Genomic DNA, 60,057 nt, shown 5'->3' with positions numbered 1-60,057 from the left:
AGCGGTACCTATAGATCTACTCACATTGGCATGTTTTCGAACTGCTAGGTTGACAGAAGCTGGAGCAACAGCGGGCACTCACTCCACTCCCGGGATTTAAACCTGGGACGTTTCGGTCTGCAAGTTCAGCAGCTCAGTGCTTTAACACACTTCGCCACTTTATAAAGCAAAAAGAAAAATAGGGGGAAACAGGAAAAAGAAAAAAAAAGAAAAAATAGAAAAGGGGGGGAGGTGGAGTTATTGTTAGTAGATTAACCAGTGACAAATATTAAATATGTTACAAAAGAAGAAGGAAGAAATTAAAGAAAAGGGGGGAAATTATCAATGTCCAAAGTTTTCTTAATGTCCTAATTACATTGAAAAAAATAAGCATTTTTCATACACATATTTCTTCATATCAATTACAAGAATTATACTGAGCCACTGCCAAGACCCTACACTTGGAGGGCAATCACACTCTGACATGAGTGATCACTGATGATGATAAAATACCCAAAAAATCCATGTAAACAGGAGGAGTAATTGTCACCAAACAATAAGCCCACTACCATCCAGGCACTCTCCAGCAACTGCTGAGTGACCCTCTCACTATCTTTCACTGACCGCTGAATGGAAGGGAGCCAGTCTCCTAAGCAGGAGAGCTTTTTGTGTTTGGGTTGTGTTGTCGTTACCATCAAATTTTGCTGTTCTTACCACCAAATTAATTTACACTATCAAGACTTGCCATCAGTTAGGGGCCCCTCCCCCCAGCAACAACATAGTACTATATAATATAATAATATTGTGCTATGGTAATAATATAATATATTGTATATACATATAATATTGATACTAATATTATAATGTAATGCAATATAATACTAATAATAATACAATATAAAATATTAATTATATATTATATATTAAATGTAATATTACTAATAATATTACAGTATAGTGGCATAGTAAAATATAGTAATATATAATGCTAATATTGTGCTATGCTAATGATATAATATATTGTATGTACATACAGTAGAGTCTCACTTATCCAACACTCGCTTATCCAATGTTCTGGATTATCCAACGCATTTTTGTAGTCAATGTTTTCAATATATCGTGATATATTGAAAACAGATTTTGTTTTCAAAATCTGGGCTGTGGCGCAGCTGGCTAGTAACCAGCTGCTATAAATCACTACTGACCGAGAGGTCATGAGTTCGAAGCCCGGGTCGGGTTAAGCCTCTGACCATTAAAAAATATATATATAGCCCCGGCTTGCTGTTGACCTAGCAGCCCCGAAAGACAGTTGCATCTGTCAATTAGGGAAAATTTAGGGACGCTTTATGCGGGAGGCTAATTTAACTAATCTACAACACCATAAAACTGCTCATGAGGAAAAGAAGAGGAAGAACAGCCATCAATGGACGATGAAGCAACAGCTCCCCCTGTGGCCGGAAATCGTGAAGCTGGAAAGATGTTAAAAAAATGCCTCTGTGTCTGTCTAAAACTGAATGTTGTTTGTCTATTGGCATTGAATGTTTGCCATATATGTGTTCATTGTAATCCGCCCTGAGTCCCCTTCGGGGTGAGAAGGGCGGAATATAAATACTGTAAATAAATAAATAAATAAATAAATTTTGGTGCTAAATTCATAAATACAGTAATTACTACATAGCATTACTGCGTATTGAACTACTTTTTCTGCCAAATTTGTTGTCTAACATGATGTTTTGGTGCTTCATTTGTAAAATCATAACCTAATTTGATGTTTCATAGGCTTTTCCTTAATGCCTCCTTATTATCCAACATATTCGCTTATCCAACATTCTGCCGGCCCGTTTATGTTGGATAAGTGAGACTCTACTGTATAACTTGTAAGCCACTCTAAGTCCCCTTCGGGGTGAGAGAGGGAAGGGTATAAATGCAATGAATAAATTAATAAATCGGGGTATAAATGTAGTTAATAAATAAATAAATATTTCCAATATTATCTCACAATCTTCTAATCTCTTCTTCCAGTTCCTCTTCATTGTCATTATTATTATTATTATTATTACTATTATTATTATAAAACACAGCTTTTATTTAAGTGAAATTCAATAACTATTAAATTTATCTCTAATAATTATATTTTATATGTATTAAATTATTTTAAATCCTTTATCTAATTTCAATAATTACATAGTAAATCTAAACATTTAATTTAGTATTGAGTAGGGAATATTCAACCACTAAGCTGCTGAACTTGCTGACCGAAAGGTCAGCGGTTCGAATCCGGGAAGCGGGTGAGCTCCCGCTGTTAGCCCCAGCTTCTTTCAACATAGAAGTTCAAAAACATGCAAATGTGAGTATATCCATAGATACCGCTCTGGAGAGAAGGTAATGGCACTCCATGCAGTCATGCCGGCCACATGGCCTTGAAGGTTTCTATGGACAACATTAGCTCTTTGGCTTAGAAATGGAGATGAGCACCAACCACCAGAGTCGGACATGACTGGACTTAATGTCAGGGGAAAAGCTTTCCCTTTACGTATATATATATATATATATATCTCTTTGTTTCTGTTTAAAAGTATCAAGTATCCAAAGTCTTGTAAGTGACGGAAGGAAAAAGAAAAAGAAAAAAGTAAGAGAGAGAAAAAAAGAGAAGTCTTTATCCAATAAACCCTGTCCAAATTGTTTCAGCTTTGTAAATCTTTCTGTATCTCTTTCCATACTTTCCATAATTATTTTTGAATAGTTCAAAGTTATTATTTGTTAATTGAATTCCCAGATATTTTACTTTAGTTATAATATCAATTTTTGTCTTTTGTTTCAGCATCTCTTGATTCTCTTTATTCATATTATGAGTTATAATTTTTGTTTTATCTCGGTTGATTGACAGCCCCACCACATTTTCAAATTCCATAATTATTTCTAATGCTTTTGGAATAATCTGTAGAGGAATTTGTGTCAAAATCACAATGTCATCTGCAAAGAGTCTTATCTTGTAGATTTCTTTCTTAATTGTTAAACCTTTCATATTAGTATTTGATCGAATTTGCTTTGCCAGTACTTCCCTACTAGCATAAAAAGTAGAGGCGAAAGTGGACATCCTTGTCTGATCCCTTTCTGAATTTCTATTTTTTGAGTGAAGTCATCATTTATCTGTATTTTTGCAACTTGTTCAGAATAGATTGCCTTTACTCTATTTCGAAAGTTTTCTCCACCATCTATTGCCAGTAGTTATTTATTTGTAATGGTCCAAGAAATGTTGCCAAGGGCTTTTTCTAAAAAGTCCTAAGAATGTATTTCTTGGTCATGTCCAAACTTTACATTATAATTCTGTGAGGAGACATAGCAGGTCAATGTTTTGTGGTGCTTGTTGGGATTTTCAGTTAATTTAAATAGCATCAGTTAACTTCTTAAATAAAAAAGTTATCAATAAAGAACTATAGATTATATATCTCCTGGAAAATTTCCTTTTATTTTTACATGGGCAATTACCAATGGGTTATCAGCCATCTGTTCATTTGTAACACACACATGATTATGCATTTCATTTTTAGGCCTCTTCTATGAGGATAACACTCTGATTCTATCATACTACTTATGAACACAGTAAGTTGTGGAGTGGAATGATCAATAGAGGAAGTATTGGTAGGGCAGAGACAAGTTGTTACACTATAATGTCTCTTAAGATGGGTTTGTTTATATGTTGTCTACTTAAATCATTTCAGATCACTGCAGGAGACCTTCAATTAGGAAATTCCATACCAATTCATACCAGTCTTAACAAGCAGGCCCTACAACTCACTGATGAGTGGTCGTTTTCATGTGTTTAAATCTGCCACCAAGTTATCACTTCTCCCTCACCTTTCTGCCTCTTATTTTCACTCTCATTCTCTGACACAGCTACAGAATCAAGGGTCTACATTTTCTTCTCTCTCTTTCTGAAAAGAAAGTTATATTGCAGGAAATTACAATGCAACCAACTATTGAAATTGCTGATCTCCAAAAGATAAACGGTGTTGCAGATTCACTAAAGGGAAAAAAGGGGGGAAAGGAGCATGCCTGAAACAGAGAGAGACCAAAATGAGAGCAGTATCTCCTGGAACAATCTGAAATGAACATCAGATTGGCACATTGTAAATAAATGTGTTGCTAGCCAGTAAACATTTCCAAAGAGTTCAGTAGGTTGCTGTCTAATGACAAATTTATTTTGTTGACAAGAACTTTTCTGATGAGAGTCTCATTGCCTTTTCACAAGGCATTTTAAAGGAGGGCTTTTTTCAGCCCAGTTTGCCTTCATATGATAAACATTTCAGCAAGTTTAGAATAAAGTTTAGATTATCTCATTTTCTTTTTAAAGTTATTATTTAAAACAACAATACATGACTGGGTTCAGAATTAGCTTCCAGAACTGGATGGGTGAAAGTATTTTTCCCTCACCCCCTGCCCCCGCGACTGGCAGCCCAGTAAGCCTGCCAAAATGTCTCTATAGTGAGTTAGGGGAATCTGGGGGAACTAGGAAGGCAGTCTTGGGTATGAGGAGAAAGTGTTTTTTTCACCAGGCCAGTTGCACTTGCCAAGCCAATGTGGATCCAACTCAATGTGTTCAAATATGTTTCTAGGATCAAACCAAAAGTCCATCTAGTCTAGAATTCTGTTTCCATCAGCTGTCAATTAAACACACTCTTAAATCTCATTCACAAAGGCATAGCTTTGAGTAATTGCCTTTTTAAACCAGTGGCTATGCTGGCTGAGAGGTTCCAGATTTTTCCAAACTCTGAGCAAGGACATGCATAGTAATAAAACAGAAAGGTCAAAGAAATGTCCATTAAGCCATCAACAAAAAAAGTGATGTCATTAGGCAAGTGTCTTCTTAATAGCTTCTGTGCAAATAAGTGCATCTTACAGACACTTAAATAATTATGGTATGCAATGGATGGATTTATAGGGCAGTCCTAGGATTCCAAAGATGGTTTCTGAGAGGTCACAAGAGAGGTCTAGCCATGGAGAATAAGACATGTCCTCACATTTTTTTTTCATGAATAATGGCATCGTTTTTAGCACATGATCCCCATGCAATAATTGATATAATCTGAGACTTTTTATGTTATGCTATAAGATGGTACATTTTTGGTTTGTGTTTTTGTTTGTCCTGGAGAAATTTTGTACATTCTTTTCACTCAGAAGCTACAACTGCAAAATGAAGCAGCAAGAATGATAACCTGAATGCCACATAATACCAGGCTTAAAGAAACTGCACTAGCTGCCAACTTGCTTCTGAATTCAAGGAACTGAAGATCACATTTGAAGCCCCGAATATCTTTAGATCTCAATATCTGTAGAAGCATCTTTCTCTGTATATATTTGTCTAAGAACTGAGCTCTGCAAGTGGACCCTTTCTCTGTGTGTTCCCAATATAGCACATTCAAAGTGAGAGGACATGTGAGAGGGTCTTCTCAGTTGTGACATTCCAAGGGTGCAATGCCGGTGCCACCAGTTTCTTTCTGATGCCAAACCAAAACATGGCTTGTTATGAAAGCCTTTGAGAATAATCTTACTTTGAAATGAACTTGGCTTTAAAATTATTATCTGTGTTTAAGTTTTTTGAACTTTTGTTGTATTCCATACGTTTTTAACGTATTATCCACATCTGGAAGTATTTTAATTTGTTTCTATTGTATATGATGCTAAGGTTCTCCCTAAAGGACAGCATCTACTTTTGTGAATACTTTAACTAAGAAATCAAGAGTATTGTCTTTGTTATTTGGCAGGTGGGCTCTAAAGGCCTTATTAACTTCATGGCTAAATATTAACTATAGTCTGATGGTATAAAGCTTGTGTCTAGTAAACCCTGTTACGTGCTCTCATTTTAGCAAGACAATTCCACAATCAGAAGATATGAGCAGTTGAGAATAGACCAGGGGAGTAAATTTTCCTGCTAACAATGTGTTTGTACTACTCCTAAAACTGTGAGGATGGGAGATGGATTGTGCCCATACACTTCAGTTTCCTTTGTTTAGTTCTCTCCTGTATAATACCAAGGATTCATTTTTCAGTTGCTTCACCCAGGGAAGAGTACACTCTTCTCCATTAAAATATCTTCTCCAGGGGGCCGGGCTGTGGCGCAGCTGTTGAGCAGCTGCCTTAAATCACTCTGACCATGAGGTCATGAGTTCGAGGCCAGCCCGTGGCGGGGTGAGCACCCGTCAATTAAAAATAAAAAAAAATAGCCCCTGCTCGTTGCTGACCTAGCAACCCGAAAGATAGTTGCATCTATCAAGTAGGAGATAAGGTACCACTTATAAAAAAAGTGGGGAGGCAAGATTAACTAATTTACGACCTGGTATGAGGAAGTGCCGTCAGTGTGGATGATGAAGCAGCTGCTCCCCCCTGTGGCCAGAATCGAACATCCCCTCAGAAGAAGGTTAACTTGCCTCTGCGTGTCTCTCTCTGTCTCTGTTTGATGTGTTTATGGGCATTGAATGTTTGCCTTATGTGTGTTATAATGTGATCCGCCCTGAGTCCCCTTCGGGGTGAGAAGGGCGGAATATAAATACTGTAGTAGTAATTATTCAGTCATGGGAAATGCAAGTGTTAGCCCTGAGATACAGTAGAATCTCACTTATCCAACACTCGCTTATCCAACGTTCTGGATTATCCAACGCATTTTTGTAGTCAATGTTTTCAATACATCGTGATATTTGGGTGCTAAATTTGTAAATACAGTAATTACTACATAGCATTACTGTGTATTGAACTACTTTTTCTGTCAAATTTGTTGTATAACATGATGTTTTGGTGCTTAATTTTTAAAATCATAACCTAATTTGATGTTTAATAGGCTTTTCCTTAATTCCTCCTTATTATCCAACATATTCGCTTATCCAACATTCTGCCGGCCCGTTTATGTTGGATAAGTGAGACTCTACTGTAGTCTATATAGAATTCATTGTTTAGAATCATAGAGTTAGAAGGGGCTTCATGGGCCATCAAGTCCAATCTCCTGCTCAGTGCAGGATCTCAAACGAAAGCATCTTCAGCAAATCACTGTCCAACCTCTTTTTCAAGATATGCAGAGAAAGGAGACCTCACTGCCATTGTATGCAATGGGTTTTAATAGTCAAGAAGTTCCTTCTAATGTTCAACTGAAATCTACCTTCCTATAATGTAGAAGCACTAGACCTGGTCCTATCCTCTGGGATAGCAAAGAACAAACCCACACCATCCTCTCTGTGACATTCCTTTAGATAGTTAGAGACCATTTTGATATAAGCTCAGTCTTTTCTTCATCCGGTTGAACATGCCCAACTTTCTCAACCTTTCATGTATATTTTATTCTCCCTAACTCCTAGCACCCTTGTTGCTTTTCTGTGGGTCTTCTTCAACTTGTCTATATCCCTATTAAAATGAGACACCTAAAACTAAATGCAGTAGTTCATAGAATCTATCACCTGTTTTGATCTGATGCAGGGACCCATCAGCTAAAGGTTTTCTTCTGTAGTAGAGTACCGGCTTCATCATTGTCACCAATAAAGTTTATCTCATAGCAGTGATGTGTGTACCTTTTGATACCAAACTAAGTCTTAGAGAGGCCCAGAATTGCAGTCAATTCCAGCTCATAACAAGTGGATCAAAAAGGAATTAAGGATTTATGTGAAGAGGGCATGGGAGAAAAACAATAATAACCAATGACCTTTTTTATTCGACCTGCACTGGAGCATCATTTTTCTCCAGCTTGAGAAACAAGGAAACAAAGAAACACCAACACATTTGCCCTCAACAAAACATGTCTTTTCTTCAGTAGGGCTGGGCAACTTCTTGTCCCCCAGATGCTGTAGCCTGTTTTGATCAAGACTGATGGGATCAGTTGAATAAAAAACAGTTGGAAAGTTCCAGGTTCCCATCCCAAGGCAAGTGAACATCGTAAATTTCCCTACATTTTAAGCCTGGGGAATAGAGAAAAACCAACCAATTTCTCTGTGAAGGAACATTTCATTTCTTCTGCAAAGCTCTGACTTACAGTTTATTGCCTGTCTAAACAAGAAATTGAGTCCTTGGGGGCAAAATATCAATTCAAATGTCTTGATTTCCAATAAACCTTCACCTGTCACTGCTAGAGAGACAGAAGAGAACATTTGGAGAGAAACCCTTTTTGAGCACTCCAAAAACAAGGCTAACCTCTATTTCCTCTAACTGAAAAGCAACCTCCGAGCAGAAAAATGGCAGAAAGAAACAGTGTTTAATTAAGATTATCCCACTGGTATTCTATCTGCTTCAAAGCAGCCCTCTTTCCATAATAGGAAAATACAGACAGGGATATTTTAAAGAAAGAATATATATGTATGTCACCTGTGGGATGCATGCTCAATTTCTTCATCCACTCCTCTTTTTGCATTATTTCAATACATCTGGTTGTTTTACTAATAATTCAAGAGAAGTAAGCATTATTCTCCCCTTTGCTCAGGTAATGTCTTTATGTACTACCATTCTAAATTTTGCCAACACTGTATTCAGGGCAAAATACAGCAGCACATAAACTAACTTCTTTCACCCTATGGGGTGTTCCCTCCCTTGAATGGCCATGGTTAGTCCAACTTTCCAAAACAGATTTTGAGTGTGCAGAGAATTTATGGGGAATTGCCTGTTCTAGTGATGGAAGCTATTTTGCTGGTAGACAAAATAATTGATTACCACAATCTTAAGAATAGGCTTACTATTCTTAAGTACCTACTAGAATAGTCCTAATCTAAGGCCAGTCCTACCTTTGGGCAGAGTCACCCAGTTACCCAGAACTATATCTGGTGGTGGGATAAAATGAAAGCATTGCCCCAAAATAATATTTCTATACCTCCAATGATCTTCCACATAGTGAAGAAAGCTGATAGAAAATGGATCCCACTTTGGGAGAAAAGCAGTATTTAAAGGAAAGAAAGAAAGAAAGAAAGAAAGAAAGAAAGAAAGAAAGAAAGAAAGAAAGAAAGGAAAGAAAGAAAGTGAAAGAAAATAAACTTATTTGAAATTTGCTGTAAAAGAGTCCTACAGATACTGTGAACCACTAAAAGACAAATAAATTCATCCTAGAGCAACTCAAGACTCCAAGAAGACTAAACAGAGACTATTGTACTTTGGCCATATTAAGAAAAAAACATAGCAGAGTAATTTTGTGACATGACTCACGAGACAACTCAATAATGCTTGGTAAGATAGACTTTACTTACTTAGGCAATCCCTCATAGCCCAAGGATGATGGCCCTCCAAGTGTATTGTCTTGGTGGTGGATGCGTAGGTGGCTGTGGAGCCTTATTCTTGGCCCACATGGTCTTCCACAGTGAGGATATCGGTTTCCAGGTGGAAAGTGGTCCCAGTCAGGGTTGGTTTGATGCACCTTCCTCTTGGCATGTTTCTCCCTTAAGCCTTCAATAGGAAAGAGAATCCTCCACCTTGTGTGACTGTGGAGCAGAGCAGACAATTCTGCAGCTGTATGCTTGTCCGCAATGTCCTGCCTCATGTACAGAGGAAGAATTGTTTGAGGCTACAGACAATGCAGTGGCTGTTGCCCGTTTTTTAAATATCAAAAGATATTTAGCCACTTGTGCTCCTTCTATTTTTATCAGTTTTATACTAGTTTATGCAATGCTTTTTATACGAAATAAATAAATAAATAAATAAATAAAGTAGGAAAGTGGGAGACTGCATTCAAAATGGGCAGATTCAATCAAGATAATTCACATTTTGTTCAGTTTTACAATCATGAACGACTGAACACAACTCCAGAAGTCTAATATTTAAAGCCTGACAGCACTCTGATCAAAGCATTTCTGAGTTGCTGCAAATGCAAGGACTAGGAAATTATGTCTGCAGCACTCACTCAGACATGAGGCACATTGAAGCAAATAGTTGTGGCAAGACCTCAGTAGGTTTCTCCACCACCTGTTCTCATCAGGCAGTATGACCTAGAGAGGGAGCAAGAGACAGCTACATCATATTTTGTGTATTGCATAGAACAATCTGGGGAGGTCGTTAACCACAGAATGGGCAGGTGGTAATGACTGTGAAAGAAGACGAAGGCTGCGACACATAAGAGGCCACCAGTCATTGTTTTATCCATTCTGTTGGATTAAAATCTCTTTTGTAATTGTGTGTTGATCGCTATGCACCAGTCTCACACATAAAACAAATTCATGCACAGGCATCTAACAAGCAAACCGAAACCAACAAAAGTCCCATGGCAGTCGGTGAGTGACGATGGGGGCAGGACTGTGAAATCTAGAAGCCACTAGCTATGAACCGGCCCATGGGCAGTGGATATGGATTCAGTCATTTTAACCCACTGCCAAGATTTGACCTTTGGAAGAGAATAATACTCAGCCACAAGAGATTGCCTAATTTTCCAGTGCCCTTATCTACAGCGCCATGGGTATTACCAGGGTGCAAAGACAGGTTTTTGAGGAGTGTCAGTTGATACATTTATGATGTAGAATTAATGAAGTTTGACAATACTATAATTGCCATGACTTAATGACATGGAATCCTGGGATTTGTAGTTTAGTGAGACACCAGCATTCTTTGGCAAAGAAGACTAAAAAAACCTTGTAAAATGACAGCACCGATGATTCCATAGCATCAAACCATGGCAATTAAAGTGATATCAAACCACATTAATTTTACAGTGTAGACACACATAATTGCAACAACAGAGATCCTGTAGTTACACTGATGTTGCAGGGTTTTGGCATGAAGTTTTCAGTTATTGCAATAGTACAAATTTGTGGACTAAAGTATAGTTTACTGCAGCATAAAAGGATTCTTATTTGGAAAGAAAGGGGCTGTCATTTTACACCCTCCGGTAGTTACAGTCCTGCAGTAGATCTGGGTGTCATGAAAGGACAGCTCATTGTTACTTATTTTAATTGTTATTATTGCTTTTCTAGATGACTGATGATTGAAAAATGTCCTTTCCCCTGTGCCAAAATACATGAATGGAATGGGATATTTGTTATTCCAGGGCAGGAAATATCTTGGGTAAATCTTGTCTTGATCATTAGTAGAAATGGGAGACTGCAACAAGCCCTCACAAGAACTAGCTATATTGCAATATGCAGCATGAAAAGGCAAATGTTTAATTGCACGTTGATAAGACAGCAGTTTTAACCAGACCAGATTGCAGTATTTGTTGTTGTTTTTTAATCAAACTACATTTGCTACAAGAACAATGCTGTCTGTTTTGTGTTCGTTGCACTAGAAATAGAACCAGCCAAGAAGCACTTGGTTTTTGGCTTATTATATTGCTTATTAATTAAAATAATACAAAGTGTCATGGCATGTGCAAAAAGAATATTCGTCATTACCATCTATTTCAGCAATTCCACCCCCTGCTGTGTTTTGTCTTTTCATTCTTCAGGATGAGTCATAGATGTGCAACAACTGTAAATAAGGCGACTTTGCTCACGCACTGAGTAAATGCATTTTTCCCTTTGCAAATTATGTCCTTGAGGAGGTTTTATGTCATGGTATTTACAAAGATACATGCAAACTTCATTTATTTTGACTATTTTATCATTGGTTATATTTGTATCCAATCTTATCTCCAGTCAGCAGCAGCAGCATCTTTCTTTACAGCTTGCATTCTTTCTCTTTTTCTCTTTCTCTTTCTCTTTCTCTTTCTCTTTCTCTTTCTCTTTCTCTTTCTCTTTCTCTTTCTTTCTTTCTTTCTTTCTTTCTTTCTTTCTTTTTTTCTGCATATTCCAGAATTGCAGGTTTTATATTTCTTGCCTTTTTCATAGTTTGGGACCAAAGACAATCCTTAACAAAATTTTAAAAACCAGTTGAAATTCATAAGCTAAAAAAATCAATTGAAACATAAACTATTTTTAAAAGCTTTATGACAAAGATAAGAAACAGGACACCACACTTTTTAAAGTTGGATGGCTCCTTTCTCAAAGACCTGTTGAACAGAAAGGCTTCCACATGCTATAGGAAGAGAGTAGGGAGAATGCCAGGTCTAACCTCTCTGGCGAGGGAGTTCCAGAGCTTGGGGACAGCCTCTGAAAATGCCCTCTAATGTTCCTACCAGAAGTACAAGTGAGAGTAGTTGGAGAGAGAGAAGGGCCTCCCCGGCCTATGGATTTCAATGGCTTCTCTGTATAGTCTGACACAATGGTTGTCAGAGTGGTCCAGCATTTCTGTGTTCTCAAATAATATGCTGTGTCCATCAAGTGCTCTGCTATGGCTGACTTCTCTGGTTGAGTTAGTCTGTAGCGCCTTTCATGTTCCTTGATTCGTGTTTCGGCGCTGTGTTTGGTGGTCCCTATGTAGACTTCTCCATAGTTGCTCTGGGTTGCTGTGGGTTTTCCAGGCTGTATGGCCATGTTCCAGAAGCATTCTCTCTTGACATTTCGCCCACATCTGTGGCAGGCATCCTCGGAGGTTGGGAGGCATATTGGAAAGTAGGCAAGGGAGGTTTATATATATGTGGAAGGTCCAGGATGGGAGAAAGAACTCTTGTCTGTTGCAATATTCACAATAGCCTCCAACAGACAAGAGTTCTTTCTCCCATCCTGGACCTTCCACATATATATAAACCTCCCTTGCCTACTTTCCAATATGCCTCCCAACCTCCGAGGATGCCTGCCACAGATGTGGGTGAAATGTCAAGAGAGAATGCTTCTGGAACATGGCCATACAGCCTGGAAAATCCACAGCAACCCAGAGCAACTGCCATTAGAGCAGCAAAGGAGTTGTGTGCTCCTTATAACTAGCCCCAAGTAGCAATCTGGCAGTAGCCCTGGCTTTAGACTAACCAAAGTTTCCAAATACTCTTCAAAGGCATCCCCACATCTGCTGTGTTGCAGTAATCCAACTCATGTCTAACTACCAACCATGGCCAAATCGAACACCTCAACGAAGGGGTGTAGCTTGAACACAAGCCTTGACTGTGCAAATGCACTCCTGGTCACCACTGAAACCTGAGCTTCCAGGTTCAAACTTGAATCCAGGAAAATATTCAAATTGTGGTTCTGTATGTTCAGGAAGAGTGCAACCCCATCCAGCACTGGCAGAATTTTTATTGCATGATCTACCTTCTGAATGACCAAGAGCACCTCTGCCTTGTCAGGATTAAGTTTCAATTTCTCCTGCCTCATCTATTCCATTACTGATGAATGGCACTGGTTTAAGACAAAACAGCTTCCTTGGTTTGTGGTGAAAAGGAATATTGATGACACCGAACCCCAAAATTCTGGACAACCTCTTCCAGCAGTTTTTTAGATATGTAAAATAACATGGGGAACAGAACTGAACACTGAAAGACCATACAAACCAAAAGCCAAGGAGTCAAAAAGTCAAGGAGTGCCCAAGCATCACCTTCTGGGTCCACCTATTCAGGAAGTAAAACAGTGTCAAATTCCCATCCAAGAAAGATAGTCCAGATGGATACCATATTTGATGGTATCTAAAGCCACTGAGAGGTCTAACAGAACCAACAGGGACATGCTCCCTATCTAGCTCTTAGCAAAGGTGTCATTTACAAAGGTGATCAAAATGATATCTGTCCCATATACAGGCCTGAAATCAGACTGAAATGGATCTAGATAATCCATGTAATCCAGAATATCCTAGACCTGAAATAGAGCTAGATAATCCATTTCATCCAGAATACCCTATAAGTGAAATTGAGCTAGATCTGTACTCAAAAATGCAATAATAGAAAATAGCTGCTAATTACCGATAATGGTGGGAACCGTGGAGTGCTATTAACTGCCTCCTTCAGGCAAACAGAAATGTTGAGTATTATCCATGCCCTGATTTAATCTATTTACTGCTATAAACACCTATTTTAATCAAAACTGAAGTCAGTTTGAAAAGGCGAAATGCTGATGTTAGAAAGCATACAGACATTAAATCTCACTCTTCCAAAAGACATCACCACCTTTTCTGGGTGCCTTTATCCAAAAAGAAGGGAGCTACCCCTCTGTTACAAGAACAAACAGGTGAACTAAGTGCCCACCTAATCTCCAATCTGGCCCCAATATCCCACAATATTCCACTGCAACCCCAAATTGGGGAGGGGGGTTAAAACACATTTTTAAAACTCAGCTCTTCCCCTAAACATCAGAGTAAACTGATTTTTTTCAATTGCCTTAAAGCCCTCAGATATCAAAAAGAAATGTTTTCACACTCAAAAGAAATAACCACCAAGTGTTCCAACAGACTGGGGTTGAGGTAAGATTGCATTATTTAGCCTGTGTAAATTCAACCCAAGACAAAGGAAATCTGACCACTCAAAGCAATAGGTTCAAGGTAGTAAACATGGCTATTCTCCTCTTCAGTTTATCCTCACAACTACCCTGGGATTTTAGGTCAGACTGACAGACAATGAATAGATAACAGAGATTCACATTTTAGTGGAAGGGTGAAAACAGGATCTTCCCAATCCTAGAACTGGCTTCTTTTCTTCCTTTTAAATAGTTACTTTATTCCAAACCTTTCAATTTTAATCTTTGCACCTTACTGATAGGGTTGATGTCAATTTCATCCTTTATTCTTGTACTTAACCCATTTTTATTTTCTAGCTTTATATAGTCTCTTCATATTTAAATTGTTTTTAATCACAATTTGTTTTCAGACACTCAGAGTACTTTATTGGACAGAAAACAAATGCCATTATTAACAAAGAAATCACCATACAGGGCTTTTACAAAAGAATGCCCCAATTTCAAAAATTCATGGTAAACATTTTAGTGAACACTTAGGAAACCTCCATCAATGTGAAGGGGAAGTCTTCAAGTTTTTTTTTCCACTCTCAAAGATGTTCAATCTGGCTGCCGCCGGTCATACGCCACACATCTAAACATTAGTCCAGCTCCTGCCATACACATTGCAACATGTCGCGGTCGATGACACCGATTCACCTTACCACTAAGGTGAAATGTAGCCTTGTCACTAAAGAGGAGTGTTGCAGCAAAGCCATCATCTTCCATCCGCTCTTGCATAGTAGTGGTGAAGTCATGTCACACAATGCAGTCATTGCGCATGAGAGCTTGCACAAACTGCAGGTGATGTGGGTGTATGCGGAGACACTTCCTGAGCACCTTCCACACTGTTGGTTGAGGTATCCCCATCTACTGGCTAGCTCTGTTTGTGGTGACCACTCATGCAGCTACCCTGTTTGGGGGGTACATATGAGTGTGGAAAAAAAACTCAAAGACTTCCCCTTCACATTGATATAGATTTCATACATGTGCATTTACTAAAATGTTTATCATGAATTTTTGAAACTGGGGCATTCTTTTATAATAACCATGTAGATGGTTATACATTTCTTTCAGCCCTTCCAAAATGGCGCTGTTCATTTTAAATGTTCAGATTTAAAACCCTGATCTTCAACCATGTGCCAAGCATACAGGTTTAGAGAAAAGCTTAGTTGGAACTGAAAGGATCTTTGAATCATTGCTGTCTGCATAAGACTATGCTGTAAAATAACCAAAGAGAATAAAACTGAATAAAATGAAGTCTTAAATTTAAAAAAAACTAAGAGAAAAGAGTGCTCATTTCAGTAGACAGATAGTGTAAACTAAGTAATGGAATTATTTGGGAGAATAGTAGAAGAAAATGAAAGAATGCCAGCTGAGCATTCTCTTGGGTAGGGATTTATTGAGTTGCGCCTCCGAGAGACTATAAAACAGTAATAGTTTTCTCTCTCACCTCTTCACTCCATTAAGATTGTGTACAGACCCAGATCGGGTTCAGGTCTCAAACTGGTGCATTCAAAAGTGGTTCACCATCTCAAAATTATTCAGAGCCAGTCTGCTTCACTTTGAGTCTCATAGTGAAGCAGTCTGGTCACCACAGTTCTATCTGAACATAAGGAAAAAGTTTCTGATGCTAAGAGCTGTAGGATATGCTGCCATAGAGTGTGACTGAATCTCCTTCTCTACAGGTTGAATTTCTATATGTTGGGAGTGCTGTGACTGTGTATCCCTACAAAGCAGGGGGTTGGACGGTGGGCTCTTCAAATTATTTGACTCTATGATTGTATATGAAGATCAGTGCTGCATCTGAATGCATTACTAGCTTACCAGGAAAATATAAATCGTAGACTCTATTATTCTAATCCTTAAAAAGTAATGTGGTGAATAAGAGTGAAAATACATTATTGGTGTAATGAGTAATATTTCCAGCTGCTTTCAATTATTATTTTATGAACATTTTAGAAACTTTTCACTAAAACTTTATGCCATTTTCTTATTAATTAAAATTTAATATAAACATAAATTTAGCAGGATATTATAGTGAAGTAACAGAAAGGCACTAAATGGAAAACAAACCATTCAATGCATTATTTTTTCAGTCAAGGCAATGGGTTGTTTTTCCAAAAACTGCCACAAGTAACAGGACTGCATTGCATTTTTAAAGTAACTTTTCGAGCTTTGCAAATTGTTATGAAAATGGCAAACAGGACAGAGATAGTCCCAAGTAACAAATCTGCAAAGCTTCAGGAGAACAACTGCAGCGGTTGATGTGGAAAAGGAACCCTACATTCCTTCAAGTAGTAGTGAAATAAGTCACACCCTTCTCCTAAAGCATAATAGTTGGAGAGCTTTGCATAACATGTGCCCAAGCATTTAAAAGTAGACCTCAGTGACTCAGGCCTGCTCCTTCCCTACTATACTTGAATGTTTCCCATAGAAAGGGCATTATATTTGGCACCAGTAACACAAAGTATTATTTTTCTACCTTGGTAGTTCTCAGCTTTAAACTACCACTCCCAGAATTTCTAACCATCAAGGCCACTGACCTTGGGATCTATGGGATCCTGGGAGTTGTAGCATAAACAATAATCCTCCCAGGCTACAGAAATATACATTTTCCAGATAAAATTACCTTCTCTTCCTTTTCAACTTTCTGATATTTTTCTGTCTACACTTACAAAGCAGATTAGGAGTGGGAGTAGACAGGATGATTAAAATTAAATCAAGATAATTAAAGTGAGACTGTAATACTTTGGCCATATCACAAGAAGACAATAGGGGTGCACAATTTTTTCATGAGTCCTCGTAAGTCAGATCAAATTTGTTAAATTTGTACTTCTGAATTGCTATCCAATACATGGGCATGGCCCCCGACAAAAATTTAAGAATTGAAACTTATCCCATACTTTTTCATATCAGTTTTGTAAATCTCAGAAGGCTACCAAAGTCAGTTTCCAAAGTCCATATTACTGAAGGACGTTGCGATTCTCCGTTTGAAGACTTATTTATTTTCTCCAATGGGGAGCTCAGGGAAATCTGGAGGAACTTGGGGCTACAGTGGGACTTGTGAATTATACAGTTCAGATACCTGACTTTTCAAAAATCCCTGGGCAGTGTCTCACTAGGATATTAATCAGGTTAAGTAAATTACAAATATAAGGGACTACATTTGTATTATGATACAATTTTTTTAAAAACACACATATATTACCAAATGACATGATTTAAGAGACCAATTAAGATGCTTTGCTTATAATTTTCTCCATTTTCAGTTTTCCTGTCACAGCTGCAGTGCAGAAGTTGAAAAAAGAGTTATCTAGGCTGCCCTCCCTTATAATCAATAAGGAGGCCTATTCCAACATCTTAATGGCATTGCATAACAAAAAAGAGATGTCATTATTCAATATGACACACAGGGGTCTTTTCCAAACAAATATACAATGGCTCCACTTTTGCTGATACTGTTTTTCATGGAGGAGTGGTATGATTAGTGAATAAATGATTAGCTTCTCACATTAGAGATGTGACTTCAACTATAAATGGTTGTTGCTGTCGCTTTTGCAGCTGTCCAACAGTGTGCAGAACACTTATATAAGAGACTAGCTGTGCCCGGCCACACGTTGCTGTGGCGTTGTCTGGTGGGGTTGGTGAGAACTTGTTGAGGTAGTGGTGGTATTGAATGTCTGTTGTATGGTTTATGTTTAGTATGCATTTGGTTATTTGTGTACTGTGAAAGTGGTGAGGATAGAGGGGGTCTATGTCCCTGTGTAGTATTGTATAAGGAGCCCCGGTGGCGAAGTGCGTTATAGCACTGAGCTGGAGACCAAAAGGTCCCTGGTTCAAACCCCGGGAGCGGCGTGAGCGGCTGCTGTTAGCTCCAGCTCCTGCCAACCTAACAGTTCAAAAACATGCAAATGTGAGTAGATTAATAGGTACCGCTCCGGCGGGAAAGTAAGGGCACTCCATGCAGTCATGCCGGCCACATGGCCTTAGAGGTGTCTACGGACAACGCCGGCTCTTCGGCTTAGAAATGGAGATGAGCACCAGGCCCAGAGTCAGACATGACTGGACTTAACGTCAGGGGGAAAACTTTACCTTTACCTTTAGTATTGTATAGTATTTATGTGTTGTCCATGTGTTGTGAAAGCTTGGGTTGTGTCCAGCTGCATAGTAGAAAGGGTTGGGCTGGATGGCCCCTAGGAGTCTCTCCAAACTCTTGGATTCTATGCTTTTATTATTATTATTATTATTATTATTATCATCATCATCTTCTTCATCATCATTATTATGTAGAGGCTGGATGGCCATCTGTCAGGAGAGCTTGGATTGTGTCCTCCTGCATGGTAGAAGGAAGTTGATCTGGATGAACCTTAGGGGTAACTCCAAACCTTAGGATTGTATGATGTTGTTATTATTAGTAGTAGTATTAGTATTGAGAGGCTGGGTGGCCATCTGTTGGAAGTGCTTGGATTGTGTCCTCCATGGCAGAGTTGAGTTGGAGTGGATGGCCTTTAGGTGTGTCTCCTAACTGTCTGATGCTATGATTCAATGTGTGTTATTATTGTGCAGATATTGGATGGCCATCTGTCAGGAGTGGTTGGATTGTGTCCTCCTGCATGATATAAGGAAGTTGAACTGGATGATCCTTAGGGGTATCTGCTAACCTTAGGATTGTACAATATTCTTATTCTTATTATTATTGAGAGGCTGGGTGGCCATCTGTTGGGCGTGCTTGGATTGTGTCCTCCATGGCAGAATTGGGTTGTTCTGGATTACCACAGTAATTATTTCATATTACAGTAGAATCTCACTTATCCAACATTCGCTTATCCAAAGTTCTGGATTATCCAACGCAGTCTGCCTTTTAGTAGTCAATGTTTTGTAGTCAGTGTTTTAAATTCATTGTGATATTTTGGTGCTAAATTTGTAAATCCAGTAATTACAACATAGCATTACTGAGTATTGAACTACATTTTCTGTCAGATTTGTTGTATAACATGATATTTGGTGCTTAATTTGTATAATCATTACCTAATTTGATGTTTAATAGGCTTTTTCTGAATCTCTTCTTATTATCCAACATATTCACTTATCCAACGTTCTGCCGGCCTGTTTATGTTGGATAAGTGAGACTCTACTGTATATTTATAATCTTATATCTGCTTAGAACTGGATTATATGAGGCCCCTTCTACACAGCTGTATAAAATGCACACTGAAGTGAATTATCTGGCAGTGTGGACTCAAGATAATCCAGTTCAAAGCAGATAATATCTATATATATAAAAGAGTAATGGCATCAGGGCAGTGGACAAAACAACAAAAGTACAGGCCCCCCAACCTCAAAATTTGACAACACAACCCATCATCCACGGCACTAGGTTGATACAACAAAAAGAAAAGAAAAATAAAGTCCTAATTAGAGAGAGAGTAATAATTGTTTTTATCCAATTGCTGCCAGTTAGAGTGCTAAGCTCCGCCCACTTGGTTTCCTAGCAACCTACTCAGCTCACGAGACAGGCACAGTTAGGCCTCACTTAGGCATTTTCCATAGATTATCTGATTTTAACTGGATTAAATGGTAGTGTAGACTCAAGGCCCTTCCACACAGCTATATTACCCATTTATAATCTTATATTATCTGCTTTGAACTGGATTATCTTGAGTCCACACTGCCAGATAATTCACTTCAGTGTGCATTTTATACAGCTGTGTAGAAGGGGCCTCATATAATCCAGTTCTAAGCAGATATAAGATTATAAATATACAGTAGAGTCTCACTTATCCAACATAAACAGGCCGGCAGAACGTTGGATAAGTGAATATGTTGGATAATAAGAAGAGATTCAGAAAAAGCCTATTAAACATCAAATTAGGTAATGATTATACAAATTAAGCACCAAATATCATGTTATACAACAAATCTGACAGAAAATGTAGTTCAATACTCAGTAATGCTATGTTGTAATTACTGGATTTACAAATTTAGCACCAAAATATCACAATGAATTTAAAACACTGACTACAAAACATTGACTACTAAAAGGCAGACTGCGTTGGATAATCCAGAACTTTGGATAAGCGAATGTTGGATAAGTGAGATTCTACTGTAATATGAAATAATTACTGTGGTAATCCAGAACAACCCAATTCTGCCATGGAGGACACAATCCAAGCACGCCCAACAGATGGCCACCCAGCCTCTCAATAAGAATAAGAATATTGTACAATCCTAAGGTTAGCAGATACCCCTAAGGATCATCCAGTTCAACTTCCTTATATCATGCAGGAGGACACAATCCAACCACTCCTGACAGATGGCCATCCAATATCTGCACAATAATAACACACATCGAATCATAGCATCAGACAGTTAGGAGACACACCTAAAGGCCATCCACTCCAACTCAACTCTGCCATGGAGGACACAATCCAAGCACTCCCAACAGATGGCCATCCAGCCTCTACATAATAATGATGATGATGAAGAAGATGATGATGATAATAATAATAATAATAATAATAATAATAATAATAATAATAATAGAAGCATAGAATCCAAGAGTTTGGAGAGACTCCTAGGGGCCATCCAGCCCAACCCTTTCTACTATGCAGCTGGACACAACCCAAGCTTTCACAACACATGGACAACGTATAAATACTATACAATACTAAAGGTAAAGGTAAAGGTTTCCCCCTGACGTTAAGTCCAGTCATGTCTGACTCTGGGGCCTGGTGCTCATCTCCATTTCTAAGCCGAAGAGCCGACGTTGTCCGTAGACACCTCTAAGGTCATGTGGCCGGCATGACTGCATGGAGCGCCCTTACTTTCCCGCCGGAGTGGTACCTATTAATCTACTCACATTTGCATGTTTTTGAACTGTTAGGTTGGCAGGAGCTGGAGCTAACAGCAGCCGCTCACGCCGCTCCTGGGGTTTGAACCAGGGACCTTTTGGTCTCCAGCTCAGTGCTTTAACGCACTTCGCCACCGGGGCTCCTTATACAATACTACACAGGGACATAGACCCCCTCTATCCTCACCACTTTCACAGTACACAAATAACCAAATGCATACTAAACATAAAGACAACCATACAACAGACATTCAGTACCACCACTACCTCAACAAGTTCTCACCAACACCACCAGACAACGCCACAGCAACGCGTGGCCGGGCACAGCTAGTAAGATTATAAATGGGTAATATAGCTGTGTGGAAGGGCCTTGAGTCTACACTGCCATTTAATCCAGTTAAAATCAGATAATCTATGGAAAATGCCTAACTGAGGCCTAACTGTGCCTGTCCCGTGAGCTGAGTAGGTTGCTAGGAAACCAAGTGGGCGGAGCTTGGCACTCTAACTGGCAGCAATTGGATAAAAACAATTATTACTCTCTCTCTAATTAGGACTTTATTTTTCTTTTCTTTTTGTTGTATCAACCTAGTGCTGTGGATGATGGGTTGTGTTGTCAAATTTTGAGGTTGGGGGGCCTGTACTTTTGTTGTTTTGTCCACTGCCCTGATGCCATTACTCTTTTATATATATAGATAGAAGCTTGCATAGTGACTATATAGTGTCTTTTGGTGTTGAAGCTTAGAATATAAGTAATTAAACTGATGAGTTAATAAATTATTTGAAGAAGAGATAGGTATATTCATCACAATCACAAACTTGTAGGCTGTAATTCCTCAGTAGGCAGACCGGGTAGCCATGCTAGCTTGAAGTGGCTACAGTAAGAGTACTATGCAGGTATTAAGCCCATAACATCACTGTTTCCACTTCGCTCATGTCAAATTAAATTATCACCTACTTAAAAACAGGAATAAATAATAGTTGAACCTACTTACAAAAGAGAACACACAGAATAAATGAGTAATTTTTTTTCCTGTGAAGGGCCATTGTCTCCCAAGAAAAAGCCAATTGGCAAGGACTTGGCAAGGTCCCAACACATTTTGGTGTCTGGCACAGAGCAATAAATGCTACTCTACCCTTAAAACAAGATGCATAATGCACAAATCCGGCTATGTTGTTTTGGTATATAAATCGCCATTCTCTTCCCAACTGGCAACAGAAAAATAATGATTTTTTTTAAAAAAAAACCTGTCCTTCCATAACCCTTCCAGTCACCCCATTCTGCTTAATGAGGCAGGCTTTCAAGCAAAGAACAGACTCAGCACATTTTCAAGACTGAATAATTATTCCCAGCTGTATGCCATCTTTCCATTCTTCATCACCAAGCCACATAACATACAGAAGTAATCAAAGAGAAAGTGACTCCTAAATAAGTGGCCCAAAATGTAAGACTGGGCTTGCATTGTCTACAGAGTCAAATGATATTGTGGCTACATGAAATTAGACCAAGAGCTACAGGTTCACAATGTACCCTTAAAGTTAGCAATAGCTTTCCATAATGTAATGTCCTCTATACATTGACTCTCAGTCAACATATCAAATAGTGAGGAATACTGGAAGATGTCAGTCAAAACATGGAGAGGGCAATTGAGTAGGGAAGAGTGGTTTATATAGTACTATGGATGCATAATTGTGGTTTATAGAATACTACGAATGCATCATTGTCTGGTTCACAACTTGGAAAAAACTCCTCTTCAATATTTGCATCACCTTGGGGTCTAAAGTACCAACTAAAAAGCCTCACAGCAACATGGGAGACAGTAGAGATCTATTATCTTCAATCACTAGTTAGAAATAAAGCTAGAAGGCTGCTTGAGGGCCCACAGACCATATTATGGTCACAGGATGGTTTAAGTTAAATGTTCATTTCCATTAAACTGACTATTCTTATAGAAAGGAGATTTTATACCAGTTTTCTGTCAATTTAATTCTTTCATTTTCTGGTCTACATACCATCCAACACAACACTTTGGCAAGGAAAGTCCCAATTTAACTTCAATCATCCCACCTTTTCAGTTACATTAAAATGCCTAAGGCCTCATCTACAGTTCAAACTGCATTATATGACAGTGTAGATAGGGCCTCAGTTTCCATGTCCACCTTCCTTTTTTCCTCTAGATGGTAGATATTTCTCTGCCCCCAGACACTGTTCATATGGATGCATGCCAATGTCGTAAGTTGCATAGCCAGGGGAAAGGGAAGGTCAATGCAAGTATGCTGTTGGAGCGTTGTTCTCCACCAGAAGTACAGCTGGTTCATGACCACAGTCTTACAGTCATTAAATATATTGCAGTGTTTCATATTTGTAGACTAGAGCTCATCTTCAAATCCAGTAGAGTTGGCTTTTTTAAAAAGCAATTCTTTGAAACCAATTATTCTGGAAAGAGCATAGTTATACTTGACACATTTGCTCCTTGTATTTTAGTATAGGAGAAAAAAGTTTCATGGTTTTGAATAAATAAATAAAGAAATTGTCACATTGTCTGAATTTCAATTTGACATTTTAATCAAAACGAATCAAGTTCTGGGAGTCATTGAGCCTGGCACAAGTTTTCATGAATGATTATAACATTAGTCTTCACTGCCTTATTATAGTTACTAATGTAGTTGCCAGTGCAAAGCTCAATTAAATGTCAAAAGTTCAAACAAAGTAGAATCTTCTAATTTCAATAACTTTTCATATTAAAACTTGAGGCTTTCTATTAAACCCATCCTTTGTTCTGGGTTTCATTTGAAAACACCTGCAGAAAAAAATGGTGTAAATTGTGTTTGATTAATATTTTGGACTTTCTATGAGGCTGATCTAATTCACAAGACTGATGAAAAAATTAAGCAGAAAATTGTTATTATTATTATTAGTACAGTAGGGTCTCACTTATCCAACATAAACGGGCTGGCAGAACGTTGGATAAGCGAATATGTTGGATAATAAGGAGAGATTAAGGAAAAGCCTATTAAACATCAAATTAGGTTATGATTTTACAAATTAAGCACCAAAACATCAAACATCCAGACATTCCCTGGGCAATGTCTCTGTAGACCAGTGGTTCTCAACCTGTGGGTCCCCAGATGTTTTGGTCTCCAAATCCCAGAAATCCTAATAGCTGGTAAACTGGATGGGATTTCTGGGAGTTATAGCCCAAAACACCTGGGAACACACAGGTTGAAAACCAATGCTGTAGAGGGCCAATTCTCTCACAACAGAAGTGACTTGCAGTTTATTATTATTTATTTTTATTGATATCCCGCTTTTTCTCTCCACAAAGGAGACTTGAAAACAGTTGGTTGATGAAGGCAGCCTGCTGTCAGACAATGTTAAAATTCAGGATTTAGAGCACTTCCAGGAGTAAATCATCTGGTGGATAAATAACCCCAGAAAATTTCTGTCTACATGGTAAGATTTGTCATTCTTAAAGACAGCAAAGGATCATCACAGCCAAGGATCATCATTGTGGGATTTCATTGTTTATTGTTTATTGCTGTCAGAAAAAGCAATGAAGTTAGATATTTTGCACACTGAACGTTAAAGATAAAACTGAGGAAGCAAGGTAGTAACAGAATAAAATTGAATGGGAGGAAGCTCTCTTTGTGTTGCTCTTACAGCATTGCTCTCAGCATTGCTCTCACAGCAATTCTCCTATAGCAGGGACAGAGGCTGAGGAAATTCCTTTTTCTGGCTACAATTCCCAGGCTACCAAAGCCACTTTGTGAATTCTAGGAGTTTTAGTTTCATGCTTTGAATAGAATATGATGGATTCATTGCAAACATATGCATTTTTATTGTAAAATGAATAATAAAGGTAAAGGTTTATCCTTGACATCAAGTCTAGTCAAGCCCAGCTCTAGGGGTTGGTGCTCATCTCCATTTCTAAGCCAAAGAGCCAGCACCTGTAGACACCTCCTAGGTCATGTGGCCAGCATGACTGCATGGAGCGCTGTTACTTTCCTGCTGAAGCGGTACCTATTGATCTACTCACATTTGCATGTTTTCAAACTGCTACATTGGCAGAAGCTGGGACTAACAACAGGAGCTCACACTGTATCATGGACTCGAACCACCAACCTTCCAGTCAACAAGTTCCTCAGATTAGCAGTTTCATCCTCTGCGCCCCGGGGCATGAAATGAATAGCTTATATCAAATAGACTAATCAATGAACTAATTTTATTCAAATTCAATAGTTTCTCGTTTATCCTCAAGTTTGTTTTTTCATCAAAAAGATCTGTTGGGATGCAATTTATTGATTTAAAAAGAGAGAAAAAATCAGGAAAATACATTTTCTAATAAAATATCAAAAAGGTTTGCAAGTAGAGAGCAGCATCTTGCTACTACAGCTTGGGATGTAACTTTCAGCATGTTTGTTAGTTTGAATAACAAAGTGTTTTATAGTAGCTTTAGTCTGTTGTAGCAAAAGCAATAAAGTGTCTAGTGGCACCTCGTAGAGTATAGAAAGTACCACAAAGGTAGAAAATTTAGTATGAAATAAATTTTCATGGATTTCATTAAAATAACATTCACTTCATCGTAATCCTGAGTTGGCAAAAACATGGGACTGGGGTAGAATTGTAAAAAGTGATATCACAAGGACTTGGTGTTCTACTAATTAAAATTCTGGGTAAATATGTGGGGGGGGGGTAGTTTTAAGTACAAACATTAATATAAACTAACTATGGTCTCATCTACACAGATTACTTAGAGAAGTGTGTACTTGGATCAGCCCTGTCCAGTGCCTGTTTTGATGATATGCAGGCACAGTTCAGGATGCCGGATCCAGCCCACATTGGCAGTCAGTGTAGAAACGTCCCGTATGTTCCTACCCTCTCCTGTACATTTACCTGGAGTTTTAATTGCTAGAACAGAAATTCCTTACATTATCATGTTTACAATCACACAAACATACATTATAGTTGTCATCTTATTAGTGACGCATGAAAGGATAACTTAACTTTAAACCTCTGTATGTCTATTTTTGATTGCTCCAGAGCCTGGCATTTTCTCACTTCCTCTGCAGCAATCAAATCCTCCTAGACTTAGTGTAGAGCCACAGAAGCCATTCCAAACTGGTGGAGAGCGCAGACTAGGGAATCAAAGAAGTCCCCATAAACAAATGCAAAATGATGACACAAGCCACTGAAAGTTCCAGAACAACCCAGTAGATCTCAGCAGCCAAACCTCCCATACGGCCACAAGAACATAGCCAGATGCTTCTGCTATCTCTGCCCTCACTCTTAAAAGTGTGATTGGGGAGGGAGAACTTTAGCAGTTCTACAGTAGGCCCAAGAAATGGCAAATGGCTCGGTGTCACTTAGCTCCATCTGCAAAATTACTGCACTATGTTTATGCCTGCAAGATTGTGGCCGACTGTTCCCACTTTTTTATTCTCTGCTTGCTGGCTGGCTGGCTTGGATGATTGCTTATAATTTTAAAATAGGGGAAAACGTGGTTTCTTGTTCTCAGTGCATTATCTCAAAGCAAGAACAGGCTTTTTGCCCCAGGGTCTGTAGGAAATATCATTCTCTTGTGGGCATGCATCACAGTTCAGCTAAAAACTGAAGTTGATAACAAGCAAAGTTCTGCTGTTTTCTTTTTCCTTTTTTCCTTCATTTAATCTCTCCAGTAGGAGATTGATTGTGTTTCATTTGAGCAGCCTCCACAGATAGTTCTTAGCAACAATCTATTGTTGGAAAGGAACAAAAGGATTTTAAAGATAATATATTATTGTTTTATATTGTACTGTTTTTAACTGTGTTTTACAATTTTAAAAGTATGTTTTAAATAGTTTCAGTATTGACAATAATTATGTTCTATTTCAATGTTGACATCTGGTATGTTTTTAAGTATACAGTGTTCCCTCACTACTTCGCTGTTCACTTTTCACGGATTCGCTGTTTTGCAGTTTTTCAATAAACTCTAAAAGACTATTATAAATCATAAAAATTACAATTTACAATCTAAGGAAGGGAGGAAGCAGAAACCAAAGGGAGAGAAAAGGAGCCCAAGCGGCAACAGGAGGAGAAGGAGGCGATTTATCAACACAGGATTCATTGATAAAGACTTAAAATAGTGTATAACTACTAAAATAATGTATAAACATTAAAATAAATATAGTATCCCTACTTCGCGGATTTTCACTTATTGCGGGTGGTCCTAGAACCTAACCCCAATGATAAGTGAGGGAACACTGTACTGTCATTATTTGTATGCTGCCTCGAGTCCCACTCTTGGGTGAAAAATCCTATATCGCCTACTTACTTATGACTGTACAGTGTTTCCTCACTTATAATGGGGGTTGTGTTCCAGGACTTACCGCGATAAGTGGAAATCCTCAAAGTAGGGACACTATTTTAATTTTAATATTTTAATATTTATACATTATTTAAATTGTTATGTGGCCTTTCTCCCCCTTGCAAGCCCCAGGGAGCTTCCCTATCAGCAGGGCCGGCCCTAGGTAATTTTCAAGTGTAAGCGAACAGAATCCCCCCCCCACCAATTACTGAAAAATAAAAGCGTTGGATAAGCGAAAATGTTGGATAATAAGGAGGGATTAAGGAAAAGCCTATTAAACAACAAATTACATTATGATTTTACAAATTAAGCACCAAAACATCATGTTTTACAACAAATCAACAGGAAAAGCAATCCAATACATGGTAATGTTATGTAGGAATTACTATATTTGCAAATTTAGCACCAAACATTGAACTGGGATATAGGGCAGTGTGGACTCAGATAACCCAGTTCAAAGCAGATATTGTGGGTTATTCTGCTTTGATATTCTGGGTTATATGGCTGTGTGGAAGAACCGGTCCAAGAGTCCAGAAGAACTTTCAGCTTCGGCTTTAAAGTGAAGGCACCTCGGTGCCACTTTTAACTGCCATGGTGGCCTGGCCACCACGGAGGCCAGGCCAGGCCAGGCCATGGCCGCAGAGGCAGGAAGGCCATGCCTGGGCGGAGGGCGCTCAACAGCGCCCTCTAGGTGCCCCCTAGAGGATGGTGCCTTCAGAAACCACATACTTCGCCTAATGGTTGATCCACCCCTGTCTACCAGCGCTGGCTGGGCCCTTGCTCTGACTGCTTCCCTGTCATGTTGTTCTGGCTGCTTCCCTGTACCCAGGAAAGAGAGAACGCTGCTCCAGCGGATGAGTGAGCAAGGGAGGGTGGGTGAGAGAGGGAAGGCCGGCGGTGGCAGCAAAAGCCTGGAAGAGACAGCCAGGTCTGGATTCTGCCTCCACTCTGCCCCCTTTTCCGAGTCCTCCACGTTTCCCAGCGTGGCCCAGCTGGAGCGGAGGCAGAAGCCGGACCTTGCTGCCTCTTCCAGGCTTTTGCTGCCACCGCCGGCCTTCACTCTCTTACCCACTCTCTCACTTGAGTCAATCTTCTCCTTAGTGGTAAATATCCACTAGCATTCATGCAAGGCAATTTAGGTTATTAATCAGTTATTAGACTGATATCCCTGTTTTGTAATTTGAATTGTCAGAAACAAAGATATGCCAAAGCATAAAATATATAGCAGATCTACAGAAGTGTTATTTCTGTTGCCCCAAAAAAACATACTCTCCCATAAAATATGTTGCTTTTAAATCATGCTCTCAAGAGACCAAAAATAAGTAGTGTTTGTTAAAACTTAACATACGTGTTTCCCCAAAAATAAAACGGTGTCTTATATTAATTTTTGTTCCCAAAGATGTCCTAAGTCTTATTTTCAGGGAATGTCTTATTTTTCCATGAAGAAGAATTCACATTTATTGTTGAACAAAAAAATGAACATTTATTATATTCTGTACAGTAATTGTCATCACAAACCAGCATAACCAGACAAACTGTGAATCCTATCAAGAATTTCTTGTTACTACCATTATTTCCATGTACAACAATCTATGGTACGTACATTAACCAATCCTTCAAGCTCTGGTGTTCTGTTCGGTGGGCATGCTTCCAAACAAAAACTTTGCTAGGTCTTACTTTCAGGGAAGGCTTTATATTTAGCAATCCAGCAAATCCTCTACTAAGTCTTATTTTCAGGGGTTGTTTTTTTAAAATGGGGAAACAGGGTTGTTGATTTACTTATGAAACTTCATGTATGCAGCATACAGGTACATTGCTTACTGGTTCAAAGTTTAAACAGTCTGCTCTTTAAGCATTCTATTTCAGTCTCCTCTCTGTTGCATACAGAGTCAGACTAGCATTCTTTTCTGATGCAAACTGTACTCAACTAATTTCTAATGCATACTGATGGACTTCTGCAGCATACTTAACTCAGCTACATACTGTACAGACTGACTGATAGATGCTGACTACTATACTCTACTATACTGACTTCATACTGACTTCTAAAATGAAGTCTCAGTCTGAAAAAGTCCCAGATCTGGTCACATGGTCTCTAGTCCCTCCCACAACCTCAAACAACAAAGAGTTAAGGGAAAACTGCATACCAATATATACATACAATATTGTAAGCAATATCAATTATGTACATAACAAATAACTAGTATAGGAGGCTTGTAGAAGGTTGATATTTCCATCAGAAACTGCATTTGATGGTCAGGGTAAACTCAAATAACACAGTTCAATGCAGTTAAACTGCATTATATGGCAGTATAGATGGGGCTTTAAAGATAACTTTAGCCTTCTTCATAGCTTTCTCCCTCCCCAGCTGTGGTTTCGTCATAACAATTTAACTTTGAAAAAAGTCCCATTTGTATAAATGAGACATTTCCCCTATGACAGGGGGAAATAACCTGTATAGAAAAGTTACCATTGCGGACTATAGTAGTAGGAGTTTTGTCTGGGAAATGGAAGTGATAGATTTTTAAAAAGAAAAATGGCTAAGTTCTGCAAAATGAAAGCTTTATAAAATTGTAAAGGGCGTTTGTAAGGTTACTTTTAGAAAAGGTACTTTAATTGTACCAAAGGAAGTGATTGTCAGATAAATAAAGGGATGCCAATCAAAATCACAACGAAAACCCCATTTTAAAAAATGAATGGTATGTCTAAGCAAATTGTTTTTCTTTTGCCAGCTGTTCAGCACTGCCTGAAAACCAAATGCTTTTTATTTCCACTGAGGCATGAAAAAGCACTGAATTTACTCAATTGATTTGCTTGACTCTGCTGCATGTTTCAATCATTTGGCACAAGCCTTTTCTGAAGCAGGGGACTAGGGTTGTTAACAGATCCAAAATAAAAACACACGACCCACTCTGCTGTCTTACAGTAGCGGTAGAGCTTGGAAAGCTATTTATCAGATGAATGCATATAACAGTAGGTTGAAACTGTTCAAAACTGAGCACTAGTAGGAAGGTTTTGTGGGATCCAGACCATTTGCAACCACTGCTGAATTATGAATGATATCATCACATCATTGTATTCATTTTTCTTTAAAGTAACTGTCTCTGCAGTTTTTGCATAGCTTTCATTTCTATTTCTTTTAAATTTGTTAGTTATGTGGATTTCTGATTTAAACTATATAAGACTGCTTCATAGCTGGGTGCTTTGTGCTCTTATCTGATAGGAGCACCCCAAGAGCACTGAGTATTTCTGAACCTTTTGTTCTGAAATAAAATAGCATTTAACCAACTTCAGAGGATGTGACTTTCTTGCCTGTCTGAAATTCAACTGCTGGCTCTTTGGAGGAAGAGTCAACAATATCATATTGACTCTGTTATGATCTTTTCCTCAAACCTCCCAGAAGTACTGAAACTCATGCCAAACTCAACAGAAACACTTACCTTAAACTACTAAAACCACTCTCTGAGTCCATTTCAGTATCTGCTTATGTAGTTTCCCATCTGCCAGAATTTTGAGATTTGCAATTTGAGTGGCACTAGGATCATTTATAGCCATCACTATTCTCCAGTTAAGCTGCATGTTGTGGTGGATCACAAAGTGCAGAAAACATCTGAATCCCATGTGCTTGGGAACACTCTGGCCATGTCAAAAAGAGAGTATGTTCCATTCATGTTTTGTAAATATACTGCATTATTGTTATTATCTTTAAAAAACATGTATATACTGCTTTTTCTCCAATACTGGGAATGGTTGATAAAAATTGTACAAATTAAGCTCTGTGTGAAACTATAAGTAGAAAAATCTAAATATAAAAGTTACTTTAAAACCAATAATATGTAGAATTAAAAGCATTTAAAAATTATTAATAGACAATGGATGGAATCAGAATCAGCAATTTATTATGGTCTATGACCAGAATATATATATATATATATATATATATATATATATATATATATATATAGATGGAATCTTGTATGGGAGCAACATATATCTAAGTAGCAAAGGTACAGTGCTGAGTCTTCCTCTAGTCCTGACTTACCAGAAAGGAATTTTTGGATCAATAAGGATCCGTTCCCCTGCCATGTTGAAAGCCACTGACTGCCGTTTCCTTCTTCTCCTATGAGTGATCTCCTCTTGCAATTCCCCCTGACATAAGTGGGGAGGCTGAGAATGTCAGACTGCTTCCTGATTGACAGGGGAACAGACTCTGATCGATTGCAGTGGCTGCTGCCCAGTAAGTAGAGACTGGTGGACTTAATAGTCTCTAGGGCAGTAATGCTAAACCTATGGCACGTGTGCCAGAAGGGGCACACAGCACTCTCTCTCCTAGCATGTGCACCATCCTCCCTCTCTCCCCACTTGCTCATTGCCTTCTCATTTGCCCGCTCCTCGCTTGCTGCCATCCAGCCCCTCTGCCACCCCACTCCCTTCACTCATTCATTCGCTTACCAGCTCGCCTTACAACTGGTTTTGGATTGCAATTTGGGCACTCAACCTCTAAAAGGTTCACCACCAATGCTTTAGGGGCTACACGGCAATCATTAATATGTAATAGTCATGAGTGTGTATGTAACTCTAAGACAGAAGAGTTTTTCATTGCAGTTCATTTTGGAAATGAAATGGGTTCAGTTCAGATCAGTTTACTAGCTGCTGAAATAAATGCACACATAATTCATGTCAGAGTTTGGAAAAGTTACTTTTTTGGACTGCTGTTCCCAGAATCTCCAGTCAACATAGTCATTGACCATTCTGTGAGCTATGGCAGTTGTCTGGGGGTGTCTGGGAGTTTCATTTCAAAAATTTATATTAAATAGAGTTACAGAGAAGTGATCATATATGCTTAGATCAATAGCATTCATAAGATGCCAGATCTGAGACTATTAAATAAATCTATATAAATAAAAACTAATGAGAATTATAGATGGATAATTTATTCTGCTCTTTATTCACCATTTGGAATGCTGTATAGCATATTTGAATGTTGAAATGAAAATGCATATTTGAATGTTGAAATGATACTTGAAAATAATGCATTTTTCATGAAAAGTCTTCTAAAGATTATGAAAGCGTGTTATATTCTTTGATATTTCATTTCATTTATATGTATTTCATGCTTGCCAGTCATGAGGTCATATTCATTATCTTTTCTATAATATCTCTTTGAGCCTTTGTTTCACTTCAATCAAAAACTGCAATCCATGGATAACAGGCTGTTATTGTACTCAACTGATCTTGGTGTGATTTAGGCAAAAGGAGTATTACATGGAACCATATTAAACCAACTCTTGCTTTTTAAATGTTCTATTTTGCAGACTCTTGGAAAACCCTGAAAATGCCAGTCATTCTGGTTACATCCAAATTGGGTGACCTGGGTCATTCCATTCAAGCAACAGTAATTAACCTAGCAAGTACTGTCATGGGTAAAATCACAATCCTTGGATTTCCCACTCCCACTCCAGTATTAACTAGTTTCCAAGTCTCTATAAAATTGCATTTTAATTGTGACAAGTCATCAGAGCATTGTTGTTCCAAAAGATCCTTATAAACTTGAAGTAATGGAAAAAGTAATAGGACTGAAACTTTCCTAAACAGATTTTTATTGTAACTAGTTTTGGTCAGGACTTCAGACTTAGGGCATCCAAAACTGAGATCCACCAAAAAGAGCCTGATGCAAAAAATGTACACTTAGAAGGGGGAAAAATGTTGAGCACAGGCATTTATATTGAAGTCCAAAAGTATTTGCATATCCTCCAGCATTTCACAGGTGAAAACCAGGACATGTGGGGACAATCAACATTAGAGTGTGGTTGTAGCCGAAATCAGAAGTCTGCTTTTTTGTGTGCCAGGAGTGACTTGAGAAACTGCAAGTCGCTTCTAGTATGAGAGAATTGACTGTCTGCAAGGACATTGCCATGGGGATGCCTGGATGTTTTGATGTTTTTACCATCCTTGTGGGAGGCTTCTCTTATGTCCCTGCATGGAGCTGGAGCTAATAGACGGAGCTCATCCGCGCTCTCCCCGGATTGGATTTGAACCAGCAAGCTTCAGGACAGTAATCCAACATTCAAGTCATTAGTCCTGCCAGCACAAGGGCAAAATCCCAACAGTTTCACAAACATATACTATACTATAGTATACATACTATACAATTTTAAGTTCTTTTGAGTGCTCTGGAACATGTCTGTGGCCTCCCCTGCCAGCACACTCCAATCCCCATTACACACACACATATATGACTACCCCATTGTTCATATTTAATCAGTAAATAATATCCATGATTCCAGATATAAGAGAAACTCGTAATGCTTTAGGGCAAAATTCTCCAGGAGAAGGGATTTGGGATTAGCCTGTTATCTGAAGAACATTTCCCATCCACCTCCCTGAGGCTTTGGGTTTGGCAAATGATTGAACTGATCCTTTTAAAAAGAATTTCCAGGCTCCAAGTAGTTTGATGAACTACTGCAGAAGATCAGCCCACTGAATCTTTAAAATTGCAGAAATTATAATCAAAATAATATTTAATCCATTTTGGGCAGAGGGAGGTTGATTTTTCAATTACACGATCAAGGGACAAAACCTATTAATAAGGAAAAATAAGAAAGCTGGGATAGGCTGCAGCAGGTTTTTCCCCTGGTTCAGTGCCATGGATTCAAGGGAGTTGTAGTTTTTAGCCTTCTCTGCCAGTGCTGGGCCTTACCAAACTACAACACACAGGATTCCATAGCATTGAGCCATAGTAGTCAAAGTGGCATCAAACTGCATTAATTCTACCCCCTCAGTAAGAGTTTCTGGAAAAGGTTGCTGCAGGCCCAAACAGCCACAGATCAGTTAGCGCAGGGCTTCTTAAACATTTTCCACTTACAATCCCTTTCTGCCCAAGAAATGTTTTTGTGACCCTATTTTATGTGACCCTATTTTATAAAATAGTTTTAAAATCAAACATTTACTGAAAATAAATCAACTTGCGCAAGGCTTGTTAAACAAGCTGGTTTTACTTATTGTAGAGTACAGCTGAAGCATTTTCTGCAGAGTCCACTGTAAATACTGCATGTTGTTGCTAACAAATTTGTGTAAATGGATGGCATACAGAAACCTTTTAATGTTACCAGTTTTTTTTGTGAACCCAACATTGAGTTAGGGGGATCCCATTTAGAACTGGGACCCACACTTTAAGAAGTAAAGTATGATCCCATTCTTTTCCTGCTCAAGGTTTATTACATTGTTTAAAGCAGGCATACTCCTGCAACCTTCACAGGAAAGCTTGCATTTCCCTGGCTCTCTCCATCAACATTACACTGTTGATGCTGTTATAAAAACCTCCAGGTAGACAAAGGGCCATGAAGAAGGAAGGAGGAGGAGCACATAAAATACTTCCTTTAAAAAAGAGCTTTATTGCCAAAGGCTTTGTTAATGGGGGAATGCCTGCCTGTGTTCGAACTTTGCGCTACATTAGTCTTGAACTTTGCGCTGCATTAGTTTTGAACCCTTGAACCTTCCTTCACTACAATGTTTAGTTTCAATTCACTTTGGGTTTTTGTCCTTTTCAGCCAACGATAAAGAAGTATAATTGTTTCCCTGTCAAAAAATAGTATTAGTTTGTTATTCTGTAGTTATTCTGATTACACCTAAATGTCCTCAAGGTACCAGATCCTTGAAAGCTAAGCAAGATCAGCCCGAATTAACACTTGGATGTGAGGCTGCCAATGAATACCAAGTGCTGTAGGCTATGTTTCAGAAGAAGCAACTGACAAAACTTCATCTGAATATTTATTGCCTAAGAAAAGGCTATGAAATTCATAGAGTTGCCATAAGTCAACAGGTGATTTGAAGGTGCACACACAGTTATTATTAAGTAATGCAGAATTTGATTTTTCTTCTTAAAGGGTGAAATTAAAAAATAAAGTGATACCTTAAAAAGTTACTCTGTGTTACCCTTACATTATAAACGTCTCGCTATATTCACAAGTATAGTGCCAATTTTGACTTCTTTTTCTTAAATATGTGTACATGTGCATTCAAGTTGCCTGTTAACTAATAGACCCCATCTACACTGCCATATAATCCAGTTTCAGAATGTCGATGAACTGCATTGAACTAGATTATATGGCAGTGTAGACTCATATAATCCAGTTCAATAGAGTTAATCTGCATTTTGAAACTGGATTATATGGCAGTGTAGATCCAGCCATAATAACCCTTATGTACGTACAGTAGAGTCTCACTTATCCAACATAAATGGGCCGGCAGAACGTTGGATAAGTGAATATGTTGGATAATAAGGAGAGATTAAAGAAAAGCCTATTAAACATCAAATTAGGTTATGATTTTACAAATGAAGCACCAAAACATCATGTTATACAACAAATTTGACAGAAAAAGTAGTTCAATACGCAGTAATGTTATGTTGTAATTACTGTATTTACGAATTTAGCACCAAAATATCACGATGTATTGAAAACATTGACTACAAAAATGCGTTGGATAATCCAGAATGTTGGATAAGTGAGTGTTGGATAAGTGAGACTCTACTGTACCAATGGCAAAGAATGAAAAGAGCATTCACAGAATGAAATACACTACACTTAGTAGATTAGCTGGCTATCTAAGAGATAACTCTAGCCTAATTTCTAATCTCTCTAATGCACACAGCTCAGTATGAAGCCTTTTTAGAACTTCTGCTCAGGAAAATCAACATAGCAACCAGTAAATAAAGAAATCCAATTGCATTCTACAGTTGTCTTCTAATCACCTATATACAGTAAGCGATTAAAAGGTTTGCCTTTGATTGTCCAATAGGAAGAAAAATCTAAAGGTCTTGAACAAGGCTAGAAGCAGGGACCCTCAAGGAAACACTAGCAAGTGCACCATCAATTGGGTAACTCCTACCACTGTTTCCTAGAATTGAGGCATGGACAAGTTTTTGTGCTTGGAACCCAACATCATGGGAAACTCAAAGAAAGACACTGACCATTTTTAGTACTTATATTGACTTTTCTCATAAATATAACTTTTACATAGTCTATTATGTATGCTAGAAAATACTAGAACAAGGGTGACAAACTCACTTTCATGGAGGACCACATCAGCCTTATCATTGCCTTCAAAGGGCCACTGAATCCATGTACAGAGAAGAGAATCTGTGGACATGGAGAAACAATTTATTATTTTACTTATTTTGTTTTATAACCTACCCTCTCTCCCTCATTGAGGGACTCAGAGTGGCTAACACTCAGCAACAATTTGATGCCATTTGAACCAAGGACAACACAAACTCAAATATAAATCAAACACACAGAAATTATAGGGCCAATGGTAATCTTTTTATCCAGTGGTCAATATTCTTCAGCTTCTATCCAGTTTTGGCCCCCAAATGTTATTATCAATAACTCCCATCACTTTTGATTATCTACCATGAAGAATGGAAATACTATATGGCAATTGCAACCCAACAGCCCTTGTAGCTCTGAGGTGGGGGACATTTCAAAGTCAGACATCCTATCCACAAGCCTTGTGTCTAAATCCAAATCCCACTCTCCTGATGAAACAAATGAAACTGCAGCCTTACTGGTGCTACTGGGTCACAGCTCTCATCTGCTCTAATCATGATATCTAATGAAACTGTAGTCCAGCATCTAGAGCAGGGGTCCCCAAACTTTTTAAGCAGAGGGCCGGTCCACAATCCTTCAGACTGTTGAGGGGCCGAATTATCATTTGAAAAAAAATACAAACAAATTCCTATGCATACTGCACATTTGTAGTGCAACAACAACAACAATGAAAGAACAATACAATATTTAAAAATGAAAACAATTTTAACCAACATAAACCTATTAGAATTTCAATGGAAAGTGTAACACAATATTAGCATTATATATTACTATATTGAACTATACCACTATACTTATTATATAATATGTAATATATAACATATAATTAATATTATTATATGGTATTACTACTACTTTATATTGTATAACATATGATTATCATCAATATCATATGTATATACAATATATTATATTATTAAAACTGATATAAAATATTATATTATAAAACTGAGAGCGGGGGCCAGGTAAATGACCTTGGAGGGCCGCATCCGGCCCCCGGGCCTTAGTTTGGGGACCCCTGATCTAGAGGGTCACATAAAATGGCAAGCTGGATTTGACCCATGGGCCTTGAATTTGACATAAGTATACTGGAATATGTAATGTCTACTGCTAAATTCTGTTTTCGGGGAAAGAGTAGACATAGCAATACTGTAATCAGTTGTGAAGCTAAGCACAATCAACCCTGGTTAGTATTTGGATGAGAGATGGTAAAGAAATGCCAGGTATTGTAAACTATATTTCAGAGGAAGGAACTGGAAAAAAACACTTCTGAGTATTTCTTGCCTAAGAAAATCCTATGGAAGTTATGGGTTTACCATAAGCAATATATTCTTATTTATTACAGAGAAATTGAAATAAATAACAGAAAAACTCAACCCAAATATCATGTCCTTGTAAAGCAATATTCATAACTCAGAGTTGCATGTCTGCTGTTTTATTTATTGTTTCACTATTGGATATCTAGGACAATCTTATATACAGTGCCTGAATCAGATTACGGTATCTCAGAAGCTCTTTAAGAAAGCTCAACAGAATGCAAGGGAGAGAGAAATGAAGCAGGCAAATAAAGAAAATTGAAAAGATCAAAAGCACTGATTTGAGTGATAGTTCTAAAGAGAGTATTTTCATCAAACATATCAAATGGAACCGAATGGGAAATTAAAAGTGGAGGAAGCACACAGCCGGGGGGGGGGGGGGGGGGGGCTTTTCTGACAAGTCAAAGCTGAATGGATGACATGACAATCTAGTACTTCATCACAGCTTAGTCATTTTAGTGAAGGTGACAATTTTAATGACTTTTGTTCTCCCCTTGGATTTTATGTCAAAGAAATACTAGGCATTATTATTTATCAATGTTTCAAATGCTGGTAGTTTTTTTCCGAATCCTCTGCAATTTGCCACATGCTTTCATTTGTGACATAGCATTTGATTGATGTTCTTAGATACTTTATACAACACACATATAGATTGTTCACTGAAATTGTCAGAAGCAAGCCAACTGCATCTGCCTGCCACTTTCTTCCGTACCAATATGTTTTTCTGGCCACAGCCTTCTGCAGCTATGAATTCAATATTGGTACAGAAGGACACTAAATACCATACCGGTGTTCTGAATACATGTCTGGTACTTTTTATGGTTTATTCATCCAGTTCAGGAACATAATAACATACTCTACAGTACAACAGGGATAACTTACAACATTAAATTGCTGCAGTAACCCTTTCATAGCTTTTCTGTACCAAATCATTCTTCTTTCTGAATCTCTGCCCTTTTCTCTTCTGCAGTGGTTCTCAACCTGTGGGTCCCCAGGTGTTTTGGCCTACAACTCCCAGAAATCCCAGCTGTTGAGAACACTGCTCTACTGTCTCACCAATTTTGGAATGGCTACTCTCTGGTCTCTATTTACATCAGTGTTCCCCAAACCTTGGTCTTTCAGATGTTTTGGACTTCAGATTCCAGAATTCCTGGATGTTGACCAACCTGGCCAGGAATTCTTGGGATCCAAGATACCTGGAGGACCAAAAGTTGGGGATTTCTAATGTACACTGTAGTCTGTATCTCAACTGGATCAGTCTGATTTCCAACCTACGCCTGGCTAGTGGCTACCACATTAGTGGTGAATCCACTCTGGATTTAAGATGGGTTTTCTAGGAGTTATGCAAGATGCAGAACCCACCCACCCCCTCCAAATAGGTTCAACAGCTTGGATAGTTCCTCTAAAGTTCATATCACAGTTGGTTTGGGACTAAGTTGGGATGGAAACTACCACCTGTTCAAACTTATGTCTTTATTTTATCCTAATCTCCATGCCCCAAAGCACTTTTTATTTACCCCTCAGTTTCCAACTCATTCAACAAAAAATGACTGCCATTCCCATTAAAATACCTGGCTAGTGGCTACCACATTAGTGGTGAATCCACTCTGGATTTAAGATGGGTTTTCTAGGAGTTATGCAAGATGCAGAACCCACCCACCCCCTCCAAATAGGTTCAACAGCTTGGATAGTTCCTCTAAAGTTCATATCACAGTTGGTTTGGGACTAAGTTGGGATGGAAACTACCACCTGTTCAAACTTATGTCTTTATTTTATCCTAATCTCCATGCCCCAAAGCACTTTTTATTTACCCCTCAGTTTCCAACTCATTCAACAAAAAATGACTGCCATTCCCATTAAAATACCACAACAATATAAAATCATAGAACTGGAAGTGTCCACAAGGCCATCCAGTCCAATCCCCTGCCCTTCCCAATAGACTCTGGCAAAAGCAAACTACTGCAGCCTCTCCTAACGTATGTGTTCTTCCTCATTAAAAACTTTTGCCATCTTGACCACACATTGATATCGTTTGGCCACGTGCTTCTAGGTTTTCATCTGCAAATCGTTCAAGGGTATGTCTCACTCTATGCTTCCATTAAAGTCATGGGGAAGATGTTAACAGGTAACTCCTATAGACAATTGGAAGGCTGTAGAAAAATGCAGAAATGGGTAGTGAAAAGAATTTTGCAAGAACCCATGGACAGTTCACAGCAAGGATTTCAAGAACAGAATAGGGAAAATAGAATAGCAAAATAATGGTTTAAATATGAGGCAGTAAAACTAAATATAGTTACCAGGTGGAGGAAAGTCAAAGTGGCTTTCTACCCATTGCAGAGATATAAAGAGCTGTAGAGAAAATATGTCAGTGAGGGCATGTTCTGAGAAGAAGAATGGATCTTCTTTTATATTACATTCTTGACCTGCAACCAGATTACTTGCTTAGCCGAGCCTCTGACACAGTAAAAAAATGAAGTTGCTCACTGAAACATAATAAAATGTAAATGAAAAATGTATTGTTTACTACCATAGTTAGTTTTATGACTTCTTTTCTTGATTGCAATAATTCATAAAGACTACAAAGTTGTCCTGATTCTTACTTTGAAAATATTTTTGCAAATGCCAGTCTATTTGAAAGACATGCATATATAATGGGACAGCAGAGCAGGTAGGATAAGGAGAGCAAGACAGGTTTTAGTAACTGTGTTTTCATTTTGAAATCAACTTGAATTGAACACAGACTACTGCTATCTTTTTCTGTTTTCTTAATTAAGAAATAACCAGTTTTACTTCAAAATGAGCTTGCCCTTGACCTATTTTCCCTTCCCTAGAGTTACTCTGGTTAATGACACATTTTAAAAACCTTTAGCCTGCAAAAATCTACAGGGAGTTAATACCTTGGAGGAGCTTTTCCCCCAAAGCAGTAAATCCAAGCAACACCCTTATCAAGATTTCTTCTTTGAAAAGCTATCCTCATTGTTTCATAGGCCTTGTGGGAGTTTGAAATTTCTTAAAGAATTAGCAAGGAGGGAGCATTAGCTCTCACATTCATCCTATGCACATGTTTTAGACGTTTAAGGGGAGTATAACATAACAGCTTGGTATTTATTAATGTGTGTGTGTGTGTGTGTGTGTGTGTGTGTGTGTGTGTGTCAGGAGTGACTTGAGAAACTGCAAGTCACTTCTAGTGTGAGCGAATTGCCCGTCTGCAAGGACATTGCCATGGGGATGCCTGGATGTTTTGATGTTTTTCCATCCTTGTGGGAGGCTTCTCTCATGTCCCCGCATGGGGAGCTGGAGCTGACAGAGGGAGCTCATCTGTGCTCTCCCTGGATTCAAATTGGCAACCTTCAGGTCAGCAACCCAACCTTCATGTCAGCAGTCCTGCTGGCACAAGGGTTTAATCCACTGCGCCACCGGGGGCTCCAATTTATTAGTTAATGGATACATTCTTATCTATCCCTTAAATGTGAACAGAACCTGTATAGCCTGCTTAAAAAAAACTGCAATTACTGGGTCATGATTGTTTATCAAGACATACTTGATTTATTAATCAACTATGTCTTGATAAACAATTATGAGCCATTAATCACAGGGTTTTTTTAAAGCAGACTGTGCTGGTTCCACTCACATTTTTGGGATAGGAATGTATCCATCTTAGGATGCCTGCAAAACTGTTCATTTGCTAGGAGGGTAATTTTTTGCTTTTTCCACTTTTCACAATGAAAAAAGAATATTTAAAGCTCAGGGAAAAAATGGATCACTGAGATGCATTACCAACTATAGTTCAGCTCAGGAACATGGTTTAGTAGGGTGCTTTTCTAGGTCATTGCAGAGACCTCAGTGAATAAATGATTACATTGTGACAAAGGATTCCATGGACAAGAAGAGGGGACAGCGGCAAACTTTGCCTTTGCATCCCACTTAGCACCTTCATATAATCAATACCTGTGATTCCATTTGACTTGGCAGATCAGGGAACATGTACAGTGTAAAAAATTAAGGTAGTTTGACACCTCTTAAATGGCCATGGCTCAGTGATATAGAATCCTGGGAGTTGTATATTTACAAGGTCACTGGCATTCTCTGCCAAAAAGTGTTGGGGCCTCACCAAACTACAAATCCCTGGATCCCATAGCATTGAGGCATCACAGTTGAAGTGGTATCAATCTCCCCTGGGGGCAGTGTGGAGAAATGGGTGTGTTGTTTTTGTGATGTGTGGTGTGGAAAGCATTTAATTTCATTGTGCAATGTGCAATGGCAATAAAGTTATTCTATTCTATTAATTCTACAATGTAGATGCACCCTTAGTTGCAGCACCAAGCTCCTTCCTATGCATGTCTACTGACAAGTGAATCCCAGTCTGAAGAGATTAAAACTATTTTGCATACACTTGGTACTTTAAAGACATAAATTTAATTTAACTCTCATTATAATAATGTGTAAGGTGTGTAATTAGTTGGAAGGAGCAAGAGCTCAAGAACACTTTAAATACTGTAAAATGCTGGGTTGATAGCCAAAATCCACAACACTTAGAAATAAGTCCCACTGAATCCAAAGTAATTTTGAATCACTGAAACTACTTGTGTTAAATTTGGCTGTACATCTTCAATGATTTATTTATCATTTGTCTGATTAATGAACTTTCTGGCTGGAGAAAGAAGGAACAGTCCAGCTCTTGCCACACTAATGCTTCTACTTTTTTAAAGAGCTCCGGTTTTTTGGATGGTTCTTTAAACCAGTTGTTAGTCAGTGGCAGAAGATACTCCCTCCACCAATGCAGCAGAGGGCTTATTTTGTGTTTCAGACAAAACTGAAGCTATCCATAATGCTGAATCTTTTTTGACAAAAAGACATCACCTAGAAATGAAGGCTGGAATCCTACATGGTATTTATGTATGGATTAGCAGCACAATTGCATTACTATACACTGAATTCCGATAGAACCCCATCCCCACTTACCAGGCAGGAGTCCCTGTCACTCAGGCCCCTTCCACACAGCTGTATAAAATCCAGATTATTTGCTTTGGACTGGATTATATGGCAGTGTAGATTCAGATAATCCAAAGCAGATAATGTGGATTATCTGCCTTAATAAGTAAAGATAAGGTAAAGGTTTTCCCTTGACGTTAAGTCTAGTCATGTCCAACTCTGGGGGTTGGTGCTCATCTCCATTTCTAAGCCAAAGAGCCGGCATTATCCGTAGACACCTCCAAGGTCATGTGGCTGGCATGATTGCATGGAGCACAGTTACCTTCCCGCCAGAGCGGTGCCTATTGATCTACTCACATTGGCATGTTTTCGGATTGCTAGTCTGGCAGAAATCTGCCTTGATATCCTGGATTATATGGCAATGTAGAAGGACCCTCAGAAAGCAACTAACCAATAGCCCCATCTCCTCCTGTGAGCAATTGACATTATGCCAGAATGAAGTGGGATCCCTCTCATAATTCCACCTCATGTTGGAGATTACACACAGGAGGAAGGTAGGGTGGGAATTGCAACAAGATACTTCCTAAATGACAAAGAATTGGACCCCTGCCATTGCAGCAGCTGCTGCCCAATAAGTAAGTGTTAGGGATTTTCATGATTCTTGTAATGCCTTTAAGATATGGCCTCGTTAGAGATTGTGAATACATAGCAGTTACGAGTACATAACTGCAGGTTACACACTCACAACTGCCAAATAGGATTCCAGACCTTTTCTTATTAATAAGAAAGACTTTTATGGTTTACTAGTGTTACAGACACATTTCATGTGCATACATTTCCTTTGCCACTTGACCCCACTATCCTTACCCTCAAACTAGGAAGTAACGTTTTTGAGAAGCTTTTTGTAGTAACAGGCTAGAATGGTTAGGTTTTTGTCCTGTAAAGCCATTGCCTTAATTCGCTATTAGAGTCCCCGGTGACACAATGGGTTAAACCCTTGTGCCGGTAGGACTGCTGACTTGAAGATTGGGTTACTGACCTGAAGGTTGCTGGTTAGAATCTGAGGAAAACACAGATGAGCTTTCTCGGTCAGCTCCAGCTCCATGAGGGGACATGAGAGAAGCCTCCCACAAGGATGGTAAAACATCAAACATCCTGGCATCCCCGGGGTGTCCTGGCAAACAGCCAATTCTCTCACACCAGAAGCAATTTGCAGTTTCTCAAGTCACTCCTGACATGAAAAAGAAATTCACTACTTTTCAATAGAATGGGAATGGTTTGCCTGCCTTTTGCTCATTGCTCAATACTGGAGGTATGTGCTAATCCAGTATGAACAATGTGAGAGAGGGAGACATGCTGCAGACAGGAAGGATTATTTTAATGTGTTTTCATATTGTCTCAGAATTTCCAAGATGCATTATCTAAATTGGCCACAGCAGAAAATATTTTGAAGTACAGTAGAGTTTCGCTTATCCAACATAAACGGGCCAGCAGAAGATTGGATAATAAGGAAGGATTAAGGAAAAGCCTATTAAACGTCATTACATTATGAGTTTACAAATTAAGCACCAAAACATCTTGTTTTACAACAAATCCACAGAAAAAGCAGTTCAATACACGGTAATGTTATGTAGTAATTACTGTATTTACAAATTAAGCACCAAACCTTGGCAATATATTGAAAAAATTTACTACAAATAAAGATAGAATTGCATAAAATGAACTTACCATAACAACATTGTTGGAAGTTAAATCCCTAAAAAGTTCAGTCCTGTGAAGATTTTTTAAAAAGAGAAACAGCTGTGGATCTGGGTGGGAGGCAGACTGCATTGGATAATACAGAATGTTGGATGAGTGAAGGATGGATAAGAGACTCAACTGTATAGTGTAAAAGCACAAAACAGCTGCAATAGCAGTAATGAGTTAGTAAAAAGTAATTTTGTATGTGACCACTTTAACAGGAACCAGTAATGATTAAAATAATGTTAAAAATAACATTCCAGCTCTGCTGCTTTAATATGCAGCAGAAAATAACCGCCTCATGTTGAAGAACAATTAAATTGCTCATCCAGTTACCTTTTGTACATGGAAGAGGCAGGCATTTTCATCTTGTTCTTCCCCTTAAGCAGCAAAATGCTTTACATGATGGGACAGCTTTCATTTATTATGTAACTGGCCAAAAGTGGGAAACTAAAACCAAAGCCAAAAAGAGTCTCTGCACATCTGTTTGTGTTTCAGTAATAGTATACAATAGTACACAACCAACTAAAACTCAAGCAGGAGTTATTCAAACCAAAGGACTTTATTTAAATAAATTTGCATTCAGTTCGTAGCTTTCTCTGACTTTCCTGCTCTGTTGTGTTGAGTCCCTTAATCTGTGTCTTCCCTTTGGGTCTCTAAGGGCCCTTCCACACAGTCATATAACCCAGAATATCCACAATATCTGCTTTGAACTGGATTATCAGAGTCCACACTGCCATATAACCCAGTTCTATGTGGCTTTAGAATCTATGTTGCAGAATTAATGCAGTTTGACACACCTTTAATTGCCAAGATTCAAGGCTATGGAATAATGGAAGTTGTAGTTTGGTGAGGTACCAGCACTCTGGCAGAGAAGACTAAAGACCTCATCTGTAGCATCAAACCATGACAGTTAAAATTGTGTCAAACTACAGTACATTAATTCCACAATGCAAATGCACCATTAATTTCTCTTCCTATCTGCTCTCGACTTGCCTATTTACTGCAACATGCATTGATACATTCATTATTGCCCTTCCAAATTGCCCTGCGGTCCTACCTTCAGCCTTTCTTTTAAATACTAATGCCAGTCATCATGCGAAGAAAGCCAGATTTCAGTCGTGTTTAAAATGTGATCATTACCCAGAACCTGTTGTTCTTTATCCAACAGCCTCTCTCATAAAATAAGCACCTCGGCAAAGTCCAATTGAAAGCTTTTAAAAGGTTTTATTTTCCCTGTACTTGGGTATGGCTACTTCTCTGCTACCATCTGTCTGCGGATAATCAGGCACAGCGACTGCCAACATTGACGTGGGCATTGACTCAGTAACATCTAGTACTGCCAGCTGTCATTAGCAAGCTGGAGGGGCTGTTGGTCAGACTCGCTGGCAACTTGATCTTAAGGATTTGTAATTGCCTTTTGCGATTGAATCTGCAACTTTGATATAACATCACAAATTCCTCATTGTTACCCATCCCCAATGGCCAATGCCTTGCATCACAAATAAACATCCTAATGAAAAAACAGAGTTTAGAGGAGGAAAATACTTTTTTTACTACAGCTCCCAAGATTGCCCAACTAGCATGACTATTGGTGAGTGTTCACACTGGCTGGGGATACTAGGAATTGTAGTCTCCCTCCTCCCCAAGCCCTGAGCTTTGGAAATGCCGGTTTTCAAAGAATTCAGCTACACATTGAATTTTCTTTTGTTTCCAGCAACTTAGATGATACACCAACGAGCCATGAGAATGATGAACACGATTTCTGTAGAACATTAATTCCATGGGTCCCTTTGGGGAGGGTTGAACCATAGCACTCTGGATAAATATTAGCACTAAATAGATAAGCTGGAGATGTTTTGTTTATTTTAAGAAGCACAGAAAATGAATGTATCATTCCTAGTGACATGGCCTTAAGGGGGCAATTGCTGGAAGCCATATAGTTTTATATTACAAGATACCCATCAGAAAACCAAGCCAGTAATAAATGCCCCCTCTTGGAGCCACACAGAGAAACTGGCTAGAGCTTTTTGTAGTTAAAAGCACAAGCTAGACATTGCCCAAAGGCAAGCTGCCAGCAGAATTTTGTGTTCACATTTAAAAAATTAACAACTCAGTGCAGGGAGGGGGGCATAGCTGGAAATGTGATGATGCCTCTAAAATGTTTTCAGGCTTAAACTGAAAGAAATGTTAAGTTGCAGATATGACCCTAGCCATTACTTCAAAAGTACATTAAGGTTTTGGGATTGAGTGTGCTTGTTTATTTATTCCACCTGGAAATCTGTAGGGCTACAAGAACACCATTTAATTTCCACATAGTAAGCGGCAGAAAGAGGCCTTTTTAACTTGGAAGGAAGGCTCCTAGAATGACAGAGCATTTTTATTATATTGTGGGAAGTCCAAACTTTGGCAGGTGCAACAGATATTTCAAACCCTGCACATTTCACAGATTGAAGGGAGGGTGCATCTACACTGTAGAATTAATGCAGTTTGACTGCACTTTAACTGCTAGGATTCAATGCTATGGAATCCTGGGAGTTGTGGCTTGGTGAAGTACTAGAACTGTTTTGTACAGAAACTAAAGACATTCTAAAACTATAATTAATATTATTAAGGGGACTCAGGGTGGCCTCACAACAGGCAGCAATTTGATGACAAACATATAATTCCAAAGATAACAATTGATGAATGATGTATCTTGTAAATCGCCTAGAGCATCGTGGATGGAGGGCGATTAATAAGTAATTAAATGATGAATGATGATGATGATGAATTACAATTAAAACCAAGTATTAAAACATCAATTATTAAAACATCAATTAAAATCATGCAAGTTCAAAATCATAGTCCAGCCCAGTCCATTAATCAATCACTTTAAATCATTCCCATTTTATTGCTACAGTTACTGCTCAAATGCTTGGTCCCATAACTATGTCTTAAGTTTTTTTCTAAAAGACAGGATGGAGAGAGCTGTTCTGATTTCATTGGGGAGTTCCATAGATGAGGGGCCACCACTGAGAAGGCCCTGTCTCTCATCTCCACCAGTTGCGCTTGCAATGGTGGTGGGACCAAGAGCAGGGAATCCCCCAACGATCTTAGCCTTCAAGGTGGATCATAGAGGGAGATATGTTCAGACAGGTAAGCTGGGCCAGAACTATTTAGGGCTTTATAGGCTAAAGTCAGGACTTTGAATTGTGCTCAGTAGCAGATTGGCAGCCAGTGGATCTGACGTAACAGGGTGTGTGTGTTCCCTGTACGCCACTCCGGTAAGCAATCTGGCTGCTGCCCCTTCGACTAATTGAAGCTTCTGAACAGTCTTCAAAGACAACCCTACATAGAGCACGTTACAGTAATTTATTTGGGATGTAACAAGAGCGTGGAGCACCATGACCAAGTTAAACTTCCCAGGGTATGGGTGCAACTGGTGCACAAGTTTTAATTGTGCAAAAGCTCCCCTAGCCACCGCTGAGACCTGGGGTTCCAGGCTCAGCAATGAATCTAGGATCACTCCCAAGCTTTGAACCCGTGTCTTCAGTGGGAGTGTAACCTCGTCCAGCACAGTCTGTAACCTTATGGCCTGCCTTATGACTGACCAGGAGAACCTCTGTCTTGTCTGGATTCAATTCCAATTTGTTCACCTTCATCCAGACCGTCACAACTGCCAAGCACCAGTTCAGGATCTTAACAGCCTCCTTAGTAACGGGTAGAAAAGAGTGATAGAGCTGAACATCATCTGCATACAAATGACATCAAACTCCAAAGCTCTAGATGATCTCTCCTAACGGCTTCATGTAGATGTTAAGCAACATGGGGAACAGTACTGAGCCTATAACACCCACAATTACATAGAATTGTGCCATGACAGTTAAAGTGCAGTCAAACTGCATTAATTTCACCCCCTTATATCTTTTCCCCACTGCTGAGTTAACTCTGTGCAAACTACTTTTGCACATTGAACTTAGTCGGCAGTAACTGAGGTAACCTAAGGACAAGGGAGAGAGTGGGATAAGGAGAGAGAAACTGGGACATTTTAAATCCCATTGGAAAAATTGGATTTTATTTATTTATTTTGCATTTTGTATTTTATTCATTTATATAGCACCTTTCTCCCAGCAAGGGGATTCAAGAAGGTGATCAACATAAACTGTACAAATTTAAAAACAATAAAAAGCATAAATACAAACATAAATCTGAGATTTTAAAAACAATTCAACAATTTAAAGAGTTAAAACATTAGACATCAAAATATTAACATTCATTAAAAGACTACAGTAGAGTCTCAGTCAACCAGAATGTAAGCAACCAGAATGCTCAAGAAAATGGCATAAAAATCAAAGAAATAATTTACTATTGTCATATGAAACGTGAAACAGCTTTACATAGGCCTGTTTGTATATTAAAAACCTGGCAACCCTAGCATTAATGTCTATGTCTTTCCCAGCTGAAGTTAGACATATAAACTGAGGCAAAGGGGTCAGACCTGTTATACTCTCTATGAATTATTTGTGTGACCCAGTGGGTGGGGAAACCATAAGGAAGAGACTGCATCTGCTAGTTAAAGTCAGGAAAACAGAGAGAGAGAAATGGAGAAGAGTAGGGCTGCCAAGGGTCGGAATTAGGCCTTTGTCACTTACAAATTTCTTATAGTAGACTTTGCATTATAAACTTATATCTATTTTACTCTTTATTGAGCACCTTTGGGTTGCCTATAATAACTATTGAGTTAACTAAGAATAGTTAAGAATAACTAAGATTCCTGCGAGTAAGTTTTATGCTGGTGCATTTTGGAAAACTGTATATGTGCTTGAGTCAGAATTATATATGCTGCATTATTGCATCTTAAATTAACACTGCAAACTGCTTAAAATGTTATGATTGTATTCGCAGTGTTCATTTCTAAATGGCCCAGTGGAAGCCAAGGAACTACAGTAGTACATTGCCAGTCCCTGACTGTGTCTCTGATCAAGATGAACCTTTGACATTAAACTGCTTTCAATCCATTGCTGCTCCCTCCCTCCTTTGAACCACTAAAGGGATTGGAGAGTTATTTTCCTTTCAGGAAGCCGATTCCTTGTTGTATTAACTTCATCAACTACTTCCTCTTCTCTAATCTCTTTAAAACGTGATTATTGCACTAAGCATACAATTAATCTCACTTGGCCTGTTTTCAGTCAACCATTCTAAAGCTTCATTTGGGCCAATGCAATTACTACGTGTTCCTCTTTCTGATATACACACAGCTCTGTAACTTGCCCCAGGATCTGTACAAAATAAATGGAGAAAGACATTAGTTGCCTGTACTAAAGACAGCATTGAATCCCATTCTGGAGAAGAGGCTGGAGTGCTCACATCAGAACATCTCAGTCTAACACAGATCTGCATTGTGGCAGTGTGATGTTGTTCAGACTTTGACCTTCTGTTATTTAGACCAGGGCTTCATAAACCTTTCCACTTGTGACCCCTTTACATCTGAGAAAAAATTATTTGACCCCCAGGTATGTGTGTATGGGTGTGTGTGTGTGTGTATGCATATGTATTAAAAATTGAACATTTACTGAAAACAAATCAGCATTTGAAAGGCTTGCTAAACAGGCTGAGTTTCCTTTTTATGAAGCACAACAGATTTGTGTAAATGTCTAAAACAGCCACTAGGTGATGTTACTTTTACCCAATTTTTCAGGGCTCCTATACTGAGCTAAAAGGACCCTATTTGGGGTCAGAACCCACAGTTTAAGAAGCAATGTTAAACCAGCAGTGGAAATAATAATATACAATATACTTATTTATATTCCGCTCTATCTCCCCGAGAGGACTCAGAGCGGATTACAGAATACATATACAGCATACATTCAATGCTGTTATACAATTAACAACAAAGACAGACAGTACATAGACCGAGGCAAGGTTTCCTCTTTTTTCGTCTCTGGCATCTGGAGGCTATGCTTGACTCGACCATGGAGAGGTGCTGTTGTTCGGTATTTCCATGCTGAGGAGCCTGTTGTCTGTGGATGCCTTCCTGATCAAGTTGCCGGCATGTCTTCAGGGCACCTTATTACCTCCCTGCCAAAGCAGTACCTATTTATCTACTCATATTCTGCACCCCTACACAAATCTTGCACCTCTATACATATTCCTGAACTACAGCTCCAACATTTCTCATCACTCTCTATTCTAGCAAGGACTGATGGAACTTGTAGTCTAAGAACATCTGGAGGGCTATATTAGTCCCATTCCTGTATTAAACATTTCAGCTTTTCGCTCATAGTGCATTTTTTGCGATAGATGGAAAAGTTGATTTTCATATTCTTGTTGAAATTATCCATGAAATTCATTGCAAGACAAAATATACCTTGCCTCAGACACTCACACATCAGAATATATACCCCCAATGTCTTGTTTACATATAAACAAAGGCAAGATGCTAAAATATCTACTGTACAATAAAAAAGTTATAGAAACATGTTTTCATCTGTGGGGAAAATCTGTACAATGCATATGTGAAGCTTGCTTCCAAAAAGCGCCAAATTCATTTGAAGAAATTTTACAGGGTTTGAAAAAATGTGCTGCAGATATACATTCTTTTGCTATAAAATGCAATTTTACATGCCCCGTGCTGAGGTGATTTGCTACATTTTGATAGTTTTGATCTGTGTATAATATTCTACTCCTAGCCAACAATTTATTTACACCTATAACAAATTTTCCATTTTTTAAAATTATTTGGTACCTTTTGAAAACAAACTCACATATGTAGGGAAAGTATATAAATGTTGTCTTTTACTGGGATAATTGTTTATTGCTCTGTTACTGTTATTTGTTTGTTTTATCGGGCCAGGCCCCATGTAAGCTGCCCCGAGTTCCTTCAGGGAGATGGGGCGGGGTATAAAAATAAAGTTGTTATTATTATTATTATTATTATTATTATTATTATTATTATTATTATTATAAATGTACAAATTGGGATGTATGGAACAAAAACAAAGTTTCACAATCTGATGAGAACCAAGGATGCAACAAGATCAAGACAAATTTTTCACATTCCTAGACTTTGTACAAATTACTTTTTTTTGGCCAAACAAGGGACAGAGAACAGACGGTATTTTCCCTGGGGAAGATTTTGAACCTATAAAGGTTGAAGCACATGCAGAAATCCGACATTGGCAGATTTCCCAACATGGAGATGCAATGATGGAGAAAGTTAAACTTATTAGATTTCTAAATGCATCAAGTTTAAGTTCTAAATACACCAAGGAACTATCCAATGCAGGGGTCCCCAAACTAAGGCCCGTGGGCCACATGTGGCCCATCGAAGCCATTTATCCGGCCCCCACAGCACAAAGGCAGAAGGTGGTCGGGTTAATGGCCAAGGGGTCTCTTCTTCTAACCCTCTTTTATTATATTATTATTATTATTATTATTATTATTATTATTATTATTATTATTATTATTGTATGACACAGCAAACAAGATAGATATGCTGGATTTCGTTTCACAAAATCACAAGTTGAACACTTCCCAAGTGTCTACGACTGTGTGATGTATTTTCGGATGATGCGTGCAGATCCCAGTCGGGTGGCCTTTTGCAGTTGGCAGATCATACTTTTGTCAATGTCTATTGTTTCCAAATGCTGGCTGAGATCTTTTGGCACGGCACCCAGTGTGCCCATCACCACCGGGACCACCTGCACTGGTTTCTGCCAGAGTCTTTGAAGTTCAATCTTGAGGTCCTGATAGTGGCTGAGTTTTTCCTGTTGTTTTTCGTCAATGCGACTGTCACCTGGGATGGCAGAATCAATGATCCAAACCTTTTTCTTTTCCACAACTGTGATGTCTGGTGTGTTGTGTTCCAGAACTTTGTCAGTCTGGATTCAGAAGTCCCACAGTATCTTTGCGTGCTCATTTTCCAATACTTTTGCAGGTTTGTGATCCCACCAGTTCTTTACTGCTGGGAGGTGGTACTTGAGGCATAAGTTCCAATGAATCATTTGCGCCACATAGTTGTGCCTCTGTTTGTAGTCAGTCTGTGCGATTTTCTTACAGCAGCTGATATGATCAATTGTCAGCTCACTCCAGCCGCTTCCAAATGAACACAAGAGGCTTGCTCTGTTGTCACTTAAAACTTTACTGAAGAACACTTTGACACACATAAAGGCGAGATTGATGGTCGGCCCAGCAAGATTCCCTTATATACTCTCCCCCCATATTCAAAGTAGTCATTCCCGCCTAGAGAAAACCCCCGCGCAATTCTTCCCGCTCGCACATCAGCCGTTTCCCTTCAGAGCTGGGAGCCGCAGGTGCCTTATCAGTTCTTTATGTAAGCGTCCTTGATTTCTGGCGCCAGAGTACAGGCCCAGAAATTATGGTCCTCACAATCAATGGTTTCGTCGGTTTCCTTGCACAGTCTGCATTTTGGGTCATCAGCTGATTTTTCGATCTTGGCCTTAATTGCATTTGTTCTGATGGCTTGCTCCTGGGCTGCAAGGATCAGGCCTTCTGTCTCCTTCTTCAGGGTCCCATTCGTGAGCTATAGCCAGGTCTTTTCCTTATCAACTTTTCCTTCAATTTTGTCAAGGAACTTTCCATGCAATGTTTTGTTGTGCCAGTTGTCAGCTCTAGTTTGTAGTGCGGTTTTCTTGTACTGGTTTTTTGTCTGCTGTGCTTTGAGGAGTTTCTTATTTTTGACTTCAATTAAAGCAGGTTCTTCACTTTGCTTTACATATTCTGCCAGGGCATGTTCTTCTTTTTGACTGCTTGTTTTACTTGTAAGAGTCCTCTGCCCCCTGATCTTCTAGGCAGATATAGCCGGTCAACATCACTGCGAGGTTGTTGTTGTTGTTGTTGTTGTTGTTGTTGTTGTTGTTATTATTATTATTATTATTATTACTCTGTGGCCAACTATAGCCCTGCCCTCCAACGGTCTGAGGGATCGTGAACTGGCCCCCAGTTTTAAAAGTTTGGGGACTCCTGATCCAATGTGTTGGAACCAGTTACTTATGTAAGTTCAGAACTTTGGACAGTTCCTTTAAGCTTCGAGCTGAAACTTGGTATGAATCCACTGTCCCTCTGAAACAGAAGCCATCAACAACTACTGCTGTCAAGAAAAAGATGGGAGCCTTATCAAAGGAAATATCCATTACCCAGAATTCCTTCTTTTCAGTGTTTTTGTACTCAAGAACAGAAGTTGTACAGCATTTGTTGTTGCTGCTGCTAGTGCTGCTGTTGATTTGTTACATTGCTTCTTCTCAGCAATAAATTATTATGGGATACAAAGTGTTCTGGCATTTTCAGACAATTAACCGACTATTCCACAAGCCAATCTGATTGTGTAAATTGCTTCCCAGTCTTTCTCAATTATTCATGTCCTGTTCTCCACCCGGTGCCAAAAGAACACATTTTTTAAAAAAATGTAACACTCAACAATAAAGTTTTTATAAGAAGACATAGCATTACAAGCTATAATCTAATGAATAGATGTGAAGAATTACATGTTCCAGTGATGAAATAAATTGCCCTATTAACACTTAATCTTATTTCATCAATATTTGATTTGTAGCAATCACTGAAAATAAATGTCCCCGCAGTCCAATGATTTTAAAATTACTTCCATAACAGTATTTCCACGTTTTCATCAAATGTCATTATTTCTGCATTGTTGCTACTTATGATCCTAGACTTCTTATGTCAGTAAGTAGTTTGGTCGTTAAAAGTTTGTGTAGTGTTTCCTAGTTCAACAACAAGGGAACTTTCAGCTTTATGTCTGTTAAATATATGTTCAATTTCTTAAACAACTCATATTTCTGGGAATTGTTATTAGGTAGAATCTTGGCTTTTCTGAAATTGACATCAAAGCACTGAGAAATCCGAAGTGAGGCTACAAGTAAACAAAAAAAAATTATTTATTACATCACTTCTACCCCGCCCTTCTCACCCATCAGGGGATAGATTTGGAAACCCAATCATAGCTCTCCTAGGTTGTACTGGTTGGGATTGTTTCTCCAACACAGGCTGGACTTACACTGTCATATAATCCAGATTTTCAGAGCAAATAATCCACATTACCTACTTTATATTGGACTATGTTAGTTTCCACTGCCAGTTCAAAACAGGTAATCTGGATTTTATGTGGCAGTGTAGATGGGGCCACAGTGGTTTCCAAACTTTGATTTTCCTGGTGTTTTGGACTTCATTTCCCAGAATGCATAACAGCTGCTGCCTGGAGTTTCTGGAAGCTGAGGACGATCTGGACGATCAAAGTTTGGGAAACACTGATCTAAAATAGAAGAGATTTCAAAGCAAAACATGCAATAAAACTGCATTTAAACCAATTTTAATTGCACAATAATAGAAGCCTTTGTGTTCTCTAGAACTCTTCAAGTTCTTTTTAAAAAGTTTGTCACAGGGACCATGGAAGTTTTCTATAAAATAGGCTAGATGTTTAACCCATGACATCTGTGATTAAACTGTGCCCCAAGTTGGAGACTGCAGACCCAATGGTTCAGTGATTTGGTACCAGGAGGCATTTAGCAATAATAATGGAGACAACAAGCAACACATATACCTGCCTTTTGCCTTAGGCAAAACTTAAAGGTTTTTGAGGTGGTTTATAGTAGCAGTACAAAGAAATAATTTTGGTTATATCTAAGATAGTGTACTAGATGCAACAGCAAATTGAGGGCAAATATACATAAAAAATGTAGAGCCAAATATATTAATACAGACTAGAGAAAATCTTTCTCAGGATCTACAAATGGAAAAAACCAATCACAGAACCACTGAGTCTACATTCTCCGTCTTAAGGAACAGTTTAACCACAGATTTCAAAATCTTTCTCCAGTAATGGGATCGCCAGAAATTAGAGCCAACCTGATGGCTTTATGCTTTCAACTTGCTTCCAAGTTTTGGTGATACTAAGGCAAACCTTATAATCACCTTATAACCAAGGTGAAAGAAGAAAGTGCAATAGCTGGGTTACAGTTAAATATCAAGAAAACCAAGATTGTGGCTACCAGACTGACTGATAACTGGCAAATAGAGGGAGAAAACGTGGCGGCAGTGACAGACTTTGTATTTGTTGTATTTTGTTCTGCTAGAGATCCATAGGAAGTATACAGCTTGACAATATCTGTTTCATTAAATAAAGGACCATTAAAACTCAAGACAGCTTCCTTCCTTCCAGGTTCCCATACAGAAGTGAACACTTGTTACCTTTTCTCCTCCTGACTTCTCTCTGTAAGGTAGCTACTTTACCAACAATGCTCTTCATATGCTTATCTTTTCTCAAAAAGGTTTCCTTTATAGTTCTACTTAGCATGACATGTGTCCATCCCAAGCTGTGAATAAGAATGCCAGCTCTTTGGGATAAGATAAAATAGAGTGAACTTGGAAGAAGAGCCCTCGGTGGCACAGCGGGTTAAACTGCTGAGCTGCTGAACTTGCAAATCAAAAGGTTGGCAGTTCAAATCTGTAGCAGGGGTGAGCTCCTGCTGTTAGTCCCAGCTTCTGCCAACCTGGCAGTTCAAAAACATGCAAATGTGAGTAGATCAATAGGTATCAATCTGGCAGAAAGGTAAAGGTGCTCCATGCAGCCATGCCAGCCACATGACCTTGGAGGTGTCTACAGGCAACACTGGCTCTTCGGCTTAGAAATGGAGATGAGCACCAACCCCCAGAGTTGGACATGACTAGATTTAATATCAGGGGAAAACCTTTACCTTTACCTGGAAGAGATGAAGTGAGAATTGCTGTTGTTGTTATTGTTGCGTGTCCCCTTTCCAAATTATGGCAGCCCTAATGCAAAGCTTTCATAGAATTTTCTGGGATTTTCAGAGAGGGTTTGTTGTAAATTATTTCAGCTTTCTTATGTTTAAAAACTGAGAAAGCATCTTGCATTATGAAAGACATTGGGGCACAGTAAGCAACATTGTGTGTGAGTGCGCGCCTCTAAGGTTTGTCTTTTTTTTTTTTTTGCTGATTCTTGAAAACAAACCCCTCTGATCCCTCTGTTGACAATATTTAAATATTGTTGTTTTCTAACCACTCCCTCTAGTGGTAGGAAAGAGTTAAACCAGTCTGTTCCAAAAGAGGCATGATGACTCATAACTTTCTCTGTTGCTACACTAGAATAAGGCTCTCATTTTTGCAAGAAAATTTGGACTCTGGAGAATGTGGAAAAGCTGTTTAATGAATCACCAAATCCCTAATGTAATTGTTTCCCATGTGTTTTGAAGCAGTTTGTGATTCAGATATGCTAGTGCTGCAGTTGCTCAGCATTATTTTTATTATTTACCAGCGATGCCCAGGTTAAGGATTCTGTAATGATAATTATTAGAAATAGTCATTGTTTGGTTTTGGGTGTTATGAATCCATTACAAAATGTATAAAGATGTGGGTAAACTACAACACCCAACATTGAGGGTCAATTCCCCCAAAACCATGCTAGTAGTCAAAGTTGGTCATGTTGGGTATGTGTGCCAAATTTAGTCCAGGTCCATCGCTGGTGGGACTCACAGCACTTTCTTCAAATGGGAGCCATCTTGGAAAATAGTCACAAAAACAGATACTGTACATACTTTGATTTTTATTTATTTAGATATAGATTTTATTCTTCATTGTATGATATCAGTCAATTGAAGGTCATGCAATGAACAAGATAATGTCATGCCACCATATATATGACATCATGTTTGGCATCATCACATCCCCCAGGGCAAACTAAGCCCTTCTGTTAAACCTCTTATTGGGGAAAAGCCAATAGTCCCCAGTGCTTGAACTCATGGCTTTGTGTATTCATACAGTGTAATGTTGCAGGAACACCTTTTGTTATAATCCAAATTGAACAAATCCTCAGTTACGACGGTATGTGCTTATGTATTCAGACAGATGAATCCTTAAAAGTCCAGAATATCAAGGCAGAAAATCCTTCATTTTCTGCTTTGAACTGGGATACATGGCAGTGTGGACTCAGATAACTCAGTTCAAAGCAGATATTGTGAGATTTTCTGCCTTGATATTCTGGGTTATATGGCTGTGTAGAAGGGCCTTCAAATGGGTGTAGCAGGGAAAAGGCAAACTGTTTCTTGAAGTGCAAAGAAAGTTAATTTATGCAATAGTATTTCTTACTTGACAGATCAGATTTGGTTCTAAATATGTGATCTGGAACCATTATCTTCCAAAGGCAAAGAGACATATGGTATTTTCTCTGTGGGATACATTGTAGCTAGAAATAATGCAATGAGTCAAGTGGGCCTAAATTTGAGGAACTGTCTGGCAAGTCAAATTGCTGTGAAGTAAGAGCTAATTCGGGTATCCGGTAAGCAAACACATGGACATTTCCCATGGGTACAGCTTGAGAAAGCATGCAGTGGATTGCTTTCTTGAAAGTCTATTGTGCAAGGGCTGGTAAATGATGGTTGGGCAACAATGTCACTGCTCCTTAAATTGTGGTTTTGCCAATGGCAAATGTTCTTTTTGGATTCAGAGACACAAGCAAGTCCCCCAATCAGCCATTAGGAACTCCCAGCTAGAATGACTGCAAGGGATGCCACACAGGCAAGGTCCGTAGCACCTTTACCAGTCCCAGTCTAACATAAAGCTGAACTGTCTCAACTTATGTAGACACCTCAATTAATTAACCACTTTGTTTTACTGAGGTGTCACATCACCCAGGCGTATCACTTTAAGATAAAATTGAATTAGAAAATCTCAACATGACAATTTAAAACAGTAATGTTTAGCCTCTTGCAGGCTTTCCAAAAAGTATAGTTTATAGAAATGACAGTTTCTGTTATTTCTTCTCCAAAGCCAATCTTTATAGGAGACAAATTTCTTAATTTAAGTGTGGCACAATCACAGATAAGTTTGAAAAATGTGAGACTAAATTTGAGACAAGGTTCAAAGCCATATCTTAATGGCCCAGCTCTGAAAATTGTGTTTAAAAGCCAACACACTGTCAGAAGATAGAAATAATGAAGAGTGGTGGTTCTTTGTTTTCTTCATATACATATGTATTTGGTCAGCACTGGATATACATTTTGTTTCATATATCTGAAATTAGGAAGTGGGCTTCTTGTCCAAGATGGTGATAATCCTATAGTGTGGTGCCTTAACAAGATCCAAATCCTTTTGCAGTTGGCAGATTGTCATTTTGTCAATGTCTATTGTTTCCAAATGCCGGCTGAGTCTTTTGGCACGGCACCCAGTGTGCCGATCACCACCGGGACCACCTGTACTGGTTTCTGCCTGTACTGGTTTATTATTATTACTACTACTACTACTACTACTACTACTACTACTACTACTACTACAGAGGTCACTTTATGTTTCTTATATTTCTTATGTTTATATTTAGTTAATTGCTATGCGGATAACATTAAATTCTGAATGTTTAAAGATCAATTAATATCTATTGTGTATAATTGTTTTTCCATTATCACTGCAGATCAATTCTAATCATAGTTCCCATGAGGGCTTTAAACTTGCTACAGCATGCTGTCTCTGTAGTATACATACTTTTATCTGGAAGTGGAAGGATTGTTCACTCCTTATATATCTCATTACTGGGTTTACATGAAGGAAAAGTAGTTTTCCCATTACAACTTAATCACAAGCTGGAAATAGAATTAATGCTTCCTTGAATGCTAATCTCCACAAAGATCCATAAGACACGCTTCAGAGAAAAAATGTTTAGGCTAGGTGTGTAAATATAGACCATAACATTGTTTCCCTTTCAGAAATTAGCAAAAATATAGTGGCTTCTTCAAAAACAGTCTTTGCCTTTTTTTTTCAGTTGATAATTAAACTCTGACATACATTGATCAAAGGGGAGGGGGGCATCTTTAATATATCCAGATTTTTATCCAGCATAATAAGTATGAAGATTTTATCAGTTTTATCACTCTATCACACAGATTCAGACATGCTCATCCTTCAACAAGGGACTACAGTGGCACAATGGGTTAAACCCTTGTGCTCGACTGAACAACTGACCTAAAGCTTGGCGGTTTGAATCCGCAAGATGAGATGAGCTCTCGTCTGTGAGCTCTAGCTTCCCTTGTGGGGACATGAGAGAAGCCTCCCAGCATCTGGGCATCTCCTGGGCAACATTCTTGTAGTTGGCCAATTGTCTCACACCAGAAGCGACTTGCAATATGTTCGCTTCTGAGATGATTTTTAAAAATCCTTCAACAATTAGACAATTGTGTCCAGCAGTTTCTTTCATTTATTTCAGGTCCTTTTAAAATAATTTTTATTTATAGATTTGCCAATCAAAATGTATAAGTATACATTCTTTCTTCTTTTTATACTGTTGTAAACAAAGGAATATAGCATATTGTATACATTCCAACAGTAAAAGAAAAAATATCAAACACATTTTTAAGGATATCTCTTATCATTTTTAACTTTCCATTACAACTTGTACTACATATATCTCTACTACACACCTTTTATCTACTTATAAGTGTTTTATTTCATTATTATTATTATTATTGTGGTTATTGTTGTTGTTATGCCTTTTTCTCCTCTTCCCTTTCCCCTTATTTTGTG

At 38.6% G+C, this 60,057-nt stretch overlaps 1 long non-coding RNA gene across 2 annotated transcripts; it reads right to left on the bottom strand.

Moving 5' to 3' along the window:
• Window positions 1-11,598: 11,598 nt before the first annotated feature.
• LOC134296739 (uncharacterized) lies at window positions 11,599-44,922 on the bottom strand. 2 transcript variants are annotated; one of them, XR_010003580.1, is made up of 3 exons: window positions 44,503-44,922; window positions 36,485-36,556; window positions 11,599-11,775 (listed from the first exon to the last, which is right to left on the bottom strand). It is a non-coding gene; the product is annotated as an uncharacterized LOC134296739 (long non-coding RNA). The 2 variants fall into 2 exon arrangements; XR_010003581.1 differs by lacking the exon at window positions 11,599-11,775 and adding an exon at window positions 13,261-13,348.
• Between the last annotated feature and the right edge of the window lie 15,135 nt (window positions 44,923-60,057).

Source organism: Anolis carolinensis, chromosome 2 (assembly GCF_035594765.1).
Source record: "Anolis carolinensis isolate JA03-04 chromosome 2, rAnoCar3.1.pri, whole genome shotgun sequence".
NCBI classification, from domain to species: domain Eukaryota; kingdom Metazoa; phylum Chordata; class Lepidosauria; order Squamata; family Dactyloidae; genus Anolis; species Anolis carolinensis.
This window is presented reverse-complemented; position numbering and strand designations above follow the sequence as displayed.